The sequence below is a fragment of the Pecten maximus genome, chromosome 3 (assembly GCF_902652985.1).
Source record: "Pecten maximus chromosome 3, xPecMax1.1, whole genome shotgun sequence".
Taxonomy (NCBI): Eukaryota; Metazoa; Mollusca; class Bivalvia; order Pectinida; family Pectinidae; genus Pecten; species Pecten maximus.
This window is the reverse complement of record NC_047017.1, coordinates 5,507,542-5,568,489: the sequence shown is the minus strand read 5'-3', so window position 1 is coordinate 5,568,489 and position 60,948 is coordinate 5,507,542. Positions and strand designations below refer to the sequence as shown.

Below are 60,948 nucleotides of genomic sequence, written 5' to 3'. Positions count from 1 at the left end.
AAATGAAACTGATCGAGACAACCAGGAATCATGAAAACAAATCACAAAATATTCGCAGTTCTTTTGCCATTAGCATGTGGATGTATTTCGTTCAAATCAGGTTAGGCATTGTCAGTTTAATAAGAGTGGAGTGTCACGTGCACACTATCTTGTCAATCAGCATTTCAGAGTGATGGTAATATACAGCCTTCTTCAGTTTTCATGGACATTGTCTTCATATGTGAGAATGTCATATCACATACAAATTAAAGATTTACCATTACATAAAAGATAAACTACACCAAATGAATTTCCCACTTTATTGACACACAACAAGGAAACATTTCACTTTCATTCCAACACAATTTCTCAACATATCGTGTACATTTTTGTATCAATGTCAAGATGGCTATGCATACTAAAGAAATAAGCTCCCGGCTTAAACAATAGATTCTGTTCATGACAGCTGCTGATTAATTGCAGACATGCTCAAAACAATGCATATATATCATTAATCAGTTTTAAAACAAATGGAAAGTACACCACTGGGTGTCTTTGTTGAACAAAATTCTGTTCTCAAATGAATAGAAGATCCCAAAGAGATCTTAGCTCCAACCACTTGTGTAATTACAATTGGGAAGAGAGATCCTTTACCATTAGGAAAAACAATAAACCTTCAATTTGGTGACTTGAACTTTGCTCACTTATAATTACTTTCTTTGATTCCTTTGAACTTTATTGACCTGCAAGCACAAATGACTTGCAGTAATATTCCAATCTTTTTATCAACTTTCCTTCATAAATCATTTTAAGAGATGAAATTTTTTACCTTGACCTTTGAACCTTTAACTTTGACCTTCAACACCTGACTTTAATGCTGATCAACTTAACTTCATTATGTCATGATCAAATATATACCATTAAAGATATTTCAAATTTGACCTTAACCTTGAATTTTTGATTGTCAAGCAATGTCAACTGACTGTAATCATTGTAACTTTATAAATCAAAACAACATATTAATTTATTAAAATATTCAAACTTTGGCAAGATGGCAAACCTTACAAACTTGGACTATTAAAATCAATATTGGTCAACAAGTGGTCATTTTTTTCTAAAGTTACCAAATGTGAAAAGTGACCTTGAATGATTAAATAACTAGGTCCCAATTAATAATGGAACGTGTACATATGTGTGTACAGATTCAGAAAGATTCTTTAGCAACAACAAACCATAAACACAAAGTCAAACTAGGTTATCTGCTGGCAAAATTATCTACAAACAAAAGCGATGTTGCACAACTAGGTGCAAAGACAATTTTACCTATGACCTATGTTCAAAGTTTGAGAAAGATCTTTCTAGAAGTTACTTATCTCAGAAATGGTCAGAACAAGGAAAATATATGTTTTAAAGGAATTTGATAAAAATCTGACAATTTAAACAAAGCAAAACGGTTTACACTACAAATATCCTCCAAAAAAACTCAGCATCCCTAGAAAATTGTAAAGTACTGACTTATTGAAACAATTTAACAATGTCATTTTAAACTTTTATCGTGCATAAATCTAAATCTAATTAACAAATCTAAACTACTTAAACAATCTAAGCTATAAAACTTCACAAATAATACTGCCTGCAGTACATTTCTCTATAGGAGGAACATCAGTGTGATATTAGACAATACAATATTATTTTTTGAAAGAAAGGCCATTGGATTAGCCAGTCAATATTGTGAACGTTTGGAATGTTGAAATGATCTATCTTCTTGACATTGCCATAGATATTTGTTAAGAATTTCCACATTTATTTAGGTATATTATTTCTATATGTACACCTAAGTTTGAACGTAAAAAATATTAATTATAAGGGTGTCAAAATTGTGTCATACAATATCTTGTCATAAATATATTTGAAATATTTATCTCAATTTTTTTAAAACTTAAGATGAGACATAAGCAAATAGTCTACCACTTATGTGTAGGGAATAAACTATAAGTGATTATAGATAACCCAAGTAAAATTCAATGTATTCAGGCACTCTATAATACTTCAAACATGACCATATATTATGATAGAAAAATAGTCCCCCTTCTTTTGGTTCAGAAAAACTAAGGGAAGAAAAAGTATTCAAATAATTCAGATTAACAAAAACAAAGAAAGAAATCCAACTATCATTTCTAGTTAACTGGCCTCAAAAAAATTAGGCAAAACACATAATGGACAACCCAAACGTTCCTTATACAAAGACCCCAAGATCCCTAGGCATCAGTGTTACATTGTCAATAAAACACAACCTCAAGATACACATCCGTGAATTTTACAATGTTTACCTATATAGTCCCACATTTTCTTCGACTAATTCCCTTTACTAGACATCTGACTGCTCAAGTTCTTCCTTATTTTTAATTTTGCTAATGCTGCTAATTTCTTTTTCTCAATTTCTTCCGGGGTACATTTAAAAGGACTACTCTCAGCACTTTGACTGCTGGAGAATCCGGGACTAGAGTCGGAATGATGACGCGCCTTCATAACATCCCCTGATGCATGTTTCTTTCTTTCCAATGCCGCCAGTTTTTTTTGCTCAATTTCCTCTTGTGAGCATTTTCCTGGACTAAAGCTGTTTCTATCACTAGAACTGCTACTGGAAGCACATTTCTTAACATTGTCTTCCCTAAGTTTAAGTTTTTCAAGTGCAGCCAGCCGTTTTCTTTGTATATCATCCTGATGAAGCTTGTCCGGACTTCCAGAAGAGCAACTCTGTATTGCACTAGGATTTTTTGTGCTGACATTTTGCTGTTTCTTAACTATAAAATCTTGCTTATATTGATTGAACACATTTGAACTTTCAGGTAAAGTCTCTTTACTTTTGGCTCGTCTTTTTTCTAAAGCGGCCTGTTTTTTCCTTTCAATCTCCTCCAGTGTATATTTCGTAGGACTAAATTTTATCGGACTTGTATCCTGTGATAGAGTCTCTGGAGAAACAGCTTCGGCCTTCTTCTTCAGAAGTTTTGCTTTTGCTGCATGCTTTTTCTGCTCGATTTCGTTCATGGAGCACTTGCTAGGAAAAGCACTTGGACTTGTCTTGGGACACTGCTGACTCTGTGGTGCTATTGGCATCTGCGAAGCCTCCACTGAAAAGAGGAAATTGAATGTTTATTATCTTAGTACTGTACTATCTTGGAATGTGTTACATATGTGCAGGATATTGGATTTAACAACTTCAACAAGCTTAAGGAACTTCAGCATTTTTTGGTAAAGTCAAGTTAATAATACACAAGAAACCGTTAATTATGTACATAAAAATTCATGTTTGCTTCCTGTATATTATCGTATATATGACAAGCAGTCAGAAAAAAAATTGAAAATTTCAATGAAAAATATTTTGGATTTGAAATAATTGCCCACTACTTAGTGTCTATTCTCATTTTTAACACATTTTTTAAAAAAGATTTATGACCATGAGTATCACGACAAGTTTGTGTTAATACATATATGTTATATGGTACTGATCTTACATTCCACGGTGTCCAGCACGGCCAAGATCTGCTGTTCAGACAGCTCGTCATCATCCGAGTTAAACAGGTCCTCACTGTTGTCTGTAAGGGAAGAACCTGAAAAACATTCATCCAGTAAAACCTCTTATATATATACTTATAGGAATTAAAATTGGAGAAAGATCTAGCTCACTGTAAAAAATAGTGATAATTTACTTAACAGTAAAAATCGAAGATGGTGCCTTTGCATGCAAGTTAGAGAATGCAAATTGAACATGGACAATTGCAACAAGGCATCAAATTAAGGAGATTGGGGTGAGGTTGGAAAAGGCTACATTTACATATATAAATAACTATTATATGGAAAGAGGTGATTTGAATAGCCAACCATCTGATGACAATGTATTAAAAAAATTCCTTGGGACAAAATCATATTAACTACAAAGTCTATCAAACAAGCTATAAAAACTACCTGTCTATTAAGAAATTTTCTTTCACCATTTGGTAGCTTCACAGGTTTTACTGAAATTTACTGTGGTCATTAAAATACACATTTGGGTGCTGGTATTTATAGTTAATTTAATTTGGTGTTATACCTAGCTATACACATGTTTAAATTTTACCTGTTGACTTGGTAGCGACAGTAGTGAGTTTCCTGATCTCTGGGGCGCTAACAGACGTGGACAGATTTGCAGACATTTTTGTAGTAACAGTGGACACTGGTATTTGTACACCCATCCCACTGTTCACAGATTTGGATTTGAATTTGAATTTGCTCCTCTGAGAAGATGACACTTGACTAAGAGTTATCATGGAGTCGGCACCAATTCTATTATTGCCACTAACACTAGACTGTGTAGTTAGAGGGATATTATAATTGGCACATCCAGTTTTATTGAAATTAGAAATGATTGGCACTTGTTTCAATCCTGTCGTTTTCACAGGTCCTTTTGAACTCGCAGGAAACAATACACTAGACTTGGGTCTATCACAAGATACACTAACACACTTTGTCATACCAACTCCTTGCACTGGTTTTCCTTCGTGTAATGTTACACCTAAACTTTGAGACTTAACAATACTGTTAGTGTTCTGACTAGCCTGACTGTCCAAAAGCTCGTCTGGTTCAGCTAGCTGGCATAGAAGATCATCAGACAAACTTGTGTCGAAGATTCCACTGGAGCGTCGTCTAGAGTTTGAGGTTGTAGTAGAAGCACTTTGGACTGTTGAACATTGTAATCCAGAGTTGATTTTATTGAATTGACTTTTACTAACTACAGGATTTGGATTCTGTACTCCAGTACTCACAATACCAGAACCTGTAGTTTGAGTTTTGGCAACAACAAATGTCCTACTAGATATGATGACTTGATTTTTCAGACTGTTATTGGTTGCTGGTACAGGAACAGAGGGACCTTTATCACAGACTTTGTTTGGCCTTTCAGAGCATGTACCAACAAGTCCTGAATGATGAGTAGAAGCTCTATTCGTTGTGGAAAGAGAGCTACGACCACTAGTAACATTATAGTTATGTGTAGTACTAGAAGACGCCACGTTTCTAAGCATTTTTGAAGCACTTGGATCTACAGGTGTGCAGATTTCTGCTGGAGGATTTCCACGATTTGAATGCTGTTTTTTGTCCATTGCTAAGGCATGTGTACTTTGAGTGACTTGGTTTGAAGTGAAAGTAGCTTGGTTTGAAGTAACACTACTACCCTGATTGACAGTCATCCTACCTACAGACTTAGAGGTAGATGCTGTTGTAACAGTTTTTGTCACGGTGTCAACGTTCCTAAGTGATAAACATTTACGACCCTTACTTTGTCGGAGATCATTTGTCGGTTTGCTTTGCACATGATCAATGTCATTGAAACTCTTCACTTTCCTAAATGGGGATCTCTCCTTCCCCCCTTGAAACATTTTATATGATATTACACCCTTTGTTTGTTTCTTGCTATCAGACAAGTTACTTTGCAGTTCTTGATGAGTATCTAAGCAAACTTTACTCATTTTAGGTTTTGATTCTTTGATCCCGTGAGATTTTCGTTTATTGCCCCTTCTGTCTTTTGGCTCTAAGTCTAGATCCTGTGTTTCCTTCATGAGATCTTCATTCTCAAATATTTCATCATCACTCCAATTCAAAGTAGGTGAAGCATTCGCTCTATTAACACAGATCTGGCCGCTTCTGCACTTGCAAATAAATCCTTGGATTTGTCAAAACCTTCTGGACTTTCATCCTTTTTTGTATCCCTAGAAAAGGAATCCATGTCATATTAAAATTACTTTCACATAACCAAATTTTTTCAAGATTATTTTTCAACATGAGGATACCTACACCAGCATTTTAATGAATACATTATAATTCAAAATTGGTTAATTGGTTGACAATTATTTTGTATGTAAGGTAATTTCTTATAGAACCAAAAATTAAGCTATCATTACTTTAGCAATAGTCAAAAATAAATATCATTCTTGGGTAAGATAACCCTGTGTCCGGCTTTAAACAGTCACCACAAAATTAACACAATTGATCAGAAATTATCATTGTATTTTATTAATACAGAACATGTAAAACAAATTGAGAAATGTATAAAAGTATCGTACTTATCACTTTCAGCGACCTCTTCTGTCGATGTTGTGGATTGCCCATCACCTAAATGGCAAAATATTATCCACAATTTACTCAGGTATGTAAACAACTGGGCATTTGTATTTTCTTAAGAGAGGCTATCTGGCAAGCTATAAATCTCACTTTTCACTACAAAGTCAATATATAATTTTCTGACAGTTTAATAAAAACAAGTACTCAAGTCTTCAACAACAGAAATTGGCAACAGTACATTTTGAAAAATAATTGAATCAGATTTTTTTCTGAGAAACGAAACTTTATATCATGATTCTTATGCTTTATTAGTAATTGGTCCAAAAAAGGAAATCTCAAGACAAAAATCAAAATTAATACTGAAATAAACAAAGGGCAACAACTTTTGCAAAAACTGTCCAATCAAAAATTCTTTTTAGGAAACAAGACAAAATATCACAATTATAAAGTCTACCAAGTTTTAGGTGAAGTTGCCACGGATGTATCAGGAAAGGTTAAAGGTAAGGAGGTTATTATAAATGGGTACAAACATATTCTGTAGTTTATCAATATATAGCTACCAAAGATTTTTTTACCATCCTAACATTGATAATTCTCACATTTTTCTACAGCCAACTTCAGTTTTTCCAACAATTCTCTCGGCATCTTTGCATCACGACTACGTAATTTGTCCTTTTTCCTGAACCTGGAACACAAAATTTAAAAATTCAGAGCAGGTTTACAAACTACAAATAAATATATAGAAAATTTGCTAATCTTGATTAATTTCACTTTCAGGAATAGAAACCATGGGATGGTATAATAATGTACATGTATCTGAAGGAAGTGATGTCAGAGCATGCTATTTCCCTCATTGATGATCATATGTTTCCTTCAAATATGTTTCCTCAAATTCAATCATTATGGAAATTTTACTATGTATAAATGAGTCATATTTCTGTTAATTTTCCTCTGAAAATGTATTAAACCAATATTCTGACATTTTTGGAGTATTCCACACTGACAGCGACGAAAGGTTTAATACACCATTTAATAAGGTGATTTCAAAAACAACTAGAGTAATTAAATGTCAACAGACCACACAAGGTGTCTGCCTCTAAACCCAAGCTTAACCTGAGTGTTACATGGCAAATCGCACTATAGAACACAAGATACAACTGATTTTCTATTTATAACAACAGTGACCTTGACCACCTTTGACCTTTCAGACTGAAAAGCTATCCAAAGCTAGTACTTTCTTTATATAACTACTTAATAAATTCTGAGTGAAATTTGCTTTATAGAACTCAATCTATAATGCATAAATTTAAACTAATATTCTATTAATAGCAATGTACAGTCACCTTGACCTTTGACATTCAAGCCTTTAAAGATATCTCAAGCAAGCACTTCCTTTGAGAAAGGAACGGACAAAGTCTGAGTGAAATCAGCCCAACAGAGCTAAAGATACTGTGCAAACAGTGACCTTGACCTTTAAACTCTGGGCCTAAATGGTTATTCCAAGCAAGCAAGTGTAGCAATGATTAAAACTAAATGGGATAAACTTATTTTTATTTGTATGACCTTGACATTTGACATTAAATCCTAATAGATTTATTCCAATTAAGCACTTTCTTAAGGAAATCACTGGATAAAGTCAAGAACAATCAGCTCAACAGAACAAAATATGCATAACTGATTTTTTTTATCTATAGTCACTGACAACACCTGACCTTTGAGCCTAAATTTAAAGTTTATCCCAAACGATTCATCGAATGCAATCACCCCAAAAGAACAAGAAATTGTGCATTAACTGATTTTCTATTTAAAGTATGTGACCCTGACCTTTGATGTCCAGGCCTGCAAAGAACTACCGGATAAAGTTTTTTCTGTTTTTCTGGTTTTAAAATCAACAGTATAATGGCAGATGTTCTTTTTATGTCAAACTGTATGGCTTTCCCTCACCGTACGAGCTTGCTGGAGTGCACTGGGTGTGTACTGTGTCCAGATTTATCATCCTTGCTGGCATGTGTGGACTGGTTTGACAAATTCATCCACAATCCAAGTAGAGGTGGGGTGTTCGTTGATGAGCCTGCATCCTCCTCCTGTGACTAGAAGTAACAAGTTACGATATAAGGGGAATCCTTCAAGCATAAATAAAGGATCATACATGATTGGCTATGTCATAAAGAATTCATCGAATGAGTTGAATAATTTGATATGCCAAAACAATCTTTTACTATCACATATACCTGTATATAAATCCAAATATCTATTTCAATTTTGAATATCCATTATATAGGATGTTTAAAGTAAAAGCTTTATACATATAATTTAAGAAGGATTAAATTATCAGACAAAATGTGACATTGAGTCAGTATAATGTGAGCGTTTCCTAAGGCAGTGTTTTTCCAGACCATTCTGGGATAATGCCACCTGGTGGAAATTGGGAATTGAATGTACAACAAATCTTAGTGTAAAATCACTGGATTTCCTGTCATCACCACAAGTAAAGTTTTGGAAATTTTGATAACTTCACTAGGAAAATAGGCATACATGATCAGGAGATGAGTCTGATTCAGCCCAAAATAAAAAAGCAGGAAAAACACTAAGAAGGACAACATCACTTATCCAGAAATGATAGTTTGATGATGACGCAATGTTTCACTGTATAAACTCAAATGGTACCATTGAATCGAAGCTTTAGATAATGATAAAGTGACTTTACCTCTTTTGGAATAAGAAGTTGGACAATGTCTGCAACATCACTGGAATGATGACGTCGTCTATCTGTAAGATATGAATTTATTAACAATATCACAAATAGGCCAATACTGGTAGTATACAGGTTTGATTTTATATACTGTGACAATTACATACATGTAGATTAGAGACCCATTTAAGCTAGCACATTTGATTCATTCCCAGTTAAAATGACTGGACTTTAGACAAATTGGATTTCTAAGACAATTAAGATTACAATGACTTTAAAATGATCCAATGCATCATTTTGTCCTTGATTCAAACACACCACTCAGTCTTGGTAATTTTTTGTTATTTGTTGGGACAATATATGAAACATATATTCCCTCATTTCTACAATAATGGCTTCAACATGCAGATTTTGACATTTCTTTACTTACCGTTATTGCCAGTTTTTTGGTTGTCTTTAGCTTCTATCATCAACATTTTAAGCACTCAAAAGGACAAATGAGCTGTATATGATAGAGTTAACTTAATTTTGGCTCTACTATATCTAATTCTTAATTTTTTTTTAAAGGAAATCAAAACTTGTATGTCTTTTTGTACAACCCTCAACTTCATAATCTTACTTATACTATTATATAATAATGTTATCATAAAGGCGATTGTTTCCACCTCGTTTTTTTTTTTTTTTTGGCACAGACTTTCATACAAATCATTCTTCCGTAATAACAACTTGTATGTCTTTTTATACAACCCTCAACATCATAATCTTACTTATACTATATAGTAATCATAAAGGAGAATGTTTTCATCCCCTCTTTTTGCACAGACTTTTATACAAATCATTCTTACTCTTCCTGATGTATCGGAGAGCATCAGGTGATGTACAATCCCATCTCACATCGCACTGCGCATCGTAGCCTTGGGACGCCAACAGAATATCATCCTTAAATGGAGTGCTATCATGTAAGTAACCGCTCTTGTTGGATTTCGGTGTTTCAAATTTTGAATCCCTCTTTGAAATATCCTGTCCTGTAAAATGTGAAAGGAAAATATCATGAGGAATATATCAACTAATATATATGCACCAGTTTTGGGGGCAAATATCATGCCAGATCTTTTAAAGGTATGTGAACTCATTGATTATCAATTGCGACATAGAAGGAAAAATGTCTTTAAAATGATGATATGAGTTATTGATATAAACTATTAGTATAGAAATTAAATGACACATTACTGGGACTTTTAATCATGTCCATACATACTCAATTTCATATTAAATATAATTGTCAAACCATTCATTTCTGTGAGCATATATATCCAACTACTGGTAAATTGAAAGTTCTTATAAACATTCATTAAACAAAAATAAAACAGATCATGACTATGTCCAGCTTTTATCATAAGATACGACTGGTGTCAATACTTTGAGAATACATATATACAAATATACATTCTTTACTGTGTCAACCAACTTTTGCTTTAACAGTTTTCATATTGTAATGAATTTCTTGCTTTTTATATGTATACCTTCCAAAAAAGGGTGATTTCGGAAGCTTGGAAATCATGAAGCAAAAAAAACAAAAACTTTTCGGACAAAAGTTGTTTCTAATAAGTAAAAGGGATATGGTTATCAATCAAATATAATAAAATTCTGACTTTCATATACAAAGTTGTCATCCTGCTAAATGTATATATACATCATGTCAATGCATAGATGTATATACATATAATATCCGTCCATTATCACTGTCAATGACAACCTTTATGTTTGTACAAACAAAGTTTAGAGCTTTAAACAAAAATTTTGACAGACCTCACATACATATGACTGTAGCAGACAGGTCACAGCAGTTGAGCATAGTCATGATCAGATCTTCAGATAATTGGCGTAACGGTTATGCTCCTGATATTATCTTTTTATAATGAGTTTCTCCCTTGTTGTTTGTCATTTATTTTGTTTGTTGTTTATTTCGTTGGGTTTTATTTTAGTTTTGAGGTTCCCAGGGCAGCTCTTCAAGAACGAATGGCTCTACAGACTACACCATAGCTGTAGCTATATATATATACATGTATATAGCTAGTTATAACTTATCCTAAATTAATGTTTTATTTATCAGAGTTATCTCCCCTTAACTAAAAGTAAAAGTGAGAGGTATTTGATAAATAAAAATATCTTTAAACATGCTGAGAGAATTCGACCCCTGTTCCTTTACACGTAAACTAAACCTCTATGTACAGCATGCATGCATGTTCAAAATGTAAATGTTCAACAATTGTGCATATGTGAAACAAATTATGCCAAAGGCAATTAGGCCTAGGCTTTAGTTAGTTTTCAAACACATTTTAACAACTTCTTACTTTTCGAACATGATTCAGGTGATTGATCATGAATTGGTGATAAATTGGTTAGGCCTAGTCTAACTTTTCGACGTTTGCTTTGCAGTTGACTCGTTTCCTTTTCGTCTTCGTTGTGTGTCTGAATAGAATTGGCTTTGGGCCTAGTTTGACGGCGGTGTAACTGTCTTGACGACGTCTCATTGCCGCTGACAGACCTCTTCTTCATGTCTTCATTATCATTTGAGTGTAAAACTTGTAACAACTAGACTTGACGTGGGCTATTTCGCTTGTCATAAATACAGTACTCATGTCACATTTTAACGGAAGTTGTATTTCACCCTCCACTCGAAAACGAGACTCGCCGGAAACGATTGTGATAGTATAAATGTGGATCACGAATAGTGTATCCGGAATACGATTTTTTTCCATCGATAAATATTTCAGAATAAAAGACATTTTATACGAAAGGATCGTTTTGAAATGTTTAAGTATCAAAGTTTGGCAAATAAAATTTATATCTTACCAAAATACTGCTTTCATTCAAATTACTGATAATTGAAATATCATTACATTTTTTTAGTCAATTTCTTACAATTTAGAAAAACATTCATAAATAAAATAAAATATTTACAATTTATTTATTTATTTGTTTTTGTTCCCCATAAATCCCCGGTCTCCCATCGAGGTCAAGTACCCGGTAAGCCTCATATAACAAATATATAACACAATGCTCTATTTCATTGTAAATACATATGATTAACGCATCGAAGATTTCACTATTACCCTTTGCTAACGGAGTGGCATATCACGTAATGAAGGTAATAATATTTACCGATTCAAATAATCTAATGAGGATGATAATTTTATGCAGCCTCTACACGTTCAAGCATTTGGCTCATACTATCAGATCATGTCCTAATCAAGGTTTATCAATAGCTGACATAATTAACTGCATCTTAAACATTCTATTGAGAGAAAAACCTGCAATCGTATTTGTAGAACTGCAACATTAGGTCAAGTTTCATTAACTTTTTAATTTACGACATTAGTTCCTCAAGCAAGGTTTGTTTTTATTTGATTGAATAATGTTTTCAAATCGTTGAGGAACGTTACTGAAACCACTGACAAAAAAATAATCATATTGTCTGATTCATAAAATGATAATTATTAGAAAGGTTCGTGATAATGTCTTTATAAGTTACATATTCTTTTATCAAAAGATGTACAAGTATTTGTCATTTTTCACAGTTTCAGTGATGTAGTAACTAAACGACTGCTGTAATACAGAGGTGGGGCATCTCAAAATGACCCTGGCTGTTTAAGGGGGACCGAAACTGCTGTATGATGCATATAACTCTCATTGATATTGTCTCGTGTCTTTTGTACAACCCTTGCGTATTGCAGATTGCACTACGCTACGCTAGTGCAGCGTCGCGAAGCTGTGTAATCAATTGTGGTGTGTAGCGTAGTTTTGCAATCAACTGTAGCGTAGCGCAGGTGAAGTGTAGCGTAATGCAATCAACCGTGGGTATCCGACGATGCTTTTAAAGGGACGCATATCATCTTCTCAACATTATTTTAATGTTCTTTTTATTATTATTGATTTTACACGATTATATTTAATCCTCGCTCGCCAAGCCTCGTGTCACACTCCATGAAGTGTAACGTAATCAGGAGCCTTGGCTAGCGAAGATGAGATACAATGTATTTTTACATGTGAAACCTCTTATAGAAGTGCCTTTTCAGCTATCAGAGTTTCCGTTTTAGCCGTCGTTTATAGCCATTTGAAAATAATAAAGGACCTCAGGTTTTTTTGTTTTTCAGGACCACATTACATATGAAAGGAATCTGAATTATAAACAATACAGTGCATGCAAGGCCCGAGCTATTGAATAAACGTCTGGTTGCAAAATTTAAACCATATATCATCAGGAATTAAAAGAATATGGAGAAATTTATGCAATACCACATAAGAACATTTTTCATTATTCGAGAAAGTGATTTTTGCAATCAGGCGTGGGCAGGTGTGCTCCAAAGATCAGTTTTATGACTTCTGTTGTTTTCAATTTTTATTTCAGCTTTTTGCCGATGAAACATCTGTAACTTGCCTTGTCTACTTCCATTAAAAAATATGATTTATTATGATGATCAAAACTTTTAACCACAATAAACCTGGTGTTTTATGATAAATTTGATGTTTTATGATAAATTTGATGTTTTATGATAAATTTGATGTTTTATGATAAATTTGATGTTTTATGATAAACCCGATGTTTCATTATTACTTCCATTTCACATTATTACAATAAAACGTTTTGGTAATACTCTGTCACGTTTTGAGAGAATTACAAACATTTGGTTATTTTACCTCGATCGTATTAATACTAAGACATAATTTCATGTGTTATGTATGCACGTATGTATCTTCATAGTAGTTTATGAAAAAAAAAATCTTGTTTTTCTAGAAGAAAAATATATGAATGCATCTACAGGTAAAATCCACGTGTTCTGTCCATGTTGTTCACTTTACCTGGTAATAACTTACTGTTTGTATATGTTGGTTTAAGTGTGCTTGTCTATTTTTGTCCATTGTTAACGAGTTGCCTATTTTTTCTTGCTTTTAACAAGTTCAAAATATGTGCCACAATAGTTTTCTTCTTCGTACTTAACAAATCACTTATTATAATTTCTTGCGCCTTTATGGTTTTAAGATATGTGTTGATAGATATAGGGTCCCGTTTTGTACTCAATACTGGAACCATGGAATATTTTAGTATCCAAAATTTGAGTTTATAATGAACATTTGACAGTTGCCGGTGTTTGTTTGTTTTTTTTGGTAAATGATACAAGTGCAATTTGTATTTATTGTTTAACAGAGCATGATTAGGCCTATATGCAAAATAAAAATGCCACCGATTTAGTGGAATTAATCAATAACGAAGACACGCAATAGATGACAAAATATATTTTAATTTCTGATAAAGTAGGACATGTAGATAATAACATTCGAGCACACGAAACAATGATACAATGGTGTTTATGAACCCTATTAATAAATATAATTGTTTATACATCAACATAATACTGATAAGTAAAATATAGACACTGCATCATAATCCATGCTTCTATCGGATATTATCAAAAACGTCATCGATTCTCAAACAGGTGTCCTGATTATATATTTTCTATTTTCACTTTGCAATAATACGGTTAAACCACTTAAACAAGTCTAGCCATGAACAGTTTAAAATAACAATATTTCCAGTTCATATCTAATCGAGATAACCCATACGAATAGTGTTATTATTGTGTTGTTATGGATAAGAACAATTTTGTTCACCACAATTAATTCTCAATTCGCTGCGGTTCCATCAGTATTTGAAAGTTAAGTTTTACCTAGTCACGTGACAAAACGCTACCCCACTACCTGTAGTATTAGAAACTCTGTGCAATAAATAGGACTAGATTGTCGTAAATTAAAGAATAAATATTGATGTCCGGCTGTCCCTTCCTATTCACAACCTAATATACCACTGAATTTAAGAAAAGTCGACCCACGTTCTCTTCGATGTAATGACCTTCCCTCTCTCACTCATTCTGTACTAATCAGATTTATTTTAGATTACTTAATATGGAACCCAATGACACATATTCAACTGAACCAACGCTTAACAATTCAGCCTTATACGTCGGTTAGTGTTCCTTTCTGGTTAATACATTTCCATATCGACATCACAATCTATAACCTTGTGAATAACAGTGTTTTGTTCCAATTTGTAGTTAAAGTTGTTCGCTCTGATTCATTGAGATACCATGGCGCGCTTGGTTCGTTTGTAGTTGTAATGATACCGGCATATCACTCATCCACGATGCGTCTCCGCTGGAGTAGGATATCCAGGGTTCAATTCTTGACAAAACTATCTTTCCTGCACTCTTGGCGTATGTCACAACAAAAGTCGAATGCTATCTGATTTAGTTTCAGACATCAAAACAGACCACTTTTCATACTAGTATATGACCTTTGAATATTACAAAGGTACTATAGTACTAATCGAAAGAAAGAAGCCCACATTTTCCAAACTAGTCAAATACTTCCATCTACTAGTAAGTTCATACAGCGCATTTTATTTTGTTGTGACATATTCCAAGAAAGAAGATCAGATATCGAGAGCGATATTCAGACACGGAAAGATGGAAATTGATGCTGATCCCTGGGTTTAGGCTTGGAAGGCGCTGGTGAAGAAGAGGCCATGCTTGTCTGCCCATGTTTGAAATATTATTGTTCATTGGGTACTGGTGAGTCTTGGCATATGTTCCAGGTCCGGGTACTCTCTGTTGGCAGAAAGAGGTTAAAGGTCATCCAACGAGGTAAAAGGTCAGACTTTGATACAACAGTGCAGAATGCATCATTAGCTCTGCCGAAATATTTTTAAAATAACATAATGATGAAAGGCTACGCTAATGAATATCTTTTTGGGATGTTACACATGTTGCACTTTATTCAGACTATAATTAAAGGAAAGCTTCTACAGTTCAAAATTATTATATAATTCTCCAAATATGTTTTGGAACTATAAATAACTCAGCAGAATTCTATACATCACTGATATTTTTGCAGTAATAAAAAAAATCAAAACCAAGCTTGTACAACCTAAAGGTAGCAAATGATTGGCGATGATATTGACCTTTGACTTCTCTGAGTTTTATTTTGCGAAATACTACCTTGTAAATTCATTTCTAAAATATTTTTAACAATTTGCTGTAACAAACAACATTTAATGTTTAGATATCAATATTTCTACTTATTTAGATAACAAGTGTAGTTTTCATAAACTTTCTCCTACAAAATTCATGTTTACACTGTGTAAATTGGTTAGGATAAAGACAAGCGAGGACAGATGAAAACGAGGTTTATTCAACAGAAGACACAACTATACTGTAACTCAACGAATTATTGAATCAGTTTTATAATATAACATTGAAATGCAATAATTACAAACATACGTTAACTAATAATTCAGATTTAGCCCAAAATAGTGCTTGACATTAGTCAACGCATTTTTATGATTTTTCAAAAGCAAGTGTGAGTGAATCAATTGGTCCTGCTTTCTAAACACACTCGAGTTTGAGCAAGGCCACTTCACAATGCATTTCTTGCACGAACCAAAGAAGATTCAAAGGTACAGTTCTATCGATCGAAGCACTTGCCTGAGTGTCCAATGCATGGTAAAGAGTATATATCACGTATTATTATATCATTGGTATGTAACACCATCGCTCATTGGTCCTAATGAGATCACATGACATCAATTATTTCCTTGGAAATACCTCATGACATCACTGAGGAGTCAATATGATATTTCGTCAGGTCCGTGTAATCTTATATTAACCCCTGCTTAAGAATGGAAATTATGTCATCTGTGCTAAGATGTATTTTAGCAGAGGTTAATATAACATTCCATGAACCTGGCGAAACGTAATATTGACCTCCCGGTGATTTGCCCTCAACCAAAGTCTGTATTTGTATAATGTATAATTGAATTTAACATATGAATTGTATAAGATAAGGTGATATGAGAAAAAGATACAATGTATTACGTCACATGATATGACACTAGCTACTACATATTATGAGCAAATCACATTCAACGTATGACGTCACGTGATATGGCGCTACTAGCTGCTACATAGTATGATACTTATTGAGTGTGAACAGAAAATTGCTAAAAGATAATAATTTGTAATTTCTTTCTGAGTAAGATATTTGATTAATTATAAATCATAAGATCAGTGAAGGAGAGAGTGACAGATTGAGTACTATGTCAACTATTGAAGTACTTATCAGATGTTAGAGTACAGCGTTAGATTTGTCTGTCGCTCATCCATATACTCAAATAGCATTAACGTTTAATGTTTTTATCGAAAATAACATTCACTGTAAAATACATGCCAACTTGATAAAATCCTTCAAAGTTTATCATATTGATCAGACATTTTGAAACTAAACGTTGCTGAACATTATTTTGACTATAATTTTGTGTCAATTGATGTTAAACTTATAAAAAATGTATGAAATCAATAATTACATGTACATGAAACTTCATCAATACGGCGACTAATATACTTGGGAAATATTAAATCCAGCTTATTCGAGTTAGGGAATAAAAAACTATTTTCAACCAGTGCTTCATTTCGATGAATTCGCTTAAGTCCTGTTTTGTGTTTAAGGCCATTAGAAACATCAGCCTGCAGATTTATCTCAATTGAATAAAGTTGGTGATAATGTTAGACTGTTACCAGATTAAATCAACGCGGTGAGGTATATTTGTAGGAGAAAAAAAATCAAAAATCAAAATAATAATGCCGTTCGAATATGTACATAATTTTCATATATTATTTATTATTTTCAAATTCTAAAGAATATTTTCAATCTTCAATTTGTCAATATTCAACTGGTTGACAAAAAAACATATAAGAGAGAATACAACAACTATTAAATAGAAGGAAATGCATGCTTATAAAATAAATTCACTTTCAAATCGAATGTAACATTATCAAAATCGTGCTAGGTAACTAACTTAATTATAAATTAAACTGAAAGATATGTATGTTTTATGACTAACTTCATTTTGAATATTAAAACGAATTTAGTTAAATAAATCCTATGAGCCTAAAATGAACTTATCAATGGAGCGACAGGTATGCATTAAAAAGTTATAAATTTCTTTTTCAGTGAGATGATGTATTTAGTTTAGTTAAGTGGCTACGAGATATAAAATGACTTTTAAAAATCATCATTAAATGACATGCAGTTTTTTTTTAGAATTTGAAGATTGTTTACCTGTGTTAGTTAAGTAACTACAACATCTACATTAATTAACTTTTAAATACATTGACATGCATACTTTTTTATTATTTATAATTCAGTTTGAATATAAGGCTGTGTTACAGATAGCTAAGCAACTACGAGACCAAATTAACTTACATATGCAGCACTTCCAGGTGAAATCTTTGACACATATAACGATGATATGACGTCATTACTTCTTACACAAGTACGACTAACTCTTTTATCGTAAGAAAATATTATATTTAATTGTTCTTTTTAATAAACACAACAATATATACAAAGTTCACTGTAATAAATAATACAAAAAAATGGGTTTTTTTTATATGAATTGAAACCCTATTTTTTGACATAGGTTGTTAGTTGAGCAGATTGATACACATCTATTTATTGCATTTTTGATAATATATACAGCTGTCTCAAAAACATTTTAATGATTTATTGATCTGTTATAATAACAATATAGCCTACAATATCGTGTATCTTTATTCATTGTCTAAAGTGAACAAGTCTAGTATTTATCTGAACAGAGGGTTACTGAAATACTTGCATAAATTGGAATGAAGAATTCATTAAATTTTTATAGAAACATTAATACCACCACTGTCTTGACGAATAGATGCGACTAATATGGATACTGGAGAATCCATAACTACACAGTGTAAGTATAGTAATTGCAATGTCAGAAAAAATCATAAATTCATTATAAGGCTTATGAACATGCCCTGCCATATTTGAACATTTGTTCAGGCCTATATAGATTTGATCAACTTCCTTCAGGTTTCCACCAAATTGATCCTTTTGGAGTCTTGGATGAACTGATTATCTTTATGACGCGGTATTTATACTAGTCATGATCCATCACAGTTTTATCTGTAACTAACTGCATGTCTTTTGAAAAAAACCTTGTGGTACCAATCTAAAGCAATCTGAAAGCTTACTTAGTTTATAAATTTCAGTGTTGAATCTGAAATCTTCGCTAATGCCTTTCTGGCCCGAAGATGCCCAAAAAGAACTTGTATGACATGCATATATTATAAAATTGGGCCACCACCAGAAAATGTCAATACAATTACGAAATCTTCCTGCATAGCCGATAACTATACGTAAATAACACATATTCTACAGAATGAGTTAAGTATCAAAACCCCGTACCACATTCAGTCTTCACACGTGTTTCGAATACAATATATCCACCGAATTAAATACTATAACAACACAACCTTTTACCATTCTAGAACTTCCTGTAAAAAGCAGTTTGTTTATTGTCGCCATTGACTCTAGTAGGACAGACAAAGAACACACATCTTTCTAACATTGAGATTCTGACGATACTTTTTACGAAATCTAAGATGGCGCCTTCTTCAATAACATTGTCTAGATTAAATATGGCGCTGGGTATTAATTATCATTCTGTTTTGAAATATGGCAATTCATAAAAGTTGAATTGCATACCTTTAGGGAATAATAATGTGAGAGTCATATAATTATCAGGTTTAATTTAGCACTAAAATGTTAGACCTAAAAATAAGATATGGACAAAATTTAGCCAGTCCAGATTTTACGAAATCGAAATTGGCAAGTTTAGTATAATTAAACAGTGGTCAGCCAGTGGTCACTCACACAGGAGTGACCACTAAAGCGATGACCCCTCCACATGTGTTAGGTTATATCCCCAACCCTATAAGTAAGAGTCCAGCAAAAACCGGTTCCCAGAAGCGATAGAATCGATCCAACTTGCCTTTCGCTGTGTATGTTAAACAAACGCATGGCAAAAATGAAAAAAGAAAAGAAAGAAAAAAACATTATGCATATGTTTACTCAAGTACTTGACAATATTCGTTTTATGAAAGTTTCGTTATTATAAATATATCATTTTGTATAACTTAGTACATGTATATGGAAACCTCCAGGACATTTTGGAAAGGTATAAAGTGGAAATCTTTAGATTAACTGTATTTTCTTTCAAAATATTCATCGAAATGACAATTTTCCAAAAACAAATTTTCAAAATTTGTCAAACGCTTGAGAAAATGTGTTGAAAACATGAAGACTCAGTTGTTCGAACTGATATTTGAAAGTTGATGGCACTAATAAACTTTATCTATTTCATGAAAAATTCACGGAAGTTTAAAAAAAAAATCATTAATTTCGGTGGAGAACTTTTTTGCATTCTGGATTTTCTATTTTGAAATAGAAGAATAAATTATATTTCCATGTTAAAATGTCAAACTATACCATAAAGTAAAGGGTGTTTGTGAAATAAGACGGAAATTGTGTGCCCTTCTCACGGTGCTGGAATAAGAATTAATAAATAGAATGACCTCATGTAGGGTAAGACTATAATGAAAACACCCACCAATGAACTAGTCCAAATCTCACCAAATATTCAGAAACAATTAGACGCACCGCATATATGGTAATTGTTTAAGCAGTCTATTTTTGCGATTACTATATTTTCATCATATTTCATTATAAGTTTTTTCACAAATTATGTAAAAAGGATCGGGTTCAAAATATGATCCGTTTTTTTTTCTCCAAAATATTAACCGTTTTTTCAGCCTTCCGGTATCTTTGGTGAGTTGGGAACAAAAATAGCATTTTGAACTGAACTATTTCATGGAAGCTGCCCAGACCGTTCACATAAATCCAGGAGGGTAAATTTAGAAAGAAAGCTGACGTTTATTCTGATACATCTTCGCTATTCTGATACTGATAGCACACAAGTTTGTACCAGGGATAATATTCTATAATAAATTTCACACTCAGCAATGTGTTGTTGTTCTCACATTAAATGAAGAAATGGAAGAAGAATACAATAAAAAAAATATGTTTCTTAGGAATCTACATTAAACGTTTTGTTAATGGATATCCCCGAAAAGTGACTGGGCAGTTTCCTATTTTGTTGGTACGTGCGAAAATAACTTGTCATTCTTAACACACCACATATATCAATGACGTATCTATAACCGTGCCACGAAAATGATGACATACCGTGTGTGAACTAGAGAATCGTGGTGTTTTTGACTTGAAGCTTGATGACACTGGATGGAGTGGCACTTCCGGAGAATATTCATAGTTCCCTGGTCCGGGGCCTATTCTCTGTTACACAAAGTGAAAAGTAACATTAAAACTAATTTATATGTCTAGAGAAAAATATTGTCCTTATTTTCATAATACAAAAAAATCATTATCGAAATTGACTTCTATTTCGAACGAACCTGTACAAATTGATTTCTAACATTTGTCCGTAACACAATATAATGAGATCTTCTTCCGATAGTATCGTATACTTACAGGTCTAAACGGCATCGTTGGGAATCGCCGTGATTGTGATTTGAACATAGAATGTCTGAAAAACAAAACCAATCAATATTACAATGGAAAATTAAAATGCCGTAAAGATTTCGATTTTTGGCTTCTTGGAATAATACAGTATGAGTATGTGCCTGATTTTAGAGTAAGGAATATAAAAGAAAGGTTTCCTTATCAAACAAGTCTGATTCTGTTTGCCTGCAAGGAATTTAATAGTGTTTGCAGACGAGTAATGGATGTCATGTCTGCCGATATGACCATTCGCTTCCCATGAAAAATCTTGTTTGGAAGTTGGTTAAAGGTAACAGAAACTTTCGCTTCGTTTTCGCAATGGATTCCAAGCTGATATTTTTTATCGTTCACATGGGCTAATTTGCCTACTCTCTGCCGGTTTCATCCACCGGCTTCATTACCTGTTAGAAATATCTTGACACTTTGGAAAATATAGGTGAATCTCACGTAGGCAATCTAATTAAAATCTAGATGGTCCATTTAACGTAGTGAGAATGATCATCTAGATTTTAATTAGATTGTCACGTAGAACCACATACATGTAATTCATATTGATGGCTAGTCATTACGAGACCTACTGGAACAGGATTTTTTTCGATATATAACAGGATTCTGAAAGCTCAGCTGTTCCAGCAGGTGGGTGGAGTCGAGAAAAAAATACTTCAGAAACGAACAAGGAACTTATTTATCTGAAATACAGTGGCATAGTATCTTAGATAGGCCACGGTGGCATAGAACGTAAGTATATTTTTTTTACTTGCGTTAATAGAATCTAAGCCGTTATTGGTAAACCGAACTTTTCTAACATTTCTGAGTAACTAGAACCTCTTGAGAGTCTTTCTTTTGGATGACGTATTGTAATGAAAGCGTCCGCAATATCTCTGGGGGAAATGCATTTGAAACTGTCAGGGGAAATGGGGTGAAAACATTCAGTTAACTACCTACAAGGAATCTGTTAAATATATTAAACAGCGACAAAGACAAAAGAGGCGGCGAAAGAATATCGCAATCATAAAATACAATGTATTGAGTACAAACGCAAAAACACAATATTTCCTTTACTTGAATATCGCGTTCGGAGGCAATTTCTTATCCTTTCAATGTCTTTTTCCCATCCAAATTACAGAGCTATCTACGTACATTTGAACGTATATAGGTAGCTTAAATATAAATAAAAATATACTTACTTAGAGGGTTGTTTATCTACAGCTACTGTTAAATACTTGTCCATTTCATAGGCATTAGGACTGACGTTGATATCCTGGAACAGATACGTTTGTATTTCAATGCTGTATCATAGGTAATGTATCAAACCGAAAGGTTCTGATTGGCATATTTATATATTTTGTGGACTGATAGTTTTACACCTTTCTATGGAGGATCATTAGCAAATGCAGAGTAGCGTTGTGTAACCACCGTGGGTATCCGATGATGGGGATGGGGTTAGGTGTAACATTACACCTTATAGTGAAACCATTGAAAAGGTATTATTTACTATCTATATTATACATTCCCAGTGAAGCCATTGAATAGAGATGTTTCCTGGCAGGCCTGTCAAATGATAAATGCTGAGACCTCTATGATAATGGTCAGTTTTCTCCGCGAGATCATTCTTATGCAAAATAATTTAACTTCTACCTTTTGGCTTAAAAATGAATTGCTGATATTCATTTCAATTGTGTACTGAGGGTGAAGAAGAAACCGAGGGTAGGAATTTTATATTCAAACGATCGCTTATTCAAAGAGTAACTTAGCAGTATTCTTCTGCGAGTGAAGTTAGCCCATTTTGGGTCCAGCTCTATATAATGACGAAGATGGAGAGTCGCCATGGAAGCTCTCGGTAAGTTTGAAATATATTTATGTGTATGTATATGTTTAAACGCCTAGTGCTGCTTTTATTTTTTCTGTGTACTGAAAGGTTTTGAATGGATGTATTCAATTTAAGTTTTTCTCCAATCATACACATTAAAATACCTTGTTTTCGATCACAGATATCTCTATAAATTGTTTTCGATCAGATATTTCTATACCTTGTTTTCGATCAGATATTTATATACCTTGTTTTCAATCATAGATAATTCTATACCTTGTTTTCAATTATAGATATTCCTATACCATGTTTTGAATTATAGATATTTCTATTCCTTGTTTTGAATCATAGATGTATCTATACCTTGTTTTCAATCAGAAATATGTCTATACCTTGTTTTCAATCATGAATATTATATACCTTGTTTTAAATCATAGATATTTCTTTACCTTGTTTTCAATCATAGATATTTCTGTACCTTGTTTTTTAATCATGAATATTTATCTATCTTGTTTTCAATCATAAATATATCTATACCTTGTCTTTCCGACCGAAATTAAAACCTCGTTGTCCTCTGTCTATGGCCTTGAAATTGTAAGTCGCTGGCTGTTGCTCCAGTCTGAAAAGAAAATTTGATCAAACAAATAGATTAGATTACTGATTTGAAAAACAACCAGCAAACAGCTAGACTTACGTTATCATATCAACATTATAGGGCGTAGCTGTACTGTTCTACTGATTTGCAGTTTTAAAACTTTTAATAAAATAATTTTGATAATGAAAACATGAAGTCAGAAGCATTTGTCAAATTTATCTATTGAAGGAAAACAATTGTGTTTGTTTGCTTGCTTGTTTGTTTGTTTGTTTAGGAAACAATGGTGGTTAATGTGTTTCAGTAAATATCGCTTACAGAGAGGTTATTGTATTACTGACATCCGCGACAATATGTTTTTATATCAATTATCACAGATGTTGCTTAACAGACAAAAAGGAATTATGATTCTTTGAAAACAAGAGCAGGTTGTTGTATCGTTTGTATACGATACATGTTTTATGTTATTACCAACCTCCAAAAGTTTAACCTTCTGGTTTTAAATTTAAATTCATTTTTAATTATTTAAATTCATTAATCAATTTGTATTTCGAAAAAAAAAATTATACCGTGCTCCGTCTCTATAAGTAATAATTTTGCCAACGATGTTGCTGTTATTAGGAATTTCCATTTCGGTTTGAAAGCCCTATTGTTTTCGTAATGTTTTTGTTCTTATTGTCATTACCGGTATCATCATTTTTCTTTTTATTTCAACAGATCTTGTAAACAATCTATCTCAAACACGAAAACAGATGAAACATTCATAGGTTGTACATGATAGAGAGCATCTAGTAAGTGTCAATATTGTCTCTCTAAATTGTTGGTGTCTTGTATGTGTTTCTGGTACATTAACCCTCATTTTTGTTTTGCAACTCTTTGGCGAAAAACAACAACCACACGCTACTATATTCAGCATTAATGAACACTGCCCACGATTTTTTTTTTGATTTTTTTTTTAAGAAACTGACTCAGTTTATCTACACGTACCTCCTCGTGAATGGTTGCATCTCGTAAGCCCCGGGGAGGAGCAGGGCGCCCTTCCCGTGGGGATGGGCATCGATCTTCCTACCATCCGACTTGAATCTGTAGGTGTGTGGACGTTTGTCCAAGTCTACCAAGAAATCTTCAGTCTCGTACGATCCAGGCAAGGGTGTTTCCTGTAACAAATGAAATATGTGTTATTATAGTCACCGAGGCAATGGTATGTATATGGTTATGAAAATGTTATCCACAGATGATGGGGCTACTCCAGTGGCATTGTATAGCGTCATCATACTGGAATATCATGCCTACCGAACAAGTAAGCACGACGCTCCAAATGGTTCCATTATACTGACAAAGAAATATCAACTCCTTACCATAATTCATGTAAGCTGAACGTCATACACAGCCTTAAGAGCCAATTTCATAAACTCGTTTTTGTCTCATTCGGGGACAGAACCCTTTACATTCCTCGTCTAGGAGGACACTCAACTCTAATGCCAAAAGAGGGGAATTATGAAGGTAGTCTTAAGAAAAGCATGTAGTCCGAAAATAATCGTATAAATGGAAACCAAAGGTTTCATTTTAGTCACTCGTTCTTGTGTTCCCAAGCAGAAGGTTGTTAACACATTTGTTGCCTCATTTCCACACGGAGAGGGTAAAAGGAAAACGGTTGGTGTAGTAGTGATGAATGTCTTTTTGGGTCGACGTTCATTTGTCAAGTGGACCATAGACTGGCATAACAGCATAAGACTAACAAACCATGATGTTTATCGCCTCAGTAGTAACAGTTGTTCGAAAGCAATTCCATCGATTCTAATTGAAATTGGATGTTCAATTTAATTCCGCAAGAAATTAGATTGCTATACCATCGTAATTTTAGGTGAAATATGGACCACAAATATAATATCTATGCACTTTAGAGTTCTGTAGACTTGTATTATTTGTTTTAAAAAATCGCAAATAAAGCTGATGGGAATATGCATACATACCCGGATGTAGGTGCGCCACCATCCTTCACGACCACTGATATGCCCTTCGTAGTCTTCACTAAGTGCCTTCCGGTCCTGTATGGAAAATAGTGAGAGTCAGTCAACAGGAAGCTATCCAAATATTAGTTATTTTAGGATATAGGCAGGTAATATGGTCACATATTGCCTGTCTCGATTTTATATTTACGTACCTAAAACCTACAAAACGAATTGTCATAAAATAGCACCTGTATTTTTGCAGAACTGTCGTCTGCCCGGTGTGGCAGGCGCACCGCACAGATTCCGCCATTTACAAAATGTATGTGGGATTCATTGCTACATTGTATTTGCACGGGACTTTATATTACATGCCCGTGATCTAATATTACCCGTGAAGAATCGGAATAAAGTCTAGAAAACTCTGCTGGGACAAAGGTGATTGGCCAATCAAATTATTTAGATTGTCGTTTTGCAGTATGACAAACAACATGATGTATTTATACTCGTGCCAAGTCTTCCCGGATTTGACAGAATGTTGCGATTGATCTTTGATCACTGCTTCATTTCTATATATTTTTTCTTATACCAGACTGATGTTTTCAAAAATGTGTAGTGTAAACATTGTTTGTTTGTTCGCTTGTGTATACATCATCGCGGCAACCAGCGTCATATCAAGACAGTAAAATCAATCGAAAAAAGAAATCTCGATGCATTAAAAAATATCACGAATAATCTGTTTCAATGAAAGAGTGTATGTAGAAATAATCAATCATTCGTGATATTTCTGTGGAATACTCCATAACATAAAACTAAATACACAACTACAAAAAAGGCACACGTTTTCCACGCGTTAATGTGTTCCGGGACAATGCATGTACTGTATTAATTTCATATCTTAGAGAGGAAAAAGTCTTGGAAATGTTAAATCTATTGTTTGTATATCGGGCAAATCTACACCACTGGTAGCTACTGGGAAAATGGCATTTGACAGCCAAAAGTGTCAAATGCTTTTCCGCTACAACAGTAGCTATAATATTGATATAACCAAACCATTATGATAAGAGGGGAGATTTTACTGAAGTGTAGAGGGAGAGAGTGAAAAGGTGATATGGCTAACAAAGATGTATTTATATCATTATATATCTCTAAAGTTAGAGATAATACGTCATTTATATATATCTACTTAATTCAACAATACAGACACGTGTGGCATAAAACATGCTTTTAGTTGAGTAATTTTCTCCAAACACCACTAGAATTTACAACATATACACTTAGTGAACAACTACTGTATATACATGTATAGGTTTACGTATCGGTATACAAATGTATATGAACCAATGATATCTGCTTTTCCTATCAGACAGGTTTAAAAGCCCTATACCTATGCAATATAACATGCTTTTTTAAGTGAGTAATTTTCTCTTTATACTAATCTACATATTCACGGTCTATTGACTTCTATAAATAAATTTACTTCGTCATCACGGGAGTTAAATCGCCAAGTAGTTTATATATACAATATACCTAGCGAATCGTATCACGGGTAAGTCATCAAACTACCGCCCCAGAGTGCTAGGTATGTCGGAAATCTGCCATGAAAATTTATTTCTAGATGAATAAAAACGTAATCAACTGTGTTTACATGTCAACAAAGTTATAATATATACAAACAAGCATTTAATGTTTGTGACACTCTGTGTAAACAGTTAAATATTGATTGCCATTAACTCTGTGTGCTGTCGAATATAATTAAAATGTATACCTACACACACAAAATGTACAAGTGTGTAGGGTTTTAACATGGATGCGAGTACAATGTCCATCAAATCAATATTTCAAAAAAATACTCTTTTTTGTTAGTTTGGTTTTTTTTAAATTTTATTTTCAAGTCAAACTTATTGTCTTTTAGCCTTCAATATGACTAAATAATTTAACCAAACCCGTAGACTGTATAGATATAGCTGACGCGTTTGACAAATAAAACACTATAATTTTATACATTCGGCTGAAACACTGAAAACTGTAACATATACTTTTACTCTGCTGGAATAGTATAATGTTGTTTATTGATCGCTCTCTGTTTATTTTTACGTAGATGTGTATTTATGTGTTGTTATTGTGTCAACAAGTGAACGTAATCCCTGGGGTATCGAGAATAAGAGCCCCACGGAAATTATCATGCGAAAGATATAATGGAATATATAAGCCGATTCATAAGTTTAAATGGAGATGAAGAAAAATGTCCCATTTACGAGATATCTGGCATGTTGTCGAGTGTGAATAAAAAAAGATCTCTGCAACATGTATTCATTCGCCATGCAGAAAAATGTTAAAATATCCAACCTGTATTACAAAATGTAAGACCCTATGTGCTATAATTTGGATTTTCTTTTCTTTTACATGTAGCAAACTTCTGTGCAGCCCGTAACACGCGTTGGATTGGGGCCCGGCGCGTGAAGTTTACGTTTGCTATTTGACAACGGAAACGATTTTGATTTTATTAAAATTCGTACAAAAGGTCTCACTTTGGTCTTACAGAAATATACAAAGACGATATTCCCAAGACGGTTTAAATGGCGGGCGTATATAACTGGTATATATACAATATGTACTTGTACATATATATACACGTGTGGGTTGTATTTAAATCTTAAGTACACACAGTCAAACTTTTAAAAGAACACAGGTATTTCAATACGATATAGGGAGCTACATGTATCATATATATTTGTATAATCCACTGGTTGTCATTCCGCTCGTCCCTTCAATAAGATAATGACATCATGATAAATAATTATGTGATTTTGGGATCGAATTATATTTCTGTTACCAGTCATTATTTCACTCTTACTATAAAAATATACTTGCCTTCCAAGGGTGTTTGGTCGACTGGACTGGGCTTTTGTCTGGGGTGAGTTTCACGGAAACCCTTTTCTGTCCCGTAAGGGTGGAGTTGGTCCGATCCCGCCCCTCCATTACCGGCGTAAGGGCAGTGGATCCCTTATGGGCCACCATTGTAATTCCCAATATTATCGAGTATTAATAACTTTACGTCCTCATGTCGACTCCACGTAATGGTTAGTCCTATATGCGTCCTTAGTGACGATCTGGTCACGTGACTCGTCTGGTATAGAGTGTTGATCAATAGGGATTTAAATGCCGAGGTAGTTTCTTTAATTACCAACCCATTACCGTTGTATACATAGAGGCCTGATTAGCTATCCCACATGTGCCACTGCCCGACTCTCACTGGGACCGTGTCTGCGCGGTACCTCTTGTGCTGTCTGGACGCTCGGATCAATATTATAACCGAGTATATATAATGTCAAACGATTTATTTCAGCGCTTATGACATATAGCCAGGTGTCAAACCGAGGTTATCGAATGTTGGATGTTGTTCCCCCGCGTACAATAGCTGTTTTGTTTTTCCCAGATCATAATTTATTTTTCATCATCGATATTCATTTTGTATTTTATTGCATCGGTGACGATTGGTTAGGATGATTTTCATGCTGAAAATGTACTACTGCAATGAATTCATTCATCATATGAAATTAAATGGTATGTATAAGATTTTTGGAAGCAGAATAAAACCAACACGGAAACCGTTCCAGTTAAGGTTTATATTTCCTCGAGTTTATTTAACAGGTTTTACGCCCGCTAAAGCTAACTAACCACGTTTCTATATATAGGCCACCTTTCGTTCTCTTCCAGTATTTCAAACGATAAGTTGCAATATATCTAGTCCTAGTTTTTTTGTTTTTTTGTTTTTTTTGTTTTTGTCAAATAATACTCCTTTCTATATCTCAACAATAGCATTTCCTGGACTTAACTGTAAAGGAGAAGACAACATTGCGCGCCGAGTGGGTTGAACTTGTATAGCAAATAATCTGTCTTGTCACAAGGAACACACTTGTCAAATACAGAACGTATACCTAAGGTTGTATCACCATTAGTATGACATAACCCTGTTTAAAATAAACCTTATACCTAACTGTCTACGGAAGACATCGTCGCCAGAGGCATAGCAATAACTCCACTGGACTACAAACAAATTATCCCTTTAAAAGCATTAACGGAGTTCAGACGAGTAAAACCCTACAATTCTTACTGAAAATCGATAAGAGGATCTGAATATTAACAAAGTTGGACTGTTTCACACAGAAACCCTTGAACAGGACAGTAAAATCATGCAAATTTATATCAAATACAAATAGTAAATGGTAAAATCTAGATCAAATCCAGATACATTGTAGTAATTACAGGTCAAATCCATATAGTAAATCTAGGTCAAATACAGAAAGTAAATTTAGGTCACATCCTGGTAATGTCATGGTATCAAAGTTATAATCGGAGTATGTTACAACGGAATCACAAGGCATATTTCACATCAACATATGAATATCCAAAGACCATAATGATGACCATACAACTGTACCATATTATATTTAGAGGGGGGGCGGTGGCCGAGTGGTTGGGATGTCCCGACACTTTATCACTAGCCCTCCACCAGGCCGGTGGTTTTTCTCCGGGTACTCCGCTTTCCTCCACCTCAAAACCTGGCACGTCCTTAGGTGACCCTGGCTGTTAATAGGACGTTAAACAAAAACAAACCAAAGTATTTAGAGGCGATACTAACTGTCTTTTGTACTGTCCTTCGTGAACCTGTATTTCCGATAAAATGAAATCGTAAGGATTACTACACAATCGGAAAGGCTGGCAAGTCTGCATCTATGAGGGGAATTATGTTATTGGGAACAATAATTGTTGTAGCAACTGTGTTCTTATAGAGCAGTCACAAAATCACATTAGGGAAACTGAAACCGTGTCAATTCAGGTAAGTGGTAAGCTATCCATACTGGTTACGTTGTAAGTAAAGATCGATGTAAGTGGCTGATGTTGAGGAGTCCCTTGTGTCCTTTATATTGTCATGATCATTAAAGTTAAATAAATATAACAGATACTCGTTGTATCGAAAGACATGGCGAGGTCTTTGCTATGTGCTCTGATGAGCATTTCAGAAATCCGTCCCGTATGAAAGCAACCAACAGAGCCGTCTCCTCTCCACAACTACACAAATCAGCACGTACATTTTGATCAAACGCTTTGCTGTCTACTGTCATCTCTGAAATCAAACCTTATCCAGGTAAAGGAACACATTGATCACACGCTTTTTCTTCTCCTTGCAAATAAATAATGATCAAACGTTTTTTCTGTCCTCCGCACAGGTAAATCTTGATCAAATGCATTTCTGTCCTCCGTACAGGTAAACATTGAACAAATGCATTTCTGTCCTCCGTACGGGTAAATCTTGATCAAAGGCATTTCTGTCCTCCGTACAGGTAAATCTTGATTAAAGGCATTTGTCCTCCGTACGGGTAAATCTTGATCAAAGGCATTTCTTCTTCCGTACAAGTAAACCTTGATCAAAGGCATTTCTGTCCTTTGTACAGGTAAACCTTAATCAAAGGCATTTCTATCCTTTTTACAGGTAAACCTTGATCAAAGGCATTTCTGTCGTATAGGTAAATATTGATCAAAGGCATTTCTGTCATCCGTAGTGGTAATCTTGATCAAAGGCATTTCTGCTCTCAATACAGGTACATTTGATCAAAGTAATTTATTTTCTCTGTTCAGGTGAACTTTGATCAAAGGCATTGTCAACGTACAGGTAAATATTGATCAAAAACCTTTCTGCTTCTGTATCAGTTAAACATCTCCCTATCTTACAGTTAAAACTAGATTGGATACTTTATTTGTTCTTTATATAGTTTAAACTTGAACAAATATCATTTTGTCCTCTATACAAGTAATTTCAAAAAAAAATCATGACTTGCTCCCAAACAGGGAAATCTTGATCAAAGGCATTTTTGTCCTCCATATAGGTAAATCTTGATCAAAGGCATTTCTGTCCTCCAAACAGGTAAATCTTGATCAAAGCATTTCTGTCCTCCATACAGGTAAACATTGATCAAAAGCATTTCTGTCCTCCATACGGGTAAACATTGATCAAAAGCATTTCTGTCCTCCATACAAGTAAACATTGATCAAAAGCATTTCTGTCCTCCATACAGGTAAACTTTGATCAAAGGCATTGTCATCGTACAGGTAAATATTGATCAAAAGCCTTTCTGTCTTCTGTATCGGTAAAACCTCTCACTATCTTACAGTTAAAACTAGATTGGATACTTTATTTGTTCTTTATATAGTTTAAACTTGAACAAATATCATTTTGTACAAGTACATGTAATTCTTTTAAAAAATCATGACCTACTCAACCTTGAAAAGCTTAATTAAACTGTAAAAAGAAAAAAGATTCATCTAGCTGAGAAACATTTTAATCTGATGAGTTCCTGATGATATATATACAACATTAATAAGTAGTTTTTATCAGTGATTAGTACAATTATACAGTATGAGATTCCCTACACAGGGCGTTCTCACTACCGTACCATTTCACACTCACAAACATTTCACTCACATTCTTCTTTCAAACCAAATCTTACAAACAGTTTGACAGGAGTACAAAAATGTCAAATTTGTTGACTGATGAAGCACAAGAGAAGTGAATTTTCACAGTTCTCGTAGGGACATGATGATTTGAACACAAACCTGATCTGTTATACAGTTCACTCTTTTTTTTCACTCCCCTGTTTGAGAACATTAGATAAAGTGCAAACCCAGCGAATATATATATATACATGTATTACGAAAAGAACTTGTGTCCACATGGAGTAGGTAAATATACAAGATCATGGGAAAGGGCAAAAGTTAATTTTATGTTGGTAGTTGAACTTTGTTATTTTTTTCTGAATACACAATTTATATATATACACAAATGTAAAAAAGTGTATACTCCCGAATGATTGCATGAAATTTAATACCTGCAAACTAATCCTGACTAGGGCCACCACCAAATATTAGCCCCGTGGAATTTAACAATTATACAGCATTACATGTTGTTACATCTGTTATATGTGTAGACACATACCAATAGGTCTCACACCTGGTACACAGTTGCTGGGGTAATGGAGATATAACACATGTACTAGACACATGGTAGATTTTTGTACATATATGCACCTGCTCCACACACTTGACCACAAACTCCTTAGGTGTATATCTGGTATCATACTACCCACCCCTACCCTAACATCCCTCCCCCTGACTGCACTCCATCTACACACAACACTTTATTCTCATACCATACCTCCAACCCCCCTCCCCCAATACCATAACCCACCTCCCTTCTTCTCCCTCACACTATACCCCCTACCCCCTCATGCCATAACCCCCTCCCCCCTCAAACCATAACCCCCTCCCCTCTCATACCGTGGCCCACCTCCCTTCTCCCTCACGCTATACCCCCTCCCCCCTCATGCCATAACCCCCTCCCCCCGCAAACCATAACCCCCTCCCCCCTCATACCGTAACCCACCTCCCTTCTCTCGCACACTATACCCCCTCCCCCCTCATGCTTGACCCCTCCCTCCTCATACCATAACCCACCTCCATGCCATAACCCCTCCCCCTCATACAATAACCCACCTCCCTCTTCTCCCTCACACCATACCCTCTCCCCCTTCATACCACAACCCCTCCCCCTCATGCCATAGCCCCCTCCACTAACCCCTAACCCACCCTTTATCAAAACTGATAACTACGCGGAAAACCCTAACCATGATCAGTCTCTGTATTTTCCACTGTAAGCACAAGTAATTAATCTTCCTCTGAACTGCTGGATGAGCCGAAGATTTCTTCCTCGTCCTTCTTGCCTTGTATATTCTCAGCCTCACTCTCACTTTCACTGCCACTGTGTTCGCTGCCACTCCTGGAGCGTGACCCGCTACGGCTACGACTTCGACTCCTACTCCTACTTCTGCTTGAACTACGACTGCGACTGCCACTGCTTGACCTACTTCGACTACGGCTGCTTCCTCGGGATCTATTACTAGCTTTGTCATCCTCGGCTCCGCTGGCGTCTCCTGCCTCGCTGCCACTTCGGAAATCCTCCAATCCTTGAAAAAATCACCAAAAATGTCATCAAACATTCTGATGTAATGGTTAAGGTTAGAGTATAGTATGCATTTTTTGTCTATTCCTTATAAGGTGGTGCAGATTACTGATATAGGTATGTACAAAAAGGTACAAATAAAAGTACACGTTATATTAATGTAATCAATAAAAAATTTCTGAATGATATTTGGTGAAATTTGTTCTCCTTCATTCCGTTTTTTAGTAAATTTAATTCTCCCTACTTCTTAATGCCTAATAATAAAGGATTATGCTGTCATTTAAAGAACACTACTTTTTCCTTCTTTTCATTCCTACAATTCTTTTTCCTTCTTTTCATTTTAAGGAAGAGTACTGTTGACTTTAATCTTTTCATCCCTATATATTTCAATCAAACAACCCAGATCAAACGAGGTACGACCCATTACAAGTAAGTTAGGGGTGACAGTGTCACACTAACCTGAGTTCTGTGCCTCCTCTGGCTGTTCCTCTTCCTCTTCGTCCTGAGCCTGCTCCAGCATCATCATCCGTACATCCTACAATACAAACAACCTTTGATACTATATGGTAGTTGATTTTTTTTACATCTACATTTGACACTGAAAGATGAATAGATAGAAAAGATGGTGTATGAAGTATCAATTACAAGCATATTAGCTTGTCTGTCTAACTATGAATCCTTCTTAAAAATCAAACTACATACTGATAAGTTTTGACAGCACAAGATTATTTTCAAAATCAGAAAATCACTTTGTATTTTGTGATTTTTATAAAAATATGAAATTATTTCTCATTCGGGTTACTGTAATAGTCAGTTTCTTCCAAGAGCTTCAAATAAATGATCAAGAGAGATGTGTTATTCACAAAACTTTGTACCTGAGCTCCAATTTCTTTCTCTGTTAGTTCCCTATGTTTCACAACAAGTCTGGACTTGGCCACCTGAGTACCGGCTGTCTTTCTCCTCTTACTCAGTCTCACTCTGTCAACAAACGATCAAAGGTTTTTTAACATTGATGCTATTGATATAGAGATTTTGTTCGGGTAATATTCTACCTTAAAATGAAATTGAGACTTAAGGATGTATGTTACCTTACAATGAAATTGAGACTTAAGGATGTATGTTACCTTACAATGAAATTGAGACTTAAGGATGTATGTTACCTTACAATGAAATTAAATTGAGACTTAAGGGTGTATGCTACCTTATTTGTGATGACATATTGTGAAGACATATTGCTAAGGATATATGTTACCTTATTTATAAAAAGATGAATTCTGCTTTGTTATGACATTCACAGTGACTTAAGAAAATATGATATTGAATGGCAATTGTTTATCTAGACTTTACGAAAGAGTTCCAAATTTTCAAAGATCAATTAGTAAATACTAATAGTGATATTAACTTGGTATTCTTGCCAATCATACTTGTTACTTAGACATATATTATCAGAGAAGCTTTTTGTTATTCATAATTTTAACAATTCAATTAGCCCAGCAGAAATAAAACAGTTAAAAATTTTGTTGTTTGAAAGGTATCAGTTTGTCAGTCAGAAAGAGGTCTAAAAACGTCTTTTCTGTTGCTTGACATCTCCCGCATAGAAATTCCAAGAAGTTGGTAAGTTAGATCAGGACTAAAACCAGTGGGAAATGGCTGAGGGGAAGGAATGGTCACCTAAAAGTGATACATACATCATCGTATTTCTTTTTATCTTACCTTGTTTCCAGTTCATCATAGTAAACACCATCCTCCCTGAAGACGAAGAAGTAAGTTTCCTCATAACCACGCGACAGTTTGTTCTTCACATTCCAGTTGTACTGTCTGGCCAGCAGATAGTCATACCTAAAAAAAACCAGTTGAGTTCAGATTACCATACAGCTTACACAAAAAGATAATTATACAAGTTGTACTGTCGGGTCAGCAGTAAGTCATATCTACAAACATCAGAAGTGTTACGATTATCGTACAGTGTACACAAAAAGATAATTATACATGTTGTACTGTCTGGCCAGCAGATAGTCAAATCTATTAACATCAGTTGAATTCAGATTACTGTACAATTAAACAAAATAGATAATTACACAAGTTTACTGTCGAGCCAGCAGAAAGTCATTCCTACAAACATCAGTTGAATTCAGATTACTGTACAGTTTACAGGATAGATAATTACACAAGTTTACTGTCGAGCCGGCAGAAAGTCATTCCTACAAACATCAGTTGAGTTCAGATTACTGTACAATTTACACAAAATAGATATTAAATAATACAAGCTGCAAGTCTCTTTATCAGGGATTTAGAAAATAATTGATATTATTCTTGGTTATGTTGTCAAATCCACACATAAACAGCCAATGCTTTATATGCTACAGGTCCAAATATCACCCAATGATCCGAGATCATGTCCTCAAAAACACCAATGTTTGTTTGCTTCAACCAATAAAATGAAATAAAAATGTTACTTACTCTTCCTCCGGATTGTAGTCGATGCCCTCCTCTGAATCTCGCTTGCGTTTGCCAAGAGTTTCTTCTGTCGGCAGGAAATAGGCCACAAATTGTTCACCACTCTCATCTATAGCTCCTCTGTAAACAAACAATATCAGATCAATAAAACAAATGACTCAATACACATACCATAACTTTCCAGTCAGTTCTATATTATGACATTATTATTATATCATAATCTTTTTGTTAATCAATCAACCTGTTTGTGAGAGAATGTATTTGTCATTCAAATCTTAGGCTATCAATCTGTTTAATTGGCCAATTAGGACTTTTCCAGTAAAACATCTACCCCACCCCAGGACTCCAGGTTTGGTTAAGGGATACCACCTATAGAATTCATTTGATGAATTACACAGAAGTAATAGGAAGGCAATCCAACCATGTATAGAAGTGATTTATTGTGGAGTCCTGGGGTCAGGTAGATATTTTAATGGAATAGCCCTTATCACTTTGTTAATGACATTTGTGTTTAATTTAAGGATATTTTACGAAAAAATAAAGGATACAACTTCCGGTTACTTTTCTATGAATACTGATTATAGAAGTTTTAATAAGGGGAGATAACTCCTCAACACACCTGATCATGGCTTGAGACATTTCCTCCATCTGAGCAGGCACTGAACCAGATCTTGGTGCTGGATCTGAGTCGAAGATAACTTGAGCAAAGGGGTGCTTCCACAACTGTAAAACAGGGATAACGTTCAGATATTAACATGTAGATCAACATTTTTTTTTAAATACATTCTCACTGCTAAATGAGTTTCACAGCTAAGGGATTCAACATCCTCTCCACTCTATCGAATTCTCGTTTATGAAAAGTGTATGGTAGTTGAAGATAACAAGATTCCTTTGTCTTTTTTTTCTTTTTTTTTTTCAAAAACTCCATTATACTAAAACGAAGGAATGAAAACCTACTGGAAAGTCTGGGAACATTGGTAGGATGTCCACAGGGACCACTCCCGGCTTGCTGTAGTGTTTTGTGATCTGAAACAAATACAAACAAATTCAAAATTGGTAACAAATATTAAAACCTGTCAGACTGTTTTCTTTTTCTGTGCATGAATAGACATCAGTACTTTTCTTTCCAATAATTACATATCACCACTGATTTGTTTTCATTAAATTCACTTTCAGCATATAACCACATTGTATTTATTGACTAACCAAATACTATGTTACATCTAAAATATTGGTGAATAACCCTGCTGTTATTTAGGAAACATGCAGTAAATCTTCCTTACCGGTTCCTTTGCCTTGGCGAATGTTTTTTCAATGGCAGCAATCTGACTGTCCCGATCTTTATACATGTCCTCATCCTTCATTATCTGCTTGATCTTGAAGCCCACTCTGTAATTAAACAAATCTTTCATCATTTAAAATCACAATTTAAAGAAATTATCAATTTATCATTATATTTCATGTCAATTTGTCACTAAACTGTCTCTCCCAACTCCAGCAAATAATTTCTCATAGAAGTGAATATTTGAATGATTGTTTGTTTATACTGTAGATCACACTTATGCTGTATATGAGGTGAAACTTTGATATAATGCCGGCGCCACTGTAATTCTACAGGATCTTTAAGTTACAGCAGGATATTAACCTATAGTGTCCAATAGGCGAATTTGATGGAGACTTGCTGTAACTTTACAGGATCTTTAAGTTACAGCAGGATTTTAACCTGAAGTGTCTAATGGGAGAATCTGATGGAGAGATGCTGTAACTCTACAGGATTATTGCCTTTGTGCCCAATGGGAGAATCTGATGGAGACTTGCTGTAATTCTACAGGATCTAATAGTTACAGCAGGATTATAACCTGTAGTGTCCAATGAAAGAGTTTGATGATGACTTACTTGCGTTCTGAGTTGTCGGACTTCTGTGTGAATCTGTTGTACTCGGTGGAGATGTATTCTGTTTTTCGGAGCCATGATACATTTGCATTGTGATGTCGAGATCTGAAATTAAACAGAAATCAACCACTCTTAAATCAATACTTGTACACAATCAGAATATCAATGGCTTTGTTTCAGAATATCAACACTCCTTGCCATATGTTGTACATCATATCTTTGTAATGCTATGGATCAGGATTCAGGTCAAACATGTTTATATATATATAATGTATAACTGGTAACATGCCCAGTGTACCAACACATAATTTGACTGAAAGTAAGGAGTGGACTTATTGCATGACAACAGAAGATTTTTTTTCACATTTTTGCTAGACTGCAACATACCTGGGCAGACTTATTAACACACATTTTCATTCTTATGGCCATTGTGATTTCAGTATACCACAGATACATGCAACCGTGAAGCGTGGGTAAACTAACATGCAGTAATATAACTCTATAAGTTACTGCCAAGTCAATGAGTAAGTACCAGTTGATCATGTTGTATGGGTACACCTTTACCTTTTAGAATCTGCAGGTGTATTCAGATCTTCTTCCAGAAGACGCTCATCTTCTGGGTCTTTGTAGTCTATAAAAGAGAAACAATTTCTTTACATAAATAGATTATTTCTGCTACAAGTACAATCTATTTACCCTGTCTAAATTCTACAAGGAGACATTGCATCCATATGGCTATAAATGAAAGGAATTAATGTCATTTGTATGCTTGTTCTCCCACCTTGCATATTGTGAGACCACCATAAGAACAAAACATTCAGGTGATGTTGGGCTGTTCAAGGAAAATCTATGCACTGGCATAGTAATACAAAAACTTCAAAACAGTTAATATTTAGCAACACTTGAATTCAAATCACTAATAATATAAATTATCAAATAGGCATCTCAGTAACACTTTTCAAGTTTATTGGTGGATTTTAATAGGTATAAAAACAATTTTAATATGTATAAAAACAACTTCCTGTCTCATGATGTAAAATGAAGTGCATTTAACTATACTCCTAACACTTCATATATTTCTGCTATCATAGTTTAAGCCAAATTTAATTAGGATTACAGGGTAGTCTAAATACCATATGATCTAGAATCAGAACAACTACAGAGAATACTGTATTCCACCTAATAAGCGTAGGTGCAAAAACACAAAATGGGGATGGTTAACAAAACTATGTACAGAGAAAAAATTTTGAGTAAAATATTTGTTTGGGAATATTTTTTTACATACCTTTATACATGAAAATTAAGTAAGAGACTTTTGTTAAAACACTGAAGTTTATATCGCATCATATCAGTAGGGTAAGAAACATTTAATGTTTGAATTAGCGCACCTATCCTCTTTTCCTGAAAAAAGTTGGAGGTGCACTTACCGGTATATTGGCAGGTTTGCTTATTAGGTCAAATACTGTAAAAACCATTTGAATCTGATTTTTTTTTTAATTACAAAGAAAAAAAATGTCAATTGAAATAATAAAACTATGAACCAATTCAAACTGTGTAAATAAAATCTTTTATATCATTTTTTTTTCAAACTTGAATTTGAATAAATTGATAACGGTAACCAACATTAACAATAAGCAATATAAAACAACAGAGAATTTACCCGGATTTTCTTCTGAAAATAAGGAGAAAAGAACTATCACAGAACTTAACTATAAGACACAATGGTTGATTGGAGCAAAATGAAAACTTGAAAACCAGTATAAACTTACACCATTGATATTAGAACAATATGGTCCAGTACATTTCTTTACACTATTGAAATGATCGAAGTGTTTAATAATAAGCCCAACCCTAGTAATAAGCCCATCAATATATATTTGCTGTTCCATAAAATTACAGACAAATGTACGTAATAAGCCCAGCTCCGACTTTGATCCAAACAGCTTATGTTTTGCTGCCAGCTTTGGTCTCAATGCTTATAATTATTGCATGATAAAAGTGGGACATATATTCATTTAAATTATTAATATTGTTCACTGAATTTAAATGTACAAAGTCACTTGAATGTTAAAAGTTTACATATATGCTTCATACTGGTACCATATAGCCTTAACTTAAAGAGTAGCATTTGGACAATAACATGAATACATATAAATGTCAAGTGTTTTGAAGAAGTCTATCTCCATGCTGAAACACTTTTCCTCTCAGTTTCCTTCGCAAGAGTTTACAATAAACTTAACTCTTCTAGAACTGACTACCTGATTCGTCGATTAAGACTTTGAAGACAATTATTATTTTCATTTTTGACTCGTAAATCTTTACCCTCAGACACCATTTTCATCATTTTAATCTTGAATAATCTTGAATAATATCATTTTTTCCCATTTATGTTTCCCATAACAGAAGACTTTCACATTGTTTACACTTTAACATCATACAGTTTGAAACAAAATGGATTTTGGATACATGATATACATTTCATTATTCAGGGCTCTTTAATTTCTCAGTGGTTTGAGATGGGGCCTTTTTGTCTCATTTTGGGAAGAAAATTCCTGAATTGGGAAAGATTTTTCCAGGAATAAACTGCAAATTTTTGGAATTTGGCTCAAAATATGAAATAATTTCAATTGGGAATGGGACCCATTAATGGCCCCAAAAAGCCCTCAGAAAAAGCTCTGCTATTGTGTCCCTTTTAACATTATAGCTCAGCGATCTTACTTCATGAAATAAAAAGGTATGAAAAACAAATTTTGAAATAACTCTCAAAAACTGGTATCAAACATGTAATTAACATTAACAATGCGCTAATACTTGCTTATTTTTTCCTCAACTGAAAAAACGAAAAACAACGGTTCATAACGTGTAAATCTGCACAACTTCAAATTCATTCCATAAATGTTCTTCATGTCTGCTCTATCCTTCACAAATCAATTAGTCACACAAACGCAGGGATAACTCTGGCTCTTAAAACCTATGGGAGATTTTATGAGATTAGCAAAATTTCTATGAGATTTGTCTGTATAAAGAGGTACAATTTTGAATTTTTAATGAGATTGTTTTGAAAAACATGGGTAAAAATCCCCAAATCTCTGCCCAAAGTGATCCCTGAAACGTATATTACAAGTGTTTTTGTCTTGAATTACCTGTATAATGTAAATTCAAACCCTTGTTTTTACCAACAGGCCCCAGGATCACCTTTGCTTCAGTATCAAACTTATAGCTATTTCATAATACTCACGAGATGTCATGAATATCAATATTTTTAAAGAAACAGACTGTACATCATCTTTTAAACAAATATATATGTAATTGCTGAGAATGTTGGAATTTTTCCTCGTGTAATCATATATAACATGTACTGACCTGCTGGGTCAATTTTGTAGGTGTCAGGGTTGATAAGGTCGATGGTGACCCCAAGGTCATGTTCTGTAAGGAGGTCATACTTGTAAGTTCTTTCCAGGGAAGTTGGCTTGTAGTTAATAAATCTGTAAGAATTACAAACAGATCACCAAGTATGAGAAAACAAGTCAAATATGTAATAGACTAATATTTCTACACAAAATTGTTATTCAGTAATATAAGTGCAAACAGTATTTGGCAAGTATTTGATGATCAGTTGCTGTTGCTTAAACACATTTGAAAATTATTATTGAACTTTTCCCTAACTACATCATTTCTGTTTTGAAATATCACTTTAAATTCCTCAACATATATAGCATTAATGGGTAAATCCTTTGTACTTATGTAACCCTGGTAAATACTAGCCGCAATATACCGCTCGGCTAGAGAGATCTTCTCTTTAGCTCGATCGGTTGAGCGTAAGACTAGTAAGCCAGAGGTCCCGGGTTTGATTCCTAGCGGAGGCAGTGATTTAAATTTAATTAATCATGCGCTCTGTTACACTTACCTGTTGGTTTCAAAAGGATATGTAATAAACTTGGGATCAAATGGAATATCAGGTAATGTATTGTTGTACTTCACTCGACACACTAATTCAGATCTGAAAAAGAACAAAAGAAAGTTAAACAATAACAAAATTGAAATATACCTTTAAAGAATTACAATTAACCTATTATTACTTTCATGACAACACAGTCATAGTTACTAATCTACCCATGGTCATTCGATCTAAAAGTGTCATTAGATCTAGTACAGTAATTATACATGTACATGTACCGAGTAGGGTTTTTTGGTTTGATAAACTTTGGCACATATATTTTCGCTCATTTTCGCTCAGTTGACATCGTTGTAAGCTTTCTAGCTTGTAAAGATGTATTTGGCACATATACTGTAGAGTACCAGTGTGCCTAAATGGTAAGACAACCATAGGAATCAGAAATTCATAACCTTAGTAAACTCTATTAAAAAAATAAGAAGATTTTCTTACCTACTTACCTTATTTTTGTCTGGCATGTTAGCGCCAATAGCGGAAACATGTATTATTTTTTTAAGCCTTGCTGTTAGCTTTTTTCTGAACAACAACTTCAACATGTGCACTCGAGTCAAAAAACATTAAATAAGTCAAACGCGTGTGCTATGCGTTACTTTTTAACAAATTACCTTCTCTCTCCACTTCCTCTCTTCCGATCTCGGTCGTGAGACGGCTTCTGGACCGTAGGTGGCATCTTTATCCCAAAGTTTCAGGATCGCATCACACAAAACCGAACCGAAAGAAGACCGGAAGTAGTGGAAATAGCTGCACATGCGTGAGAGCCATTGGTATAACTAAACCTGAAACGGAAAGATATTGTATGGAAACGGAACCGGTCGCACCTATTTTTTTTCAGGAAAGATAAGGAATATCTTACTGATATATACCAATATAATTTTCAGTCTTTTAACATACAGTACTGTCAGTTGTTATTTTTTTCTACCTGTATTTCTACACATTGTTTGATAAAGCAATATACTGGTACCCGTTTTTGTACCATGATCTTGTACATTTGAAAATACACATTGTGCTAAACAGTTACTAGGTTGAATATGGTTAAATGTCGTGTACACAGTATACTTGTGATCAGTGTTAACAATCTCCATTTCAGACTGATCAATGTCAGTTATCTCCCTTTCACAGTATACTTGTTATCAGTATCAGTTTTCTCCCTTACACAGTACACCAGTGAACAGTGCCAGTTATCGCCCTTACACAGTGGACCTGTGATAAGGTTGTCAGTGAGTTATCTCCCTTACACAATACATATGTGATCAATGTAAGTTATCTCCCTTTCATAGTATACCTGTGATCGGTGTTGGTTAACTACGTGACACAGTATACCTGTGATCAGTGATTTCTCCCTTATACAGTATACCTGTGATCAGTTTTATCTCCCTTATACAGTATACCTGTGATCAGTGTTATCTCCCTTATACAGTATACCTGTGATCAGTGTTATCTCCCTTATACAGTATACCTGTGATCAGTGTTATCTCCCTTATATAGTATACCTGTGATCAGTTTCATCTCCCTTATACAGTATACCTGTGATCAGGGTTATCTCCCTTACACAGTATACCTGTGATCAGTGTTAGTTATCTCCCTTACTTAGTAAATTTGTGATCAACGTTAGTTATCTCCCTTATACAGTATACCTGTGATCAGTGTTATCTCCCTTACTTAGTAAATTTGTGATCAACATTAGTTATCTCCCTTATACAGTATACCTGTGATCAGCGTTAGTAATCTCCCTTACACAGGGGACCTGTGATCAATGTCAGTTATCTCCCTGAAGTAGTACACCTGTGATAAGTGTTAGGTATTTCCCTTACAAAATATCTGTTGTCAGTGAGTTATCTCCCTTACACAAAACATATGTGATCAATGTTAGTTATCTCCCTTTCATAGTATACAAGTGATTGGTGTTGCTTAACTACGTTACACAGTATACCTGTGATCAGTGTTATCTCCCTTATATAGTATACCTGTTATCAGTGTTATCTCCCTTATACAGTATACCTGTGATCAGTGTTATCTCCCTTATACAGTATACCTGTGATCAGTGTTATCTCCCTTATATAGTATACCTGTGATCAGTGTTATCTCCCTTATACAGTATACCTGTGATCAGTGTTATCTCCCTTATACAGTATACCTGTGATCAGTGTTATCTCCCTTATACAGTATACCTGTGATCAGTTTTATCTCCCTTATACAGTATACCTGTGATCAGTTTTATCTCCCTTACACAGTATACCTGTGATCAGTGTTAGTTATCTCCCTTTCTTAGTAAATTTGTGATCAACGCTAGTTATCTCCCTTATGAAGTGTACATGTCAGTGTTATCTCCCTTATACAGTATACCTGTGATCAGCGTTAGTTATCTCCCTTACACGTGATTAATTATCCAAGGTTATCCTATAATGTAATTAATTATTGGAAAGTCTGAGAGACTGCGATTATTAACCTATACAATCAGCAGTACATGATAAGATAAATAAATACTGTAAACAAATGAAACTCTTTTGTGGTAAAGGCATCTTTATTGTGGTAAAGACTGTCAAAGGCTTTTTGTCTACATGTCATTATTGTATACACTGTTCATGTCTTTAGAACTGATGTGCCTCAACTAGCTTTTTTTCTGGCATTGATGTTTATTGTTTAAAGAAATAATATTTAAAAAATATAATAAAAAATATAAAAAATATATACACAATATAATGATAATTTTATTGCAAACATTATAACTTGAACAATCCCAAAGAGACAAAATCATCCAATAAATTTAACAGTTGCTTTAATTAGTGAGCCTCAGTACTAAGAATGCTTCCTTTATTATATAACTCAACAGACAACCATTTCCTTTTTCCTTCCAGCATTCGATCTTCATCTAAACATCCTTGTGTGTTTCAGTTTTTTATTGTCCTTAAAGTCTTAGCATGTGACTATCCGTGTATATTGGTTGTCTATCATTCAACAACCAGCAGGCCTTGTCTTGCCTACCTGAGCCTTCTGTTGTGATCATGATCAGTGGTCATCAGATACTAGTATTTGGCCTGCACCCCACTCTCCTTCAATATGAATGACAGGTGCTGACAGCAGTAGTCCTAACACCCGTAGCATATGTCATCACACTCCTTCAATATATGTATGACAGGTACATATACTGTGTCCTGACACCCTGAGCATGTCACCAGACTTGCTACTCTTCTTTAATATGTATGACCTGTGTTATATACGCTGGTCCTCACGCCCTGAGTACGTCACAGAAACGTTCCACCAGGGTGATAACCTGCCCTGACTGGACGGGGAGATGGTAGGTACACAACATAACACCGTGGGGTAGATTGCAGATGATCAGACCATCCCTGTTCCCGTTAGATGTGGCGTAGATACTGAAAATAGACAAAGACTGGGTAACACATGACATAAATACACATGAACAGATATTTTTCCATCACATAATGAGAAGACAGATACAAGACAAAGATGATGGAAAGACAGACACAAGACAAAGATGATGAGTAGTCACAAAACAAAGGTGATGGACAGATAGACATAAGACAAATATGATGGACAGAAAGACACAAGACAAAGATGATGGACAGAAAGACACAAGACAAATGTGATGAATAGACAGACACAAAACAAAGGTGATGGACAGACAGACGCAAGAAAAATATGATGAGAAGACAGACACAAGATGATGGCAGGCAGACACAAGATAAAGATGATGGACAAACAGACACAAGACGAAGATGATGGGCAGACAGACATAAGACAAAGATGATGGACAGACAGACACAAGACCAAGATGACAAGTAGACAGACACATGACAGGTGATAGACATAAGACAAAGATAATGTGCAGAGAGACACAAAACTAATGTGATTGATGATTGACAGACACAAGACAAACAAGATGAACAAACTAATAATTGACAGACACAAGACAAACAAGATGAACAAACATGTACAGATCTTAATATTGATTCTAATTATAACAATGCATAAAGAAGACACAACACCATTTCAAACTGAATGTCAAATCAGCATAAGTATTGCCTTTTTCTGAAATTAATCTTAAAGGGCTTTTTTTTTACGTGAAGTTACTGGATAATGGAAATACTTTCATCGCTATTAAATGTTCAGGAAAAAATATTGATACATTTTGAATTTAACATAAAACTATATGTAAGTTTAAATCTTTTTTTTTTGTGTGTGTGTTTTTTGTGTGTTAATGATAATGACTCTTATAAGGAATGACAATTAATAAATATAAATATAATTTAGTGGTGGTGGTGGTGGTAGTAGTAGTAGTAGTACATGTATTACCTGCAGAAAGATCTTTTGTAAACTGTAAAGTTTACTTTCTGTCCATTTTTAAACTGAACAATGAATGTGTCATTCTGAGGTGTCTGTTGTGACTGGCTCAGTCTGAATGCCTGGATGAAATGTTTTGATTCCTCCTACAACACAAAGCTTGAATTAATTTAATTTCATAGAAAAAATATCAACAATAAAAGAAAAGTGTGCTCATGATCACATAGATATACCCTGATTCCCTCATCAATATAGCATTAATTGGTCCAGAGGTTTTATTTTTAAAGTGGTTAAGCGTGACTTTTGATCTTGAACCTTGATGATTGATGACAAAATCTAAACAATGATTATAGATAAGACAGAGTGTCATAAAGGGGTCACGTTGGACAGGTTATATATATATATAAAAAAAATACATAAAGTTTGAACATGAACATCGACATAATGTATTGTATAAGGGCTCCTAAGCTGTGAAATATCATGCATGCTTTATCACTACTCAGTGCAACATTTTTTTTCATCATGGTCCCCTAAAATTGGGATTGAACCCTGCACTGGCCCTCTTTCTACATGTACCTGACAAAATACCAAATAAGCTAAATTTAACCCCAAGTCAGTACTAATTAAACAAAATTTAGCAGGGTGACATCAAGCAAAAGTAACTGCAAATATATATAAATTTACCACAGTTGGGTTGATGTCCAGTTCTCCATAAGTGTATGCAGGCTGACCATGCCTGGTCAAGAGAAGAACACCACTCACCAAATTGTATCTTAACAGTTGAGCTGGAAAAGTCAGAGAATGAAAGAGATATGACTGAATTTAAAGTGTATACAACCTTCATCAAACAATCTGATTTTTTCATCAAAATGTGGTTGAGAGCAATGTGTTAAAAACTTTAAATAAATGTTTCTTTCCAAGCTTAGATACATTGTATACTTGCCATAAAAAGGGGTAAACATTTTCATTATAACATTCAGCCTGCTGTTTGGTTTGTTGAAATCAATTATATTAGAAATTTGTCCATTTTATAATTCGCAGGGTGGCAATAATTCAGGAGATGTGCATGTTGAAACTGAACAACAGACAGCTGACTTGTTCATTTGACTCATTGTGGTATGTACATGTCATCGTCGTTAATTAACGTTCTCTGTTTCATCTAAAATCAAACACGATATATTTTTAACATCGTTAGCAACAATATACCTGTTATGAGTTGGTCCCACGTTGGAACAGGATTCATAACCGGTTAAAAACACCGCGGAAAGTTAGTTGCTGAAACTTTGTTTACTTTTCCGTTGAAGGGAAGCGTTAGCGATACCCCGATCATACATTTGGAAAATCTTTAATATCATGGTAGAGAAAACATTAAACGTTTTCCCGACCTTACCTTTTATGTCCGGTACCTCTCGGGTTTTAACATTGGAATAGCGGTTTACGATGGCTTTCCCAGGTAATTTGACCATATATTTTGAAGATAACTTTAAGAGTTGTTTCTGATAAATGCTACTGAAAATAATGAAATGTTATGTACGTTTTCATAATCTAACTTTCATCCTGCAAACAGTTTGTTCAAACAGACACTAAAATCAGAAACAGCAAGATAATCTCACTATGTTTTCTCGTCAAAATGCAAGCCACATCACGAAAATCAATAGATTTTAATGTCAATCCCAAAATGTGTTTTCTATTTGGTATTTTTTTAAGTTGTTCTGGTGGTTACATTTATCAAATAGCTATACCGTCAAAATTGTGGAAAATGTTTACTGTACATTTTGTGAACATTAGTAGACAAGGGAGGCAAGCTGGTACATGATATGACCAATTTTGAAGGAATACATGTACAGAATCCAGGCATACAGTAGTCTGTATATTTATTGTATACATACATGTATATTTAGCTACATAGTACTGCAGCTAGGAAAAAACTCATGGGGTATGTGTAAACATCATTAATATGGGCGACCAAAGACCAGAATAACCAAAAATTTATGAAAGATATAAAAATCCGAATTTTTTTATATTTCTTATCCAATATGCGTTAGTTTAAACTTGCTTTTATTTTTCATTTCAAGCATATTCAATATACATACAATAAAGAAGACCATAATGGAAATAGGAACAAGTGTCACAGACACTTATGTCAACCTATCACCATACAGCAACTTAAAACTTCAGTACAAATATGCATTGACTATATACCTGTTTAATGTTTGAACTATAGCCGTGCAAATTCAATTGATTATTAAGATTTTTTTTTTTATGAACAGAGACCTCATACTGGCTGAAATTCTTCAAGGATGCTAGTATACCTGCTGGGGACGCTGCAAACTATGCCGTTACGTTTACAGACAATAGGATCCAGAGTGACATGCTCCAGGACCTGACAAAGGATTACCTTAACTGCATGGGAATCACAATTCTGGGTGATGTCATCAACATCCTCAAACATGCCAAGACAGTACATATACAGGTAAAAATAAACACAGATTGAAAAACTGTGAAAAGTAACGTATGATAACCGTGGTCAAAACTATGCAGACATTTACATGTATATCAGTGTGATAGATTCATCATGCAAGTAAAGTTTTAGAGATATGCTAAACAAATTATTTCAAAAACTACACATACAGGTAAAAATTAAATAGAGAGTGAAGTCTATGTTGTACATAATTTAAAAGTTAAAACAGAAAAGTATATCAAAGTCACCAGAGAGATATATAGAGTTCAACTTCAAAAGTACAGATAAAAACTACACATACAGGTGAAAATTAGACTGAATTGTAAGGTTGAGATACACATACAGGTAGATAGTTTGCTAAATCCCTGTGAATATTTGTTAGGTACTGCAATTTCCTCCTATATGAAGACAGATACACATTTCTATCTTCCTGAGCCAACTAATGATTGATATAACTTAATATAAGTGGTTTCATGATTGATGTGCTATGATACTTTTACAAATAATATTTTTTGTATTTTATAGGAGGCAAGAGAAAAAACTTTAAGAGCTTCACAGCCTTCACCAACCCCGAGAAGATCAACAGGTAGAAATATAATTTTATATTTTCACCAGTTACATATTAGAATTTCTCCCGAAATTGCTCATTATTTATTTATGGGATAATTTCATTTCCAATGTGGAAGTTTTGAACTTGAAATAACAAATTATATCTGCAAGGATCATTCAATCAATGTTTTACAGTCTGATTCATTTGTATGTTTGTGGTAACTTTGTACAGCTGCCAGTCGGATTGTGGATCATTACCTCGGTAAAGACCCAGATGCAGTTCCAATGAATCTTCCTGTGGTACATGTACCGAAGATCTCCAGGGAGTTATCAGCAAGACTGGGAACTCCTCCAGGCTCAGCCAGTAGGTCTTTCTAGTGCAATCAAAATTTAGAGCCGGCTAGTTTTTACTCATATTCCGTTCCATGTTCTAACTTATCATCTGTTCATAAGAAACACCTGACTCTACATCAAGACTAACAAACATAACTTAATTTTAGCTTAAGAATAACTTAATTTTAGCTTAAGATTGAATTGGGAAGATATTTAGTTGAGATAAAATATAACATTAAGATATTTCATGAAAGTAAAACCAGACTTGCCATCACATTCGGCTCAAATTAATATATTGTTGAACCTTGTTAGATATAAAGTCAGTTTGCAAAATAAAGGGAATGGGGATGTAATATTCTGTTCATAAATTCACAAACAAATATGATTATTGAAACATAATCTTTACTGGATGGGTCAAATATTTTAAAACCTATAAAATGAATCTGATATTGTAATTGAAAATGATTTAAGTTTAAATATATTTTGATTTTCTACATAGGATCTTCTCCAGTTCCATCCTCGAGTAAAATCAATAAAATCAAGATTAACCCTAAGAAACTTGATGAAGTTGTGCCTGTTCCGAAATCTCGACGAGTATTTCCGGAGCACGAAGGAAAGTACAAAATTACAATGCCTGCTGGGACTACTGCAAAGACACAAAAAATACTAAAAGCAAAATCTACAGGTCAGTTCTTTGTTAATGATTATCTGACTTTAAACTTTTTGTTGTATGTATGTCTGTTACACAAAACAAAATATAGTTAATTTGTTGAAAATTGTACCTTTAAGAGTGATTTCTAGATCTGATTAAAGATAATAAAAATATGGATTTGTTTTCTATGGCCTGTTTTAAAGCGAAATTTATAATTTTGTAAATTGGAGCTACCATCTGGTTTTGATTACAGATGATAAAGTTGATACATACATGTTATTTTGTGATTGTTATAAACAGGATCCGTTGCCAAGGAAAGTTCAGTGTTTAATAGACTAGGAGCAGACAATAAAGGCAGATCAACCACTCTCACTGAACACGGAGGGATGATCATCAAGTCCTCCAATACTGAGGTTAGTTAATTTGTAGACCAAACTGATTCCAAATCAATAACAAACATGTATCATTAATGCTGTTTAAAGGTGTGTTGACCTGTATTTCATGCATCCATTGTAAGCCCTGCTTATTTTAAGCTCTCCTGGTCAAAATGGACGTTGATCTTACCCCATAGCAGAGCATCATTAAACCTTTTCTTTATGAAATTGCTGTTTGTCCATTTTGAGTGATACAGGCCCTGTGGTCCTATTGTTTCTTTGTATTTTCAAAATTGAATGACATGTGTAATATTTTTTTTATTTCTCTACAATAAGATGTAATATGATATACATGTACTTCACTACTTCTCCCCTAATACTCTTGGTCCGTTAATATTATGTATGCATCATGGTGAAATTTTTTTTTTCTATACATGTATTTCTCTTTTTAAGTTGCACAAAACCTATTAAATGTGTTCTGACAGGAGTTCAATTTTTTACGCTAAGGTGATACTATCGCGATAGCGTTTGATCGGCTGTTCTTAACTCTTCCGTAGTTCTGCCCTTTTGACTATCATGCTCCCTATTTGCAATTCTAGTTTTGTTCTCGATGGAGATTTGAAGGAATTTCCAAAGTTAATAACGAAACTTTTCTATGTTTATATTTATTTTATTGTCACAGTCTTCAGTGTTCAGTCGACTTGGAGGGAAGAAGGCGGTGAAGCGAGCAGCTCAGTCAACATCCATGGATGACGAAGATGAGGAGGAAGGAGAAGCATTAGGATATGCAGGAGTCCTAAAGTCCACTCCCTCTCCGGTTAAACGTAATAAACTGGTCCTCACAACAACTACTGCCTCAGTGAAGAAAAAAGGTATAAACTTCAGAAAGGTCCATGTGTGGTATACATGTACCATGAAAGATAATTTGAAAATAAAACAAATGTACTGGTAAAGTGTAAATATCAACGTAAAATTATAATCAAAGAGATACAGCAGATATTGTTGTTTCAACAGAAAAAGGAAATTGATGGATAGAGTATGATTAAAACATTGTTTTATTCATTACCTGTAATTTCTTGTTTTAATTTTGAAGTTAATATGTTTTTCTGATGGTTTCATAAAGATAGTGTTCGGCATAATATTGAAATTTGGAACGGAACAGGAAGCTTGGACTGTAGATATTCAGTAATAATGTAGTGATTATACATCATGAGCTGGCTTCTTAAAGCAAGGTGTATATGTCAGCTTGTCCTAATGTTGGATGTTCGGCCGTAAATGACAACAATCCTGTAGTCTACACTAAGTCAATTATGCAAGCTTGAATATAAATATTTGCGTGCAGTGCAGCTGAACATAGGCTGCACAAGCCATTGTAGGTATAACATATCTTGTATTGTACATTGTCGGTATAACATATCTTGTGTTATACATAAGGTCATTTTTCACAACAATATAAATATAACATAGGATGTACACTCTCTCTTTAGAGTACATTTGCTGTTTTTCTTCTCAAGCAGTGGCTGCTGATGCTGTTAAATCGCCCAAGTCTGAGGGGATCTTCGGTGGACTTGCTGTAAGGAGTCTTCAGGACCGGTTAGGCAAGAAAGTGGGCGGAACTTGCGCTGTGTCCAGTACTACATCAGACGAAGGGGACGGTCCAGTCAGGAAGAAATCAGGTCAGTAACACACTGTAAAAACTTATATAACAACATTTACTTATAAAACAACATTTACTTATAAAACAACATTTACTTATAAAACAACGTTTACTTATAAAACAACATTTACTTATGTAACTTGGCATTGACAGCATGAACTGCCAACAGAAGTGAATTACTAAAACAGTTCTATTCAATAGGACTTAATTTCTCCTTTGCCCATCATGCATTTCTCACTCTGGTAATTTTTGGAGTCCTCCCATAGGAGATGTATTTAACTTGACTAGCCATGGTGTTCTGATGTTTCATGGCGTTTTAAAAAGTTGAGATGAACAGAATCATCATTACTATGGAATAGAACCAGTAATAAACTTTCTAAAATACAGCATGGAAGGCCCTTACAGGAGGCAAGTTATTTGTGTATTTGGAGTATTTGCATGTCAGTAATTAATCAATATCATTGTTACATTGGTTAAGCTCAGGTTTGGAGACACACAAATTACAGACTTTTTCTGATTTGACAGTAATTTATATAAGTATTTTTCTCTGTATTGCAGGTATTCAGAAACGTCTCGGTGCACAGAAGGTCACCTCAAGTACAAAGCCTGCTCCCAAGGTCACCCCACGCAAGGTCACAGGAGGAGACAAGAAAGGCTCTGGTGTGTTCAGTCGACTAGGAAAGAAGGCAAACACGTGACGATCTTAACACCTGTGGATCGTTATTACAGGTGTTAAATTGCTTGACAAGACATAGTGGTATAGAGAGTGACCTTGTGACCTTTAACCTGGTTTAGGAGTGTAGGTAGGGTTTTTGTGCTCTTTACTTTGAAAGTGAGACACAGATGATCCGGTAAAAAGCAGGATATTTAATTGATTTACATTGGCCTGTGTTAAGCTGACAAAGTCAAGGTCACTTAAACATTAACAGGGTAAAGATTCTGCTCATGAAATTTGTCGGGGACTTGCTGTTTTCAGTTTCCATTTGATTGGTGTAAAAATCTTGCCAATCACAAATCTGATACTTTCCCTTTTGTGATCAAGATTGAGATGGTCATTCTTACATTTATGCTGCTGTGCAATTCCATTCAACTTTTCAAAAAAAAATGCATTATAATATGGTGCTGTTTATTTTGTCAAGTCATAATTCAAAGATGCAAAGAAAATACAGGTCATTTGGTATATTGTATGAAGGGAAAGATAATTCAGTATATTGTATGAAAATAGAGGTCATTTGGTACATACATATTATGTAAAGATCAAGGTCATTTAGGTTATTGTAATAGAATAAAGGTCATTTAGTACATTTATTATATAGATAGGTATAATAGTATGGAGAAGGTTTAATTATATGTTAAACATACATTTGATGGAGTGGCATTTATTTTTGAGATTTCATTCGTTACATGCTGCAATGGATGCTCATAGTTATAATTAGTAACAGATATGACTACACAAACAGTTCATGTGAAATTGATTCAACTTATACAACTTTTGTGTTTTCACCTTCTTTGTCTTTTTACGAGACCAAATCAGATCTCACTGGACATGTCAAGTTTTTGTGAAGACCAGAACTGAATGACAACTTTTGAACTCATTTGAGGTTTATATACAATATTGACAAACATAACTGGTTAGTGGTTACTACTGAAATAATGTCAGTATTTTAATTTGTATATTTTATTTGCTCTAATAGGGCTATTTTAGAATATTGTAAAGTGTATTTCAGTTGTTCGGATTGTGTTGATACAGGATTGTTACATTTTCACTGGAGATTATGCAGTGTTTGTAGTTATTTTAAATTTTGTGTATAATATTGAAACTTTTGTTTAAATCTATCACATGATGCACAAAGAAAATTTGGTTTCCAAGATGGACACCAGTCCTGAGTTGTTTCCACTTTACTTATGCTCTGAAAAATGGTGGAGGCTTGTAAACTCCTCAAGTAATGTTTGGAAACTCTACAATCCACTCTTTATTGCAAAATATGGTTAAAATTGTTTTGTGTTCATTTACAAGAATAAATGTTCCATATCAGGCATATATATTATTAATTTAATATAGAGTAAGGTCACCTGTCATCATCAGGGTCAAGGGATAGATTTCTTTCAATTGTCTGTCATGTCATCGATATTGTAAGACACATATGTTAGAACTCTTGTGACGTCAAATAAATGACGTCTTTTTGATCTCTTTACATTATCACAGGATTTCCTTGCAAGGGAAAAATGAGTTGAAATTACCCTGTATATAGGGAAATAGATTTGAGAATTTGCAAAAATTCATCATTAATTTGAGTTGTATAGTAAATATTACTTCAAACATATCAAATTATTAAAGTAATAAATTCCATATTACATCAACACTGATATAAGATTCTACTAATACAGAGTTGAAAACAAAATTTCACCTTATTAGCTAATTTCGTTTAGCCTAGTCGTAAGATATCCAGTTATTATCAACTTAAAGACTCTCTGAGAACTAGAGGTTGTAAGTTCAAGGTCAAGCATAGGTAGGCTATTTTTCTATTACTCCTTCCTATTAAGATTTGGAGTTGTTGACCAACCCTTATATAAACTATTAGAGAAAGAGAGGATTCTTTGGAGTCCAAGAACCAGGGTTTTGGTTGTCGTCAGGTAGGATTGAAACAATATGAAAAAAATTAAATTGCACGCGAAAATAAGTTGGTTCATAATATTGTACACCTGTATAGAGTTTCAACTTACAAATGATGGCTGGGACCTATATCACTGTACAATTATCAAAATTAAACAATTTCCCTACATGACAAATTATTTTACAATATATATCATCAAATAACTTGAAAGTAATCAAACTGCACATTTTACTTCCTTTCAACTAAACCTTTTGTTTGGTTATATGGTTCATTATGGTTCAGTGTGTGAATGTGATTGCAGGTATTTTATCCCATTTTCTGTTCCAAATGTATTGGTTTATGCTATCTTTCTCTTTAGCATGATATTAAAACAAGTACCGGGTACCATGAGTCTACACTGCCCTTTATTCAGGCAACATGGAATGAAAACATCATTTAAAATATATTTTGTTTGTAATTGAGTCAACCCTTTATATGAGTATGTGCTTTAAAGACTGAATTTTGGTTATCATTTTCAGTTTTGTTCATTTTGGCATTTTATTCTCTGCAATAGTTAATGAATTTCTAGTCTTCTGCGACTAGTGGAGATTTTGTGAACGATAGAAATTTGCATTATTTTGTTACCTCCCTTGTCATTGACTGCTCGTCTGGGTACGATTTGATGTTTAGATGTTGATTGTTTATCTCCCTTGTCATTGACTGCTCATCTGGGTATGATGTGACGTTTTACCTTAGATGTCGAAAAAGTGGTTTCAAATCTCTAAATAAATATCTTTTTCAATAACACTTGTTATGTTTTAATTGCTTTTTGAAGCATATACAATATGTATTTATAGTACAGACGTTCTTACATTAATATATTAGCTTCCTTTTTATGATGTCGAAGTGCTGATGACAATTTATTTTCCTGTGGGTGAACTAAATGCTATATACAGCAGTAACTTAACTGTGAGTTCTCAATTGAAAGTGAAAGCAGAATAAAGTACAGAATTATATTAAGAATTTTTTCGTAGATAGTAGACATAAAAAAGCAGTAACAATGACCTTTGATCCAAAATCCATGAAATTCAAATTTTTTCAAAGGTTTGATGGTCCTTCATCATTATATAATTTTGTGAAGTTTGATAAAAATTCCTCAAGGAATGAAGCCACTAGCTATAGAACTCTGACAAACTTTGGCGTTATGTACATATGTATAAAACTTATGTCGTTAGACAAGCAAGACACGAGAGGTATCCGATACTTTCACTGGTAATGTTGACTAAAAACATACTGTACATGTAGTATATATGTCTATAAAACAGTTAATAAGTAATAACCCACAGAAAATTGTCATAGTGTCTAATATTATGCAACATTCCATTGAGAAATTTAGAGTCTTCATCCATTTTCATTTTAATGAGGCTCCGCTAAAATGGAAAGGAAATTCTGGAAGAGAATCTTGAAATGTGATGGAATTTCGTGCAATATAATACATGCATCTCAAAAGAGAATACCAGGTTAATTCAAGCTCCATATTGATGCCGATATTTAAATAATAAAGTGTATAACAGAGCTTTCAAACAAACAAAATATTATAAAAGTAATCATGATTTTGTAGGTCAGCGAGTTGATCAGCTAGATCACATCATAAAGCGACAGGTTTCTGTTGTGATTTTGACAAAAAAAATAGTTTTCATATTAAATTTAATGAGGACAGGAGACCAAGCTGTAAACAACATGTGTAGCTGCTAGACAGAGGTACTAAATATGTCCTGTATTTTTAACTGTTCCGTTGTTCAGAGAACAGCATACCTTGTATGCCCATTAAACCTGTTGAAGATCTACCTAAGGATGTTGTCTGGTCTTCTGTACTAAGTTTTATGGCCCGGACTCATGTAATAATCTAAGTCGCTTATTGGAGAGTTATTTTTATCACGGGAACGAAAAATTGTGGTCGCTGGTCGCGTAAAGAGAGGGTCGCTTAATAGAGTTAAAATATATAGCGAAAACGTTCTTGAGGAATTGAAATGGTCGCTTAGAACAGAGGGTCGCTAAATAGAGATGGTCGTTTGGACAGATTCGACTGTATCTTGAATCCATCCTAGGGAGACTACCATAATATAGAACTACCTATACTGGATGTTGGATCTTATTTTCGTTATATTACATGTATTTGGAACTTTAAGTAAATCACCCAGTCTAGGAATAATAAGGTTGAACTCCACATAAAGATAACAGGAAAGATTTATTAAACACATATTTATATTAAAACAGAATTGTGTTCAGGATATCCTATACAAAAAAAACAGACTACAAAAACATCAAAGACCAACAGAAGATAAAAACATTCATCACCACAAAATGTCATTCATTTTACATTTATGCATAACATTCATAAATTCAAGATATTTCGAGTTCATACTAAAAACAAATTAAATGTAGCAATATCTCGTCATCTATGCAACACATCTATTTGTCAAAATCTTTAGTCCTAATCAAAACTTTCCATCAAACAAACTTTCCTCCATATTTACAGTCTTGTTAATTAATTCAAAGATGAACACACGTTAATTTAGCAAATAATTCTTTTAAATACTGGTTATTTTCTTTCACTAGTTCAAATGTTAACTCAGTAAAGCAACTTGCATGTGAAGTACAAGTATACACAGATGTACATTTCCCGAAAGAACATTCTTAAAATTATAAACAACAGTGCGATTTATATGGTATCTTTTTGTGCATACTTTACGAAAATAACAAATCACTCCATATTATACAGTACAATAATATACCAGCTTGATACATAAAACATCAACATTCCATCATCAACATTGACACTTTTGGATATTTTCCCCCTAAAATGGTATTCTTAAAGAAGAATTCCTTCCCTCTTTGTTTGTTTTTGTTTTAAATCACAAAATTTCTAAGATGAGTTATCAAGAAGGATACTTCCTTCGCACAAATGGACAGTGTGAAGCTTGGATTTAAATTCTAGGAAGGAGAATTAGGCAGAAGTTGTAAGGTTTTTTTATATATCATACATATACAGAGGAACATTCCTAACTTTAAACATAATCAAAGACCTTGTAAGCTACTTTAGAACAAAACATTGAAACTTTTTCTGAAACTGACAATTTCAATTGACATCCACAAGTTAGACTCATAAGGTACCAAAGTTCGTAATGAAATATTCTGAACAGAAACAGACAATTTCCAATTTCTGAGTAAAGGAATTCTACAGTAACTAAGGTGTGGGATACATAATATAAAGTATAAATGGAATGATAAAATTGTGACTGAGAAAACAAAAATCACATTCATGTAGACTACTAGCTTAGCCCCAGAGCAGTGCTTATGCAAACTGAATATGAAAAAACAAATCATAAAAAAAAAATAGAACATAGAAACAAGTCATACTTGTCAAGTTCTTATGGTTAAAAACATCCAGACATAATACACAGGGACTTGGCATAAATTCTCAACTCTAGTACAGTATGTGAATTATTACATACCAGTATTTCACATATCTAGACTATGATTGTTAATGTGTCAAGCCCCTGTTCGCACAAACATATTATCCATGCATCATAACAAATAAGGTTGGCAATGATCAAATACATAAATCATTTTTTAAGCTAAAAGAATCTGAAATTAATACAAAGCTGTTACAAGTTGGGTAAAGATTATACAAACAGGATTCCAAATCACTATTAACTAATTTTCGGTACCTACACATGTTTAATTAATGGTCGTTAAATCATGCAATATGAAATGGAAATTTTGACACCGTAATTTTAAGTACAATTTGAATACTCACTATTGTATTGAAGCATAATTTCAACTAAAAACTTTCTTACATTTCTATCTTCAAGAAATGAAAAAAAAAATCATCCAGTAAATGAAATTTTACAATTTGTGTTCCCAGTATAATTTAGGCTAAGACTTGTATACCTTGCTGAAATTCTGCTTAAGCTTTCAAACAGAGAACAAGATTGTCGATCCACATCTATCATTAGATTCTAAGCCTCCTGAAGCAATGAATTATTACAAATCTTTAAAACGTTGAAACAGGCATAGCATCATCTGTTAAATGGCTTCCTTTTGCACCATTTTAAATGTCTACACATTAAACTACATCCAAATAGAACTTAAGTACATGTAGATTTTGTTGATATATCAAAAAGAATTGAACATTACAAGTTACAGACATCAAATCCTTTAGAATCATATCTCTTTCACAGTGTTAAAGTAATTCCTCAGACCATGCAATCCCAATCCATTGGAAGTTTGAAATATCTACAAGGAAGACTACAAACCCCAATCCATTGTAAGTTTGAAATACCTATAATGTGATGTTAAAGCTACAACATAAGCTTATCACTTGTTTCAGTGAGAAAAACCCATAGCCTCATAAGATATCAACTCCTGCACCTAGCTGCCGGTATATATTTCGCTACAGTTTCCTACTAGAGCTACAAAATTTGAAAAACATAATTTTAAAAATTTGCATTTAATATAAACCCAGAACAGATTGCCATCTGTTTCTCGTCTTTATGTACATGATTATATTAAGTGTTATACAGATATATATTTTGTACCTATACTACGAATATTGAACAGTTCAAAAGTGAGATCAATATCATGTACATCGTACTTGTGAATTATGGCACACAGCTGGCACAATGCTGTTAACATTCTAGTTCATGAATAATCTTATATATAGCATTGTCATGGAGACCAAATATGTAGTTCGAGAAGCCAAAGTATACCCAACAAAAAATGAAATTCCACTTTTATAATTTTTTATCTTATACATTATTACACATATTATAGAGTTGCTCATTTTTTTTAATTTTTTTTTTAGAGAAGATATTTGTAATTAAAGATTTTAGAAATTTAGTTACCGGGGTAATAATTTATAAAATATAATTTCCAACATGCATTTATAAACTAATACATTTCATCAGTGTATTGATATCTATAATAGACAATTTCATTTTAATCATGATCAATGTTGGTGATCATCAGCGGCCAAATGCAATACATAAAGGCAGAAATAGCAGAGAAGTATATGTTAGGCAGGTATAAATATTGTTTTTTTCTTACTGTTCAATAGTATTAACAGTAGGCTTATTCTATAGTATATTTGAAATCCATGATATTCTGTTATTACAAGCTAATAATAATATTATTAAAAATATCAATTTGAACGAAAAAAAATTTGGAGATGGAATACTTCCTCTAGAGTTACTGTATATTTATAGAACAATTTGGTTCCAAAAAGGACGGTTTTCTCACTCTTAAATAGCCACATATCGACATATAAACTGATTTTTCAGTTAGTACCATGGAAGCATGCACTTCATCGAAACAACATGTGGATCATCCACCTCCAAATAACGAAAACTATAACAAAAGAGGATGAAGCATCCTTAATTATCTTGTTGATCAAGAGACACTGTTCTAGGATAATACAGTATGATATAACACCAAATTACCATTCAGACTCAAATTTTCAATAAAAAATAATCATATCAGCCCACAATTAAACACAAAATTCATGTAATCATGCATCAAATCTATCTACTTTGATCTCAATTTTACCTTAATAGATACTAATTCTTACTAGAATATACACGATTTTTGGCTGATTTTAGAATTAATCACTCAAAATAACTGGTCCGAATGAAGAACGTGGTCATACTATTAGTACATGTATGATTGTACATTGCATTTTGCACATTTCACAGCTGGATTTCCAGAATAACATGATATATTCAATTAGCTGACAAATGTTAATTTTCTGTCCAGCCAAATTTCTAATCTACCATAAATGCTCTTAGTCTGTTAAAAATGCATTTTACTAGCCTGAAACTAATTTAGTTTATATACCATAGTTAATACAATTTTCATGATAAAAAATTTGAAAGGGCAATAACTTAAAATCTTTATAGTTTTACCCTGGTCAATAAAGGATTTGTCTCTTAAGTAGACATTTATTAACTGTCAAAAATCACTCTGAAAGGACAACAAAGTCACCTATAGTAGTCATTAAAAACCATTTGTGCTATAA

General features: G+C 33.9%; 6 protein-coding genes across 8 annotated transcripts in view; 1 reads left to right on the top strand and 5 right to left on the bottom strand.

Annotated features, from left to right (window-relative positions):
* Positions 1–284: 284 nt before the first annotated feature.
* LOC117323022 lies at positions 285–11,436 on the bottom strand. Of its 2 annotated transcripts, XM_033878010.1 has the most exons (7): positions 11,122–11,436; positions 9,613–9,792; positions 8,783–8,844; positions 8,020–8,165; positions 6,675–6,760; positions 6,078–6,126; positions 5,456–5,723 (listed from the first exon to the last, which is right to left on the bottom strand). In XM_033878010.1, exons 1-7 carry the CDS (start codon positions 11,324–11,326, stop codon positions 5,612–5,614), a joined length of 840 nt encoding a protein of 279 aa, XP_033733901.1. In that variant the 5' UTR covers positions 11,327–11,436; the 3' UTR covers positions 5,456–5,611. The 2 variants fall into 2 exon arrangements, with proteins under 2 accessions (XP_033733900.1, XP_033733901.1); XM_033878009.1 differs by lacking the exons at positions 8,020–8,165; positions 8,783–8,844; positions 9,613–9,792; positions 11,122–11,436 and adding exons at positions 285–3,110; positions 3,495–3,590 and having other exon boundaries at positions 4,097–5,723; positions 6,675–6,732.
* A 2,614-nt stretch (positions 11,437–14,050) lies between these two features.
* On the bottom strand, positions 14,051–28,769 carry LOC117323021 (protein STPG4-like). The gene is given in 9 exon segments (XM_033878008.1): positions 14,051–15,353; positions 15,355–15,432; positions 20,942–21,049; positions 21,245–21,299; positions 22,462–22,535; positions 23,622–23,703; positions 24,664–24,833; positions 25,650–25,724; positions 28,500–28,769. Coding segments are annotated over 9 exon segments (825 nt in total). The 5' UTR covers positions 28,647–28,769; the 3' UTR covers positions 14,051–15,317.
* A 4,476-nt stretch (positions 28,770–33,245) lies between these two features.
* Positions 33,246–42,694, bottom strand: LOC117323020 (RNA polymerase II-associated factor 1 homolog). Its single transcript, XM_033878007.1, has 13 exons — positions 42,556–42,694; positions 41,903–41,995; positions 41,359–41,480; positions 38,560–38,626; positions 37,999–38,100; positions 37,386–37,491; positions 37,060–37,128; positions 36,722–36,825; positions 36,106–36,222; positions 35,359–35,484; positions 34,521–34,623; positions 34,105–34,180; positions 33,246–33,649 (listed from the first exon to the last, which is right to left on the bottom strand). Exons 1-13 carry the CDS (start codon positions 42,618–42,620, stop codon positions 33,351–33,353), a joined length of 1,449 nt encoding a protein of 482 aa, XP_033733898.1. The 5' UTR covers positions 42,621–42,694; the 3' UTR covers positions 33,246–33,350.
* A 1,946-nt stretch (positions 42,695–44,640) lies between these two features.
* On the bottom strand, positions 44,641–47,577 carry LOC117323019. Its single transcript, XM_033878006.1, has 4 exons — positions 47,459–47,577; positions 46,937–47,037; positions 46,265–46,398; positions 44,641–45,324 (listed from the first exon to the last, which is right to left on the bottom strand). The coding sequence occupies exons 1-4, from the start codon at positions 47,493–47,495 to the stop codon at positions 45,177–45,179; spliced, it is 420 nt and encodes a 139-aa protein (XP_033733897.1). The 5' UTR covers positions 47,496–47,577; the 3' UTR covers positions 44,641–45,176.
* An 83-nt stretch (positions 47,578–47,660) lies between these two features.
* LOC117323018 (uncharacterized protein C19orf47-like) lies at positions 47,661–55,677 on the top strand. 2 transcript variants are annotated; one of them, XM_033878005.1, is made up of 9 exons: positions 47,661–47,705; positions 48,523–48,725; positions 49,239–49,299; positions 49,495–49,626; positions 50,095–50,280; positions 50,548–50,660; positions 51,304–51,493; positions 52,139–52,297; positions 52,837–55,677. In XM_033878005.1, the coding sequence occupies exons 1-9, from the start codon at positions 47,693–47,695 to the stop codon at positions 52,974–52,976; spliced, it is 1,197 nt and encodes a 398-aa protein (XP_033733896.1). In that variant the 5' UTR covers positions 47,661–47,692; the 3' UTR covers positions 52,977–55,677. The 2 variants fall into 2 exon arrangements, with proteins under 2 accessions (XP_033733896.1, XP_033733895.1); XM_033878004.1 differs by having other exon boundaries at positions 52,136–52,297.
* Positions 55,678–57,101: 1,424 nt separating this feature from the next.
* LOC117324578 (synaptojanin-2-binding protein-like) overlaps positions 57,102–60,948 on the bottom strand; it is a 10,586-nt gene continuing 6,739 nt past the window's right edge. The window contains exon 4 of the mRNA XM_033880498.1: positions 57,102–60,948. This exon is cut by the window's right edge and continues 812 nt beyond it. The gene's annotated coding sequence lies outside the window, so the exon portion shown is untranslated.

Coding starts and splice junctions, on each gene's coding strand:
- LOC117323022 (XM_033878009.1), bottom strand. CDS start 5,573: ATGAAGGAAACACAGGATCTAGACTTAGAGCCAAAAGACAGAAGGGGC. Junction 3,591..4,096: donor TGTCGCTACCAAGTCAACAG/GTAAAATTTAAA, acceptor AATGTTTTTCAG/GTTCTTCCCTTACAGACAAC. Junction 3,111..3,494: donor CGTGCTGGACACCGTGGAAT/GTAAGATCAGTA, acceptor TCCTCTTTTCAG/TGGAGGCTTCGCAGATGCCA.
- LOC117323020 (XM_033878007.1), bottom strand. CDS start 42,620: ATGCCACCTACGGTCCAGAAGCCGTCTCACGACCGAGATCGGAAGAGA. Junction 41,996..42,555: donor AGAGGAAGTGGAGAGAGAAG/GTAATTTGTTAA, acceptor GTTCTTTTTCAG/ATCTGAATTAGTGTGTCGAG. Junction 33,650..34,104: donor AGAGGAGGCACAGAACTCAG/GTTAGTGTGACA, acceptor GATTTTTTCAAG/GATTGGAGGATTTCCGAAGT.
- LOC117323019 (XM_033878006.1), bottom strand. CDS start 47,495: ATGAATCCTGTTCCAACGTGGGACCAACTCATAACAG. Junction 47,038..47,458: donor GTGGGACCAACTCATAACAG/GTATATTGTTGC, acceptor TGACTTTTCCAG/CTCAACTGTTAAGATACAAT. Junction 46,399..46,936: donor TGGACATCAACCCAACTGTG/GTAAATTTATAT, acceptor TTTGTGTTGTAG/GAGGAATCAAAACATTTCAT.
- LOC117323018 (XM_033878004.1), top strand. Junction 50,281..50,547: donor ACTAAAAGCAAAATCTACAG/GTCAGTTCTTTG, acceptor TGTTATAAACAG/GATCCGTTGCCAAGGAAAGT. Junction 52,298..52,836: donor TCCAGTCAGGAAGAAATCAG/GTCAGTAACACA, acceptor TCTGTATTGCAG/GTATTCAGAAACGTCTCGGT.